The sequence below is a fragment of the Adiantum capillus-veneris genome, chromosome 20 (assembly GCF_014529385.1).
Source record: "Adiantum capillus-veneris isolate H3 chromosome 20, ASM1452938v2, whole genome shotgun sequence".
Taxonomy (NCBI): domain Eukaryota; kingdom Viridiplantae; phylum Streptophyta; class Polypodiopsida; order Polypodiales; family Pteridaceae; genus Adiantum; species Adiantum capillus-veneris.
The window spans coordinates 28636305-28708393 of NC_140950.1; the positions used below are offsets into that span (position 1 = coordinate 28636305).

At 42.4% G+C, this 72089-nt stretch overlaps 1 protein-coding gene and 1 pseudogene across 1 annotated transcript; both read right to left on the reverse strand.

Annotated features, from left to right (window-relative positions):
- Positions 1-9156: 9156 nt before the first annotated feature.
- MGT10 (magnesium (Mg) transporter 10) lies at positions 9157-43844 on the reverse strand. The gene is made up of 13 exons (XM_086492248.1): positions 43118-43844; positions 16169-16241; positions 15632-15702; positions 15302-15387; positions 12076-12166; positions 11931-11999; positions 10750-10830; positions 10498-10663; positions 10366-10411; positions 10193-10273; positions 10033-10115; positions 9711-9754; positions 9157-9626 (listed from the first exon to the last, which is right to left on the reverse strand). The coding sequence occupies exons 1-13, from the start codon at positions 43751-43753 to the stop codon at positions 9531-9533; spliced, it is 1623 nt and encodes a 540-aa protein (XP_086348374.1). The 5' UTR covers positions 43754-43844; the 3' UTR covers positions 9157-9530.
- On the reverse strand, positions 41474-42629 carry LOC147432288 (uncharacterized; annotated as a pseudogene).
- Positions 43845-72089: the final 28245 nt, after the last annotated feature.

A 72089-nucleotide genomic window follows, 5' to 3' on the forward strand; every position in this document is an offset into this window, starting at 1 on the left:
GCTAGTCTTGAAGGAACACAAAGAATTGTATGGTACAATGTCTCTCTTGATGGGAGAAACCATAATACAAAGCCTTTTGGAGGGGGGACCGGCTCCATGAAAATCCGGTCCTCAACTGTTGTCAATAGCTTAATTTCTCTCTCTTTTGAAAGTATTGTCGATGCTATCTAACTAGGTGTTATGCTTTTTGTTGCTCTCTCCACCCAAGCACTCTTGTAATTCTCATTAGGAATCTATTCTAATGAAATGCCCACTATGTTCATGCTAATTTCCGCTACACATAAGTTATTAGGCCATTAAATGTTACATAATATGTCACCCAATCTTGTGTTGCATTAGTCATTATGATTGTGAAAGTACACTTCTCTAAAGCTACTTTGGTGTCATCAATGCATTGATGTTCACCAATGTTTTCCAAGTAAAATATCTCCTTGAACATGACACAATGATTTTTTGGATCTAGATATGTCAAGAACTTGGGATTTTTAGATTCATTATCTTGATTACCATCAATGCAGCCAACATGCCTAGTGGTCCCAATGAAGGTGGGGATGCTTAGGGCATAGCTGGTAGTACTTTCTATGAATTGCTAGATGATGGTGTTTATGATGACTCGACGAACAAAACCTCCCCCAATAGAGGAGACAAATGCCACTAATGAGTGTGTGAGGGTGGCATGGATATTGGAGACAGTGTGCATATGAACTTTAGGCACTATATCACCCACATGAACTCGTTAAACAAACTACAATGCAGAATTCACCAGGGAAGGAGTGCGTGTAGCTTCAAGGTCTTGCACTAGTGCAAAAGGTGTGGCAAGTGCCTCATCTTCCTCATGTATGCCATGGATATCCTCCCAATCAAGCACATTTGCCTCAGTGGCTACATCATATTCTACATCCACAAAAACATATGCACCCTCTTCACCTATGCTTGCATCTCCCATCTTTTTTTTTGGCACTAGGTGGTCTCAAAAGTGTTGCTCATAAATTCTCACTTCAATGGCTTCATCGCATGGTAAGTTATCAAAAAGTCATGTGTGTGTTGTGAACCTCTCTTAAACTGAGTGAAGAACAAACATTGTACATAGGAGCGATAACATGTTTATTCTATAATACAATGATGGAGGAATGGATACATTTTTTTTTAACTAGACAACTATGTGGGCAATTGTAGAACAGTGATCAGCACATCCTAGCCATCTCGGCATGTCATGACCGATCTTTGTTGGTTAATGGGTTTACTCGGTAAAATGGAATGGTAGTCATATGACAAGTGAAGAAATAGTCTCATCAAAATCAATGTCCTTCTCTTTAGCATACCCTTTTTACCCTTATAGCAATCAACACTACCACCACCATGCTTACATTTTAACTTGAAACCACCTCACTTAGTAGCGATGGATTTTTTTTCTGGGAGGCAAGTCACACAAATATGTGCCACTCTTCACAATAGCCTCATAAATTGCATTGCAACCAAGCAATTTGCTAAATTTTGTACTTAAAAAAAGGTCCTTCCTAATCTTACATACTAGAAATACCCAAAATATAGCAATCTAATGCATAAGAAGCATGCATAGATTTTGAACACGTACAACTAGACAAAGGTGCATCCAATTTACTGTCATGTAAGTTTGCACCAGCCATCTTGGCATGCCTCCAGCCTACTCATTTTCAACCATATCTTTATCAATTACATCTTGAATTTTTCAACACAAAATGGTTGACCTATGTTGTTGGATTTTTCAACTTATCATCCAATTTTTTGTTGTTGCTCAAGAACCAAAGCATAAGCTAGAAAACCAAACACAAGCAAGTGAGAAACATATGGCTTCTTACCATGCCAAGCCTCATACAGAGTGATAGACTACAATGATTTATTGCTACGCATGTTTAGTGAGTATGCACCTTACATAATAACCTCAATCCAAAATGCTTGTGAGAAACCTTGGCTTTTGATTGTACATCATGCTATATCTACGTGACCTATTCTTCTACTAAGTTTGTTGAGGGTTATATGACACTATTGGTCTTTTATTCCATGATAGCTTGTCCAAATTGCATTGAATTATTTAAACATAGACTCCCCCCTCGATCAAAATAGAGGGTGCCAATAGTACGAGCACAAATAATACAACCATAAGCAAAAACTTCTTGAAGCATATGAACACTCTTGTCAGTAGTATAGGCAGATATATTTTTAGCCATAAAAAAATTTGCTTGAAGCACATAAAACCTTTGGACTTTTCCTTTAGTTGATACATGCATGCATTTTTGGAGTAATCTTCAATAGGTCATGAAATAAAAAAGATTTCCAATAGATGGAGTATGCATCAAACCACAAACTTATCTTCTCTAGGGATAGGCTCTACTTTGCAAGAAGCCTGCATAAAACCATCCTTGGGAAACTTAAAATGCTACATTTTTTCCAAAATATAGCCTTCATGTACATGTTTCAATTGTACCTCAAGAGGAGGAAACAAAGCAACTTTATCAATCTTTACAAACATAGAAAACTCGTGAAATTCATATGTCAAAAATATGCATGCCAAATTTTTGCATCTAAAACAGCCTTCAAATCAAAAATTGTGCGCATGTTAAAATTTCTACACATCTTTTCTAAGCATTGAGCTTATACAACCCATGAAACATCAAATATAAGATCATCCACAGTACATCTATCATCCACAAACTTGACTACAAGACCAAGTTTCTCAAGTGTATATATAGACAAAAGGTTCTTCTTGATCCCAAGTACATAAAAAGGATCTAACAATGTTAAAAATTTCCCACTTGCAATAGTAATCACAATCTTGTCGAGTCCCTTAACTAAATAAGACGCATTATTTGGCAGCGATCCTAGGACAACTACTTCACTTGGCAAAGCAAAAGGCCGTCGGTCTTGAACTACCCTATTCTATCAAATCCGGCCAACAAGTTCTCGCCCTCAGAGAACTTGTTGGTTCATCCCAGATCTCACATGTTAGATGTTGATAAAGATTGCAAAGATGATTATCACTACATCATAGCATTCGAGGACATCAAAGCAGCGGAGCGTCTGTGGAAAGTTTTCCTTGAAGGGACCAAATGCATAGCATGGAATCTAGCGACGAAGTCCCTAACATGACATAATCATGGGGATGTTTGTCAGAGCTGTGTTCTTTCCCTCACACTACATGCAAACATTTGAGGAGGCATTTATGACGGGATTCTTCAAGATGGATTCATCCATCTTTAATCCACTCACAAAGGTCCTATTGGTGTGCCATATTACCTATTAGAGTGCAATAATGAACAACCCCTTCAAGGAGTTGGCAATCTAGGCAAACATGGTGGTCCGTGCAGAGAATTTCCAAAGTTACAAGAATCTGGAGAAAAGAACCTTTGATTACTAAAGACTCAAGAAAATCAACGTGGAGACCAGTTGCTAGTAGACAAAGACAAAGCTTGCACAAGGGCGTGTAATGACTAGGAAGGGGGGAATGTTGGCAGATGAACCAGACAGGCACCCTCCTAGCTGGCCACCTCGTCATGAAGCCACAAAATTTTGTAATCCCATTATTATATTTTCGAGGAAGCTTTGTAATTATGAGGATCTCTACTTTTTAGCCAACTGATCTCTGAGTTATTCTGTGTAAAATCTGAGTTGTAAAGTCCGAACCTGAGTCTCAGCCATGTAGGCCAACCATTGGCCAAGAGAATCCCTAGGTATAAAGCTTCATTTTGTAATTTTGAAAGGACACAATTATCAAGATCTTGAAATTTTTGAGCGTACGACTAAGAGTGGCTACACTCTTTCGCATTGTAATTTATTTATCTCAAGCTCTCATAATCCAAATTTGATTCCAATTATTGCATTGTGTTCCTTTCTACTGCTCTTGAATTTAAGTGTAATCATTGTTGATTTTGTGATGGTTCAGGACGACCTGTCTGTGAGCTAAATCTATTGTTTTGAGTGCATTAGCAGTTGTTTTTTGACGTTTTAACCATAGGAGACTGTTCCTAGACCATAGGGCGACCTTTTTGGTATGTTTTGTTGCACTTTTTAGGACCTTGATCATGATGGATCGTGATTTTGATACCTTGTCGGATTGCAACCAGACTTGGTAGGATAGTGCTCCTAAGTGTCTTAGACCTCCTCCTAAAGTTTCCTTGAATTTGGGCTTTGTTTGAGTGTTGAAATGGCGTGACAATTGAGAGCAGTGAGACATAACATGGGCAGATTGCCACATTGGAGAGTGATAGATTTTCTAGTGCTAGAGATAGCTTGGTTTTGTAGGTTCACTTCTTGAGGTTTACACCCTCAAAGAGTCTCTGTGACCCATCCGAGTCGCTTCCCTAAGTAATTACATTATGTTAGTGCCAGATAGCTATGCTATAGATGTCTATTTGTGGCAACCCACTAACAGTGATATGTGTGAACACAGGACCATTGGGTGCTTTTTCCCTCACTAAGAGGTTTCTCCCATGTGCATTGTATATACTCCCATCATTCTAGGGCTAATCTTTCTATTTGTGCACTAAGCAATACGCTCTGTGTTGTGCACCTTGAGCTTCGCCAAGTTGTGTGTGTGTCCTCGCAACCCCAATTCCAACAAAAAAATATACAAGCTAGGAGGAAAAACCTCCTAAGGAGAGAAGAAAGTGCTCCAATGGTCAAGTGGACATTGAGAACCATTCCATGGAATCGAGGATGGTCAACTTTGGACGCGAGTGAGCACAATGAGGGCATGCCTTCTTGATAACCTAGAAAATCACCTTAAGTTTCATAGCTTTAAGCATGTCATTTAGCAGTTATATGTGAAAGCAACGTGTTTTGAATAAAAGCCAGAATAATGCTACTCTTATGCTTTGTCATGTACTATGTCCCTTCCATGTGATCTCTATGTTATAGATTTTTATCATATTTTCCATACACTTGGAGATTAAAGAATACATTGACACCATGGTTTGATGGTATTCTTTATGTTAATACAAGAGCCCTAGTCTAAAAGAAATAATATAAAGCAACATGTTGCTTAATAGATATATGTGGTTGCACACCCAAAGAATCATATTGCTATTGCCAACACTACCCTTTCTTCAAGTAATAGGTCTACCCGGAGAGACTTCTTCTTCAAATAATAATAAGTCTGAAAATATGGTGATAAAGGCAAGAAGCTAAAATGGAATTATTATAAGGCAAATGATTACCTCATCAAGAAATAGGTTAAAGAGGCTTCCAAGAAAAAGGGAAATGCAACCATTGCAGGTACTCCTTCATATGAATATTATGCACAATGCAAAGTCTATGGATAATGGTTGTTATTCTAATTGTGGTGCAACCAAGCACATTACGTATCATTGTGAACTGTCCACTTCTCTTGAATTGTCCCTAGTTGGAATACCGCCACTTGTGCAAACAAATCTTTTTATCCAATTAAAGTGATTTAGTTAGTTTTTGGTAACTTTTGTGGTGAAAGAATTTTAGGTAGTTCTTTTTCACTTGCTAATGCTTTATATGTATCTAGGATCGAGAACAAACTTTGGTCTATATTTGTACTTGCAAAACTTAATCTTGTAGTCAAATTCATCGATGACATATGTATTGTGCATTATCTCAATTTGGGTGATACGATTGTGGCATCTAGCACTTCGTTTTGTGAGTTGTATAAGCTCAATTATTACATGTAACGTATGGAATATTTTGTATGTGCAGTTTTTTAATTTGCGGATATTTTAGATTTTCCATTGGCATTTTGATCCTAAGGATGGTTTTTTGCAAGTTATTTACAAATTGAATTTTGCCCATATTGACAATTTTATGATTCATCCCTAGGAAATCATTTGTACTTTGTGCCTTTAATTGATGATTAGTCCAAACATGCAAGGGTATATCCGCTCAATGCAAAGTCTAGAGGAGCTTTGAGCAATTTGTGATTATGGCTAAAAATATATATAGCTATATTTAAGGAACCTCCATTCTAATTGAGTGGGATATTATGTGTCTAAAGAGTTCAATGCATTTCTGACAAGATGTGGAATAAGATATGTCACAATGTATGGTCAAAATCCAGGCTTTGGCATATGTGTTTTGGCTTCAAGTTTTCATATGGTGTATGTCCCACTAAAATATCAATCTATTGCTTCGTATGAATCTTGGCATCGTAAGAAGCCATCTATTGGTCACCTCTATGTCTCAAGTTGCTTGGCATCTTAAGAAGCCATCTATTGGTCAATTCCATGTCTCGGGTTGCTTGGTCTATAATTTGGAGCATGAGGAACAATTTCAAAAAATTAGATTGATCGGGCTATGAAATATATTTTTGTTGGCTATAGGTGAGAAAGTAAGGATTATATGTTGTATCATATGCAAAGCAAGCATAACTTGATTAGTCAAGATGTAAATTTTTTGAAAGATGCAATGTAGCCTTCTTAGCATGTACCAAGCAGATATGTATCAGCTCTTAAAAGTGTGTATAATATGTTGTTGTCTTTGCTTGATAGTGGGAGTACAAATGTAGAGGCCCATGTAAATCTATGCATGCTTCAAATGATATTATGGATCATCTAATTGCTCATTTAGATGTATGTGATGTACTTGATGAGGATAGAGCTAGAAATGAGCAACTTAGAGGTTTGCCAAAATGAATGATAAAGACTTTGCATGACATTAAGTTGGATGCACTTTGTCTAATAGTACCCATTTAGGTTCCCAACATGTTTTTTATGCATCAAATTGTTATGCTTTGGTTATGTTTAGTATGTATGATGAGCAAGATTTTGTGTCATTTGATGAAGCGTATTATTTAGAAAATTGATTGGCTACAATGCAATCTGACTATGATGCTATTATAATGAATGTCACATAGTCTTTGTGTGACTTACTACCCCAACAAAAAATCCATTGATGCTAAGTGGGTTTCAAGTTGAAACATAAGCCTGATGGTAGTGATGATTGCTACAAGACTAGACTTGTCAACAAAAGGTTCTGCCAAAGAGAAAGGCATTGATTTTCATAAGATTTTTACTTGTTATTTTTGGAATTTATGTCATTTGGACATAAAGGTTGCATTTTTCAACGGTGATTTGTATGAGGTATATGTAGCATAGCCTCATTGTTTTGTTTAGAAACATCAATAAAAAGATGTGTGGGCTTAAAACAACATATTTAAAGCACACTACACGAGCATGGTATGAAAATAAATATATTTTTTGGTTGCACCTGATTTTTAGAACAATCCAGCTAAGAGCACTTTGTGAGCAAGCGTGTGGATGATGTATTACTGATGATTGTTTTGTATATTGATGATATGTTGGCTACTAGATCGAATGAGAACATATTATGGATTTTATAGCTGGTTCGAATGTCTTTTGAAATATCAAACTTTTGAGCTTTTGCATCACTAATTGGGCGTTGAATTCAATGTGAGGGAGGTATTGCTTTGTGTCATACAAGATATACTCACATTGTTGCTAGATTTGACCATGAAGACTAGAAGCCAATAAAAATACTATGGAGACAAGTTTGAAGCTCAGTCTTCATGATGTTGGACATTATGTTGATGCCACCCTCTATCAACAAACTATTTGATTGCCAAATCTATATCTATATATGTATTATAAGCCTACATGTCCAATACGCAATCTTAAAGGTGAGCATATGGGTTGTTTTATTACATTTAAGGGGGGCCGTTGCTATCAAATTTTCATGCTTTTTTGGGCTTGAATTGGGTTGGTTACTATAACACGTGACAAGTGTCTACTTATGGTTTTTGTTTCATGCTTGATAGCTCATGCATATCTCAATAGAGCAAGAAATAGCCTAAGTGGCCATGTCTAATTATGAACTTGAGAACAGGTGAGCATATGGGTTGTTTTATTACAATTAAGGGGGGCCATTGCTATCAAATTTTCATGCTTTTTTGGGCTTGAATTGGGTTGGTTACCATAACACGTGACAAGTGTCTACTTATGGTTTTTGTTTCATGCTTGATAGCTCATGCATATCTCAATAGAGCAAGAAATAACCTAAGTGGCCATGTCTACTTATGAACTTGAGAACGTGGTAGCTTTCACAACTACAATTGATTGTGTTTGGATGAAACGCCTTATGGCTGGCCTGGGCGCCCTTTGTGGACTCATCACATAGGGTCTAGTACTTTGGTATACATTTCTTGTTCACCCAACCACCATCTTTTAGAGATTTGGACTTCCATTTGGTTTTCCAATATTCTATGATATTCATGGTACTCATGCACAGTGTCTTGCACCGTGACTTAATAGCATTTATAGTTCTTGGATAGTAGCATAGAATCTAAGGTTCTATGTGTGCTGATTGCTATGCAAAGGAAATAAATTGTGGAATTTCTCCATATATATTGATAGACCAAGCTTGGAGCTTGAGAAAGTCAATAATATTCTCGAATGACCGACTTCAAAGAAATATCGATCAAGAATACTTGTTTCCATGCATCAGACTTTAACAAAATGTAAAGGACAAATATTGTAGTCCCATTGAGTAGGAGTATGTTGTCAAAGTTTAAAAAGATTGGTGGGGCGAAGTCAATAGATAGTCATAAAAAATCTCAAGGTAGCTTCTGCTTCAACACATTTTTGGAGTATAGTTGAACCTTATGATCCCTATATCTTAGAGATATATGCCAAACGTGAGTCTATTGGTACAATTCCACACTATGTATTCAAGCAAACCACGCTCTGTACATTAGCCCAAGAGACCACACTTTCTGTACAATCGCCAACACTGCGAGCAAGAAATTGGCGCAACCTTACTAGCTGTACTGAAGAAGAGATGACTTGAGGACTCGCAGCCTGTACAGAGACACTTCACACACACTCACGTGCGGGCGCACATGCACGCAACACTGCCAGTGGCTGCTGAATGCCCCTGCTGTAGTTCACCCGCTGTAGTAGCTCCCCTCAGTTCTGTTGGGCAGCGTGCAGGGCGCAGGTAACCTGCAGTCACTAGCACGCTGAGCAGGTGACGTGCAGGGCGGAAGATCTCGCAGGGCAGAGGAACAGTAGTAGGGCAGACGGCGTAACTCACGTGCACGCACACACAAACACACACACACAAATGCGGGGTGCCTATACCCGCATTTGTGTGTGTATAGGCACCCCGCATACACGGGCATTGACTGAATTAGCTGAATTGATATTTGGAAGAAAAAATTAGCTGAATCCATCAGAGCATGCCCCTTACATCTGTTATAGGAAAACAAACACCGTGTCAGAACTGCTGTCTTCCTCATACTACCATCGTACCTGGTAACCCGTGTTTTTCTCAACACAGAATTACAACTCCTTATTGTACCGGCCATGGCTTGAAGAGCTCCAATAATCACTATTTAACAATACAAGATACTTTTACAAGCATTCAATGTAAATAGAAATTAATGTACAAATGGTGAAGAAGCTGCTCCTGTTCTTGGTAGAAGAAGACATCCAGCTGATTGGAGATTTTCCACCCAAGAAAGCCCCTGAGGTTTTACAAGCTTGTCTTCCATGCACTTCGAAACGCCAGGAAGAGCCTCACAAGATTTTCCTTCGTTTAAGGTGATTGTACATTAAAAAAAACAATACAATCCCTCCAAGCACAATTCCAGCAGTAGTTAACCAGAAAGCAATCTGCAGAAACGTCTGCATATAAATTAATTGACTGTTCCAAACGACAAAGCTTACCATAGTAACTAGATCTAAGCATTACCATACCGCATTTCCTTCTAAATACGATTTGAGGTTCATCCCGAATATACCTGGTTAAAGAAAGAAAGAAGTGTTTCAATACAGTCGTAGGAATTTCCAAGAGAGGAACATGGGAAATCAAAAACAACCCATTATTGGGCTTCTTGTCCCCACTATCCTCCCATTCCCCGCATCCATCTTCCAACCGCTCTTGTGGAAACATGATTCCCCTCTAAAAGCCCCATCCCCGTTCCCCGTTCCCCATCCCAGCTCTTCGGACATGTTATGCAGAAAGAGACCACATGTTTCAGATTAAAACTTAAGAAAAGCACTACTGAAAAGAAACTACCTGCCACAAGAGCGCCAAGAGCAGAACAAAATGTTCCCACTTGAAGTAGCAGTTCTAGCCGGCTTACTTCCAGGCGCCGTGAACTGTGACAAACACCAGCTAAGCAAACGCCCAACTTTGCACAAATTTGACAAGCTTTTAAAGTCTTAGCATCTCAAACCTCAAATTCACTGCAATTGAATCCTCCATTTCCTTTGCTGAGTCGAGAAGCCTTTCCGCTTGGCCATGACATGATTCACACCTGAAAATCTCTTGAGGTAATTATATCACTACACAAACAGCCAACAAAATGCAAATGAAAACAACCCACAGTGCCTGAACAGATTTTATTACCTCTGCAGGTAGTTCTCCAAAAGCATTTCCATTTCCTCCTCCTCATCTGAAAGAAGAAGACAAAGGCGGGAACTTAGGTCAGATGCACGAGGCTTCCCCAAAGCTGATACTGTAAACAAGCTCTTTAATTACCATCAGCCAGTTGCTTGTCTGTGGATGCCATGCACTCAACAGAGCCATCGTCCTTGCTTATGATACAGCGTCGGCCCATTATTGTCATCCGACGGATCTCCTGCGGACTTTCTAAAAGTTCCAATAACATTTGCCGCAATGCATTCGCTTTCGACCCAAGTTCTACCTATAACAACTAAAAGAAGTTCACAATGTGCATTCAAATTAGAATACAAACTTCATACAATTAGGCCCATCCATAGGGTGCCATACCAAAGCTTGCTTGCTGAGGCGCAACTCTTCTAAAACGTTGGCAGTCAAACAGTTTGGTAGTACTTCCAATAAAGATACAACCTGCATGAAAATACACAAGCTTACGAAAACTTTATACGTTTGTCCGCCATTCACATTCATATTTCTTGTAACAAAATCTAGGAGGAGATGAAGATAGTGAAATGCAGGACACCTGCTGAGGTGTATTATTTATGGACTTGCACACTTGTGTAGCTCATTAAGGGGGCATTGTGGTATTCCTCCAGTGACAAAGATCTTATGGACAAACTTGATGACTTAACCCAAACCCTTGCCAGAATCCAGATTCAACAGTTATATCCAAAAACTGCTCCAGAGAGGCCTGTACCATGACAGTCCACCTAGTGATAGGACTGTACAAGGGAATTTGAAGCTATGAACTAGGTTCTTTTCCATACCAAAAGCAACTTCTGAAGGTCTTGGGAGAAAATGAACCTGTCTGTTGTGGCTCATGGTTATCAAGGTGGCTTGTATTGCATACAATCTTTCTCTTCTAGTTTGTGGACACATGAGTCACATTATCACCAATTGATCTTCCAATCCACAACATTTATTATACATGGTGGGACAATTTTAATCATATCCGTTGAAGCTGGGGGACATGCACAAAGAAATTGATAAAAAGTTGGAAAATCCAAGCATTAAAGCTTGAATTGTGTTGTATACCTTTTTGGGGTTACTCCACTCTAAGTAGCCAACATACTTTTCTGCTTTGACATTAGGGTCCACGCCCTCAAGATGTTTACTAATGGATCACATTTTGGTCTCAAAGAGCAGCCACGTTTCCTACTGAGACACAGTCAAAGGGCAACTCAGAAAAGCCCCGGGAGACTTGAGTACTCACTTAGAACAGTAGTGAGTACTTGGACAACTTTCTTATACTACACTTGAAATCATTTCCTGCAGCCAAAAAAAGAAAATTCTTACAAAGAACTTCACACAGAGCTACCTCTCCTACCATGGCACAGTTAGGGGCTAACAAGGAAAAGCTTCAGTTCTCTTCAGGGACTTCAGTTCTCTTCAGGGACTTCAGTCCCTTCATAAGACTTGAAAGTTCTACTGAACTAAAAACCCATAGACAACTCTCACATAAGACTCCACATGCAGTTACTCTGAGAACAGAGATTAACAGTGGGGCTTACACGAGGCTCTACTTCCATCAGCCTCCGCTCTAGTCGTTGAGTTCGAGATAATAGTGCAGCTTCCACAACCTGCGTAAATGAGAAACCTTTTGCTGAGAAAAAGGCATTCTTAAAGACCAACGCATTTGACCACATTCAGTTTTACCTCTAGTTCAAAAGTCATGGCTGGAACACCAGGATTTGAATCCGGATTCAATCGCTGAAGTAACAAGTCAAGAAATGCTGCAGCTCCTACACTGCACTCAAATATATGAATGTAAGCAGATAAAGTAATAATGCACCAAACCTTCAATATTAAGTACAAGAAAAAGGCCACAATAGGTAATCAGCCGTCTCCTTAGACAGAAGAAAAACACAATATTACTAAATTAACTGCAGACATTTTGAAAGGAACAAAAGAGGTCTGAGCTAGTGAATAAAACCATCCATTTTTCTGCAGCGATGTTAAAGCTTCGAGGAATGTGTTTGCATACTTCCAGCCTCAGATTACTTCATCTAGTCTGATGAAGTTTTCTGGGCTCAAAGTGCAGACTCACCGTTAATTAATTGAAAAGCTATGTGATCCCTTCTGGCAAGCAAGGCCAATCCTAAATTGTTATCACATCTTGATATTTTGATAACTTCCATGGTTGTATTATGTTTAGCTTCTTGATGTCCCAGGCGCACCCATTTGCATGACTATAGGGATTTTAAAAGTCAATTGAAGGAAGTCCAAACCATTTAAGAAGCCAGATTCAAAGAGAAGAAAAGAGGAGAGAATAGAGAGTCAACACCAGACTAGGGACCAGAAGATGGGTTGTTCAACCCCCTTATTGAGAGTATCTTTTTTAACAGGGAAGAAAACAAAGCTGAAATAAACAAAGCACACAATAAACCGGAATAGCCGGCCTCTCTAAAACTTCTCTTTACTCACAAGAGAATTATAGACGGTATCCCAGGCAATACAATGCCAAACTTCCACACCAATACAAGTGGAAAATCAGCATTGCAAACAAGTGAATGTCAATGGCGATTTTCCAAGATCTTTGACACTTCTCTCATACTCCAATTGCACACATTCTCTTCCGTTTGCTCGCAATTATCTCCCAAGCAAAGGAAACACAATCTAGGCAAGCACATAGGACAACAGAATGCTGGAACAAAAACTTCCCACTAAAACCTCTTGGATGGCTGAAATCTTCAATTCCAACAGAACTCTTTGCAGTGGAAGGCTTTCATTGTGGACATTGGTTGATGGAAGAGTTTTCCCATGATCTAGACCAAATGAGAAAAGGCAAAAATTGAAAGAACAGCGATAGACCATTTTTATGGAAAACGGCCACATATGTTGAGAAAAGTGGTGTAAATTGATGAAAAGAGACACCCCGAAGCTGAATCTGCTATGGAAAGCTTCAAAATGCAGAAAAATGCTGCAACATTTGATTTTAAGAGAAGACATAACCCTCCATGGCTGACTATGACACTACTGACCTATTTTGCATCAACTACACTCCTACATGCACATACTCAAGCCGTTCGTAAGACATAGCGATAGTTGAAAATTTGTTGTGCAATATCTAAGTGTAGAAGCAAGCTAATTTAAACATGATTACTCACAGCAACATGTTTCACCTGCTTGGATTGCTCATGAAAATTTATGACATAGTCCCCCAAAAATCCCCTCAAAGCTTAATTTCACAAATTTTCTTTAAATTCTCTCTTTTTAAATTTGCCACTTGTCAAGACTGTCAATTTGATTAAAAGACTTTAATTTTAGTCCTTCATGTCCACTTAAAAACTGAAAACGTGTGTGAAAACACATTTATTAATCTTCTCAGTAAATTTTTGATCACCCAAGGCGCTAAGTCTTTAGATTTTTTCATCTCAAAGAGGAGGTTATACTTACCACTGTTCACAAACCACAAAGATGTGTAAGCAAATAGCATTCGCACAGTTACGGGCAGCGTCTCCCATTATTCATGGCATACATGCAAGAAAATAGCATGCAAAAATAAGGCACACAAGCACATAAATATGCTACGCAATGTAACGTCAGTATGGACAGTCTCCGTTCATCAGTCTTTAACTAAAGAACGTTCCCAAGCAAGTACACGATGGTGCGTAAAGCCAGCCCACATAGGCATGCACATGTGAGAACAAGCCCTGGTCCCCCAATAGCAAGCCAAGTCCATTATTCCGCACATGAACTCAAGGTCCAAGAACCAACGGAGCACAAAGTCTAAGAAAGCCTAGAAAGAGGTGCTAAAGTATGAGGCGTCCTTATTTGATTTTTTGCAAAGCGAACATCGCACATCGGTGACAAAATCCAACATGCTTACTCCCTAGCGCCACACCTTAAGGATTAGTGTCCCACTATACATAGTTACCAAAAAAGGCCATTTTCAGGCTTCCGTTCCCCGTTCCTATTCCTACTTCTCATTCCAAACCCCCATTCAGAGTTTTAGACATGAGTATCCATGACAGGGAATGGAAATTCATGCTCGTCTCCGTTCCGCATTCCGATTTTCCGTTCCTAGTAACAATGGTCTCGTACCACCAGTCAACACACTAGCAAGGGTGTCTAGGCGTGCACTACCAAGGGTCTACAGTTCAGTGTGACAGTCACACAAGATAGATCACAAATCAGCCCAAATTCCTATTTATAGGAGTCATAACACCTTAAACGTAAGGCCTGGTGTAAACTGGATGGACATAACTCAGGTGCTTATCCTGATGCCTAGGAACATTCCATTTAAATGTTGAAACTAGGGCAGCAACAGCACCAGCTCCCATTGAGGCCGATGCTTGATCAAGCGCTTGCAGATTCAGCCTAGACGCTATGCACACAATTGAGCCTGCCCATTGGAGTGCAATCCACGAGATGCCTCTTTGTACCCCGCCTCTCCAAGCCCTCAATGGTTGCACCGTGGGCTATGCACTCAGCCCATTGGGAGGCCAGGACAGCAGAAAGACAGGTCTGTCAGGCCATTTCCACAGGTCCTACAAGCCAAGCCACTCAGACACTTGGGGAGGCATACCTCAGCTACACTTGGGTCGCTTCTATGGAATTCACCCCCCTTAAGAGGTTGCCAAATAACTTGGGCTCTAGAGAGGTAGCCGCTCGGAAGCTTCTTCCACCTCCATGCCAGCTTCATAGAAGGCCCCATATCCTGCCTCATGCTTGGGCTCCAGCCATGGGTGCCTATGGTCACTCTACAGTAACCTTCCTGACACGATGTTGTGCAAGGTCATAACCTTCCCATTGTCTTTGGGAAGCTAATTATTAATTCTCTCCTTACCCACAAGCCACGTCCGCATTGTGCCATTTTCACCAAAAAAAAAAAATTGCATAGGCCCTCTATAGCACTGACAAAACTGAATTTAAAATTTACCTCTTGTAGTCAAAAATAAGGACATTGTCTGCCGATGCAATAGCACGCAAAGAACCAAGGTTCAATAAAATAGCCTGATCTCGAATCTGACCAACAGAATAGATGTGGGAAAATAACTTTCAATCAGTCACAAAAACTAGAAAATATGCTTATCCACTAGGACAATGACAGAAGCATACAGATAGAGATTCAATAAGAACGATTGATCTCGGATCTGACTCAAGAGACCACTTGCCAAAGGTATTCTAGTCCGGTTGGACTAAGAGATGCATATAACACAAGATGTACTGTTGAGTATATATCCAACAAGAAAGCGTTCACTTGACTTACGAGCAATGCAGGAGCCGCATTGGTAACCCACAAAGAAGGATCCACACTTCTAATATCTCTGAGCCTCAACCCTGCAACCAAACAAATACCAACAGGGTACCTCTCATAATCCTTGCTAAAACTGACCATTCATTAACCTTTTCTAGTTTTCATATCTAAAGAAAGAGTGAGAATGTTCCTTGGGATCGTCGCATGTGTATGTGTGTGGTGCATATGAAAAATTTGTGTATATGAACAAAAAGCACCCACGTGCATGCACACAAACTCAATTACATGCAGGCAAACATACACAATACAGATGTGTAGAAACATATAAAACTACAACTACGTACATACATTGTGAATACACACACATCCAATTTATACACCCACATACACGTTCGGACACATATCTAAATGCAAAAAATCAGTAAAGTTTACATGAGGAACACTACAATGACAGACTACAAGCATGCATCCAATCACACACAAGCAAGCGTTATGTTTTAGATTACATGTATAAAAACACAATAGTCGCTAACCAACAAACAATCATACCACTGGTCTTCAAGAGCAACCTTCGGCTCACACTCTTTGTGACAGCACTGCCACCAACCTTCACCTCTAGCACCTGTAAAAGTCTTGGGCAAGCATTACAACCAAATAATATTAGAAGATGGAAAGCTGCATCTCTCTCTCTCTCTCTCTCTCTCTCTCTCTCTCTCTCTCTCTCTCTCTCTCTCTCTCTCTCTCTCTCTCTCTCTCTCTCTTAGAAAGTGAATCAAATAACTGAAACAAATAAGGAAAAAAAGATGGCGGCGCACTACATGGTCACAAGCAAGAGGATGACAGCCATTGAAAGGGAGTTGAAAGAATGCAAAGCCCACATGGATGAGTGGAAGAAAGAGAAGAATTTAATCCTTGAATGGAAAAAGAGGGAGGAACAGGCGAGGGAACTAGAACGCAAGGAGTTCCGGGATGAAATTCAAGCTTTAAAAGGTAGCATCTCAGCCCTTAGGAAGGAACTCGACGAAACCAAAGAGGGAGGACGCTTTGAAGATGGAGAAATTCAGCCATCAATGATCGATGAGCTGAATAGTATACGAGCACAAGTCAAAGAAATAAAGGACGGAAGGAGAAAAGAAGACCTCATGGGTGGAGGTTCTCTCCAAAACGCAAAAGAAGATGGATGAGGTTGAAAAATGGATTGAAGTTGTCAAGAAGGGAAAGGGCAAGGAAATCCCGACTACACCTGACATCATCAACAAGACACTTGAAGAGGAACAACGAAGAAGGGTACGCGCTCTACACGTGAGAGTGACCGGCCTAAAAGATTCAGATAAGGTGGACCAAGAGGTGAAGAGCCTCATGTCCATGATGGGGGTGGAGAAGCCCTTGCACACACAAGCTTGGAGAGTGGGCAAGAAGAGTGAAGGTAATGGGGAGAGTTCAAAAGGACGGGCTCTCATTTTGCGCTTTCCCTCCATCGAAGAAAAGAAAGACTTTTTAAAGAAGAGGCCAACCCTCAAGAAAACAGGTATCTTTTTAGGAGATGATCTTACGCTCTCATAGCTTGCATATATGAGAGAGGTCATGCCAGAGATTATAGCACCAAGGGAGAAGGGAAAGTTAGCTTTTTGCAGAAATGGACGAGTAGTGATTACAGAGCACCGCTCTACATGACGATGCGAGACCTATGGGACCACTCTCAGGATGGCGGTTTGGAACTGTAATGGTTCATATAGACTGATGTGGGGGCCTTTGAGGATAGCTTAAGAGACAGAGACATTGTTTTCTACTCAGAGACTCATCAGGCTCCAGGACAGTTGATGCCGCACATATCAGGATACAGATGGGAGACAACTTGCCGGACAAGCACCAGATCTGCGCATGGGACTAGAGGATCAAGAGGTGTAGCAGTTCTTTACAGAGAGGAGCTCCAACCACTACTGCACATAGTTCGGAGAGATGATCAGGCCATATACTTGTGGGTGAGGCTGAGGGCAGAGACTGGACGTTTCTTGTACATCGCCATATGCTATTTTCCTCCCAGCACTTTAGTATATGCTTCACCCCGAGGACAGTCTCCTTACTCTGTACTTGATGATGATATCTGGGAGTTCTCCAGAGATGGAGACATCATACTCCTAGGGGATTTCAATGCCCGTACAGGCAGCTCACAGACGGTCTTCTATGACACCTCAGAGGAGATGCTTAGAGAGCTAGAGCCAGAGGAGATGGGACTTGAGAGATGCTCACACGACAGAGAGCATACAGAGTATGGGAGATACCTGAGGGAGATGACGACTACTCACAGTTTAGCCATACTGAATGGCTTACCGACTTTCCCATTGTCTACAGGTTTTACTTGTTTTCCACACAGGCATGGGTCCAGCACTGTAGACTATGTTCTAACACATCCGAGCTTTATCTCTCACATTCAGGATTTCACAGTGAGGCCCAGGCCTGTAGGGATAGCAGTAGATCATGCACTTTTGACATTATCAGTCTCCTTTCAGTACAATACATCTCAAGTGTTGCTAATTGGACTATTTTCTTAATTTTTTTAATGATTAATCTCTTTTTCTAGGATATTTTATTGTGTACACTAAGAGCTGTTAAAAGATTGTAGCTACAGGAAGTGCCATCAAGAACGGACAACTCTAATGTGTCATTTGATGGGTGACGGTAAACATCGCGAAGGAGTTTCCGTAAGTTCGGTGGAAAGGGCCGGGTTACGAGTGCCCCTGATGCGTCACATGATGGGTGACGAGTGCATCAGTAAGGGGGCATCCCGTAGGCTAAGGAGGAAATCCGAACCGAGTAAGAAAATACGCGTAAGAACGCAAGCACAAGAATAAAGATGGGTTCAATGAAGCTTTTTACGAAAAGCAGGAACAGTCGCGGGAGGGCAGATGTTTTCCCGCGAGGAGTCTGTGTCTGCATTGCATCTGTGTCGTATCCTGCACCCAGGGACGCCTGGAATATGTTCGTGTAGCATTGTTTTCACTAACTAAGTGAGTTTTTAAAGTTTGAACAGGTTCACACTTTATTTTATAAAGTGACCGGTCACTTTTAAGTGACCAGCCCTTTTTATTAATAAAATAAAGCAAGGCTCTCAAAAACCAGCGCTAAAAACCTACGCATGGGCTGAATCTGCGATCTCTCTCTCTCCTCTCTCTAAAAAGCGCCAGCACCAACGATCTCTCTCTCTCCTCTCTCTAGGGCGCAAAAGTTCTGCTTTTTCGGTTCTATTCCCGCCGGGTGCCAGGCCCTATATAAGGGCAGCAAGCGTTCCAGTTTGAGGACACGCCAGAAGCAGCAGAGAGTGCTAGCGCTGGGATTCTTGAGCACGTGTTGGCGACGGAAATTGCAAGTGTTCGTGTGACGACTGAGTACGGAGGTCGCTTTTCCGAGTAAGGAGCGACAGGTATACAGTGTTGATACGCATTGAGAATTGTTGCTTTGTATGGTTTGTTTTGCAGGAATCTCCCGTCTTACGGGCAAGTACGGCTTCACACCTAAGTCTCTTACGGGAAAGTACGGCTTCACGCCTAAGTCCCTTACGGGAAAGTACGGCTTCGCGTCTAAGTCCCTTACGGGAAGGAACGACCTTGTGCCCAAGCCCTTTACGGGAAAGCACGACCTTCGGGTCTAAGATTACAGAACGGAGGGGTTTCCTCGGGTTCTCGTGCTTGTATAAGAATTCTCCCTGAATAAAGAATACTCTTAACGGGGGGGGACCAGCCCATCTTCTGGTCCCCAATACTGTGTCGATCTTCTCCCTTCTCTCATATTTGCAAAGTATTATATTTTTCAGATTTATAAGTGCTCGTGTACGCTCCCGTTTTGTGACAGTGGTATCAGAGCTCGGACTCCTCTCTTTCTCTGCATAGAAGGACGATTCCGGGAAGAACGGGAAGAACCATGTCGGGCCAAGGGAGAAGCGTTGAAGAGGAGCTTCAACAAGTGCAAGCTCAGCTTGCGGATTTGCAACAAATCTTACTATTGCCAGATGTCCAAAAGCTCTTGGGCGGAATGAAGAAAACGAATGGAACCGATGCAGCCAGGCATCAAGACAACACTGTTGGCGTGAGACCACAGGAGGAAAGAGAAGAAGAACGTGCCCAAGTGCACAAAGGATCTTCGGATCGGAATGAACGGCCTACTCCAAGGAAAGGCCAGGAAAAAGCGCTCTCTTTGTTAGACGAGAGCAAGGACATCTCTATCTCATCTCCATCTTACTCTCCTGATTATACTTCTACTTCTCGATCGTCTCGCCAAAAGAAGGAAGCCGCTACTACTACTACCCTACATCAACCTAAAGATAAGCCTCGATTCAAGAAGCATGGTCGCAAGTCTCAACATCGCATGAGAGTCTTCAAATCGGGCGACAAGGACATCAAGTTCGAAACCTACAACGGACAGAGAGATATCTCCAGAGCAATGTCCTTCATCAAACAGTTTGAAGTCGCCTTTACCAATGGGCACTTCACAGAAAGATCCAAATTGCGCCATGTGGGGATGCACCTCAAGGAAACGGCAAGTAATTGGTGGTTAGCCAAGATTCTGGAAGGTTCTCAGGCCAGAACTTGGGAGAGCTTCAAATCTGAATTTTATGAACAATTTCTTCCACCTGACTTCGAGCAGGACATACGGAAGGAATGGGACTGGCTTGCCCAGAAGGAACATGAAAGAGTAACGACTTATGTGGACAAGTATTGGTCGGTTCTTCTGAAGGTCACTCCCTTCATGAAGATTGCCGACAAGGAAAAGAAACGAAAATTCGAAGCGGGTCTCCAACCGCAGCTTCGAAAGAGTATGAAAGTGTATCCGCATGATACTTTTCAGAGGACGATGGAGTCAGCAATCATTGATTGGGGATTTGCACTCAACTGGGACGCCCAGAAAAATGGAGCATAGCACTTACCGTGCAAGACAAAGAGGGGTCTACGATGATCATGGGGGCCAAGGAAGAAAACGTCCTCCATCTAGGGACGATGATCACTCTAAGAAGCCAGAGGGCAATGGCAAGCGAACTAAGTATCTTTTTCCTACTCAACTTCAAAGTTTCAGAGAGGAAGGAAGATGCTTCTACTGCGGCGAGAAAGGACATATGAAACCGGATTGCCCGCTAAAGCAGCAACGGCAAGAACAAGCCTCTACGAGGCAAGAAAAAGCAAGGAAGGAACCCGCACCCCCAAGCTCGAACTCAATTCCAGATGTTCAAGGAAACACAGAAACGGAGAAAGGGAAGCGTCAACTTCTGAAGGGCTGGGGGTCTTTGAACAACCAGCGAGTACTGATTCTTTATGATCCAGGATCCACGGATAACTTCATCTCCCTGGATACTGCAGAACGTTTGTGTCTCACACCGGCTCAACTTGGCACACCGGTTACATCCGGATCGGCATTCGAGGGGTTGACAACCAATGTCACTCCCGTGCAAGGACAGCTCAATCTTCGGATTGGCGAGTACAAGGACCGCGAATCATTTTTGATGGCACCCATCGAGGGATGTGATATCATCTTGGGTATGCCATGGCACTTCCACATGACACCTATTCCCGATTATGTGGAAAAGACCCTCACGTTTGATCATGGGGGTAAGAAAATAAAGATTCATGTTGATGTAGGAGATTGGCAATTCCCAACTGTAAGCCATATCTCCATTAAGAAAGAAATGAAGAAGTGTGTTTTTGCTTACTTGATCTTCGCACGTGAGAAGGATAAAACTAGTAGGGACTCTCTCTCTAGTCTGGAAATTAAGCGTCTTCAATTTATTGAAAAGTACAAAGATTGTTTCACGGAAACACTTCCTGATGAACTCCCTCCGGTACGCCCGAAAGATCACCGCATAGATCTCATACCGGGTAGCTCGCCTCCCAACCAACCAATAAAAGCTTTTAAATAAATTATAGTGTAAAAGGGCCCTTTTAAAATTAAGCCCTTATAAATATAATATTGATTTTTTAAACTTGTTTTCTCTCATTCTCACAGGTGATCTCCCACAACACCCCATGGCACACACAAAACAAACCGCCGAAGAGCATGCACACACCAACAAAAATACTCTCCAAGGTTGTGATAAGTCAAAGTGTGGGTGAGAAACATGCATGAACACCCACACAGGCCAGGGCATTCATGGTGCTCCTCTAGATATGGGCAAGGTAGTCAAGAACAAGGCTCATCGTAGGCACAAAACAGTAGGTGCATGAGAAATATCCCAAGAGAAGATTGAATACTTGTGCCCAATGATGGAGAGATTATAAGAGAGATCATCATTCGAGACTTATAAAGAAGAGTCACCATGCCACCAAACACAAGCAAGAGGGTTGGCCTTCACCCTTGGCCGCCTAGACAATGCATCCGCGACCACATTCTTACTCCCAGCCGTGTGAAGGATCTGGAAGTGAAACATGGACAAAAAGTTTGCCCATCTCATCTGCTTCTCAGATAGTTTCCTTTGCGTAAGAAAATATCGCAAGCTCTGGTGATCAATCTTGATCACAAAATCCGCTCCTAGAAGATAGTGCTTCCAGTTGGATAAGGTGTGAATCACAGCCGTGAGTTCCTTTTTGTAGATTGATGCATGCAACTCTGCATCTTTAATCCGTCTGCTTTCGTAGGCCACTGCATGGCCTTCTTGGTTTAACACTGCTCCGATGCAATCGCCTGAAGCATCGTAGTGAACCTCAAATGGTTTCCTTAAGTCAGGCACTATCAAAATAGGTCCATGGCTTAGCAAGTACTTGAGCCGATCAAAAGCTCCTTGTTGTCTCGATCCCCATCTGAAAGGAATCTTCTTCTTTGTCAAATCATGAAGTGGTCCTGCTACATGAGCAAATCCTCGGACAAACCTTCGATAATATGAACATAATCCCAGGAAACTACGTACATCATGTACCGTAGTGGGAGTAGGCCAATCTTCGACCACTCGGATCTTGGCAGGATCCATACTCACTTGATTGAGAGAGACTATATGGCCGAGATAGTGTATCTCTGAGAGAAAGAACTCGCTCTTCTTTGCATTCACATGCAACTCATGCTTTCGCAATTCTTGAAACACCAGGTCTAAGTGCTTCCGGTGTTCCTCTTCTGACTTAGAGAAGATGAGTATGTCGTCAAAGAATACTCCCGTAAAAGCTCGATACGGGCTGAAAATGAGGTCCATCATGCGATTGAACTTCGCAGGAGCATTGGTCAAGCCGAAAGGCATTACCAAAAATTCATATAGTCCAAAGGTTGTGCGAAAAGCAGTCTTATGGACATCCTCAGGGGCGATCCGTATGTGATGATACCCACTCTTTAAGTCTATGCGACTAAAGACACTTGCACCCTGCAACTTATCAAGTATATCATCAATCCGAGGGATCGGAAAGCGATTCTTGATCGTGATCTTGTTTAAAGACCTATAGTCTATGCACATTCGAAGCGTGCCATCTTTCTTCTGCACCAGTAAAACTGGAGAGCAGTAGGGTGAAGCACTAGGCCGTACTAACCCTTTCTCTAGAAGCTCATTAACTTGCTTCAAAATTTCCTCTTGCTGAGCAAGACTCACCCGATAAGGCGGTTGGTTGGGAGGCGAGCTACCCGGTATGAGATCTATGCGGTGATCTTTCGGGCGTACCGGAGGGAGTTCATCAGGAAGTGTTTCCGTGAAACAATCTTTGTACTTTTCAATAAATTGAAGACGCTTAATTTCCAGACTAGAGAGAGAGTCCCTACTAGTTTTATCCTTCTCACGTGCGAAGATCAAGTAAGCAAAAACACACTTCTTCATTTCTTTCTTAATGGAGATATGGCTTACAGTTGGGAATTGCCAATCTCCTACATCAACATGAATCTTTATTTTCTTACCCCCATGATCAAACGTGAGGGTCTTTTCCACATAATCGGGAATAGGTGTCATGTGGAAGTGCCATGGCATACCCAAGATGATATCACATCCCTCGATGGGTGCCATCAAAAATGATTCGCGGTCCTTGTACTCGCCAATCCGAAGATTGAGTTGTCCTTGCACGGGAGTTGCATTGGTTGTCAACCCCTCGAATGCCGATCCGGATGTAACCGGTGTGCCAAGCTAAGCCGGCGTGAGGCACAAACGTTCCGCAGTATCCAGGGAGATGAAGTTATCCGTGGATCCTGGATCATAAAGAATCAGTACTCGCTGGTTGTTCAAAGACCCCCAGCCCTTCAGAAGTTGACGCTTCCCTTTCTCCGTTTCTGTGTTTCCTTGAACATCTGGAATTGAGTTCGAGCTTGGCGGTGCGGGTTCCTTCCTTGCTTTCTCTTGCCTTTTAGAGGCTTGTTCTTGCCGTTGCTGCTTTAGCGGGCAATCCGGTTTCATATGTCCTTTCTCGCCACAGTAGAAGCATCTTCCTTCCTCTCTGAAAGTTTGAAGTTGAGTAGGAGAAAGATACTTAGTTCGCTTGCCATTGCCCTCTGGCTTCTTAGAATGATCATCGTCCCTAGATGGAGGACGTTTTCTTCCTTGGCCCCCATGATCATCGTAGACCCCTCTTTGTCTTGCACGGTAAGTGCTATGCTCCATTTTTCTGGGCGTCCCAGTTGAGTGCAAATCCCCAATCAATGATTGCTGACTCCATCGTCCTCTGAAAAGTATCATGCGGATACACTTTCATACTCTTTCGAAGCTGCGGTTGGAGACCCGCTTCGAATTTTCGTTTCTTTTCCTCGTCGGCAATCTTCATGAAGGGAGTGACCTTTAGAAGAACTGACCAATACTTGTCCACATAAGTCGTTACTCTTTCATGTTCCTTCTGGGCAAGCCAGTCCCATTCCTTCCGTATGTCCTGCTCGAAGTCAGGTGGAAGAAATTGTTCATAAAATTCAGATTTGAAGCTCTCCTAAGTTCTGGCCTGAGAACCTTCCAGAATCTTGGCTAACCACCAATTACTTGCCGTTTCCTTGAGGTACATCCCCACATGGCGTAATTTGGATCTTTCTGTGAAGTGCCCATTGGTAAAGGCGACTTCAAACTGCCTGATGAAGGACAGTGCTTTGGAGATGTCTCTCCGTTCGTTGTAGGTTTCGAACTTGATGTCCTTGTCGCCCGATTTGAAGACTCTCATGCGATGTTGAGACTTGCGACCATGCTTCTTGAATCGAGGCTTATCTTTAGGTTGATGCAGGGTAGTAGTAGTAGCGGCTTCCTTCTTCTATCTAGATGATCGAGAAGTAGAAGTATAATCAGGAGAGTAGGATGGAGATGAGATAGAGATGTCCTTGCTCTCGTCTAGCAAAGAGAGCGCTTTTTCCTGGCCTTTCCTTGGAGTAGGCCGTTCATTCCGATCCGAAGATCCTTTGTGCACCTCGGCACGTTCTTCTTCTCTTGCCTCCTGTGGTCTCACGCCAACAGTGTTGTCTGGATGCTTGGCTGCATCCGTTCCATTCGTTTTCTTCATTCCGCCCAAGAGCTTTTGGCCATCTGGCAACACTAAGATTTGTTGCAAATCTGCAAGCTGAGCTTGCACTTGTTGAAGCTCCTCTTCAACGCTTCTCCCTTGGCTCGACATGGTTCTTCCCGTTCTTCCCGGAATCGTCCTTCTTTGCAGAGAAAGAGAGGAGTCCGAGCTCTGATACCACTGTCACAAAACGGGAGCGTACACGAGCACTTATAAATCTGAAAAATATAATACTTTGCAAATATGAGAGAAGGGAGAAGATCGACACAGTATTGGGGACCAGAAGATGGGCTGGTCCCCCCCCGTTAAGAGTATTCTTTATTCAGGGAGAATTCTTATACAAGCACGAGAACCCGAGGAAACCCCTCCGTTCTGTAATCTTAGACCCGAAGGTCGTGCTTTCCCGTAAAGGGGCTTGGGCACAAGGCCGTTCCTTCCCGTAAGGGACTTAGGCGTGCCTTGATGGATAATCTTGGTACGAAGCTGAATTTTTCATCTGCCTACCATCCTCAAACGGACGGGCAAAGTGAGATAGCCAATTCTACAGTATTGGATATGTTAAAAGCTTATGTGTCAGGCCGGCAATCTGACTGCGATAAATATTTTCCTCTTGTCGAGTATGCGTATAACAATACCATACACTCATCGACGGGGAAAGCACCTTTTGAGATTCTCTATGGTAAGCCTTTGCTTCCACCCATCCTTTTAACTAAGGATAAGATCTTTGCAGCAGATGAATTTGTTCGGGATTTAGACACAGCCTACAGGCAAGTTAGGAGAGCTATTTTACACTCTCAAGAAAAGCATAAGAAAGCTGCAGACAAGCACAGGAGGAATCTCGACTTAACAGTCGGACAGTTAGTCTTACTCAAGTTTGAGAAGGCAAGACTTAAGAAACAAGCGTCTCATAAGGGGAAGGTGGTAAAACTTTCTACCCGTTATTATGGGCCGTTTAAGATCACTGAGCGAGTGAATGATGTCACCTTCCGATTAGAGCTACCGCCTAATTGGAGGATCCATAATGCTTTCCATGTCAGTTTACTCCGGCCGTATGTGGGACCGCCTCCGAGCCAACCTAGTGCTGAGGAACCTCTTGAGGTTGAGGAAACAGAAGAAATACTCCAACCGGAGCACATAGTAAGTCATCAGGAGCGGTCTCTCAAATCCGGAAAGATAACACGGAAGTATTTGGTTAAGTTTAAGAACTATTCGAATCTAGATGCTCAGTGGATGACGCAGGAAGAATTAGCAGCTTATCCCGAGATACTGGAGGTATATGTCCAAGCACTACAGTTCAGGTCAACTGTTTCGAAGCCAGAGGGATGTTGCTAATTGGACTATTTTCTTAATTTTTTTAATGATTAATCTCTTTTTCTAGGATATTTTATTGTGTACACTAAGAGCTGTTAAAAGATTGTAGCTACAGGAAGTGTCATCAAGAACGGACAACTCTAATGTGTCATTTGATGGGTGACAGTAAACATCGCGAAGGAGTTTCCGTAAGTTCGGTGGAAAGGGCCGGGTTACGAGTGCCCCTGATGCGTCACATGATGGGTGACGGGTGCATCAGTAAGGGGGCATCCCGTAGGCTAAGGAGGAAATCCGAACTGAGTAAGAAAATACGCGTAAGAACGCAAGCACAAGAAGAAAGATGGGTTCAATGAAGCTTTTTACGAAAAGCAGGAACAGTCGCGGAAGGGCAGATGTTTTCCCGCGAGGAGTCTGTGTCTGCATTGCATCTGTGTCGTATCCTGCACCCGGGGACGCCTGGAATATGTTCGTGTAGCATTGTTTTCACTAACTAAGTGAGTTTTTAAAATTTGAACAGGTTCACACTTTATTTTATAAAGTGGCCGGTCACTTTTAAGTGACCAGCCCTTTTTATTAATAAAATAAAGCAAGGCTCTGAAAAACCAGCGCTAAAAACCTATGCATGGACTAAATCTGCGATCTCTCTCTCTCCTCTCTCTAAAAAGCGCCAGCACTAGCGATCTCTCTCTCTCATCTCTCTAGGGCGCAAAAGTTCTACTTTTTCGGTTCTATTCCCGCCGGGTGCCATGCCCTATATAAGGGCAGCAAGCGTTCCAGTTTGAGGACACGCCAAAAGCAGCAGAGTGCTAGCGTTGGGATTCTGGAGCACGTGTTGGCGACGGAAATTGCAAGTGTTCGTGTGACGACTGAGTACGGAGGTCGCTTTTCCGAGTAAGGAGCGACAGGTATACAGTGTTGATACGCATTGAGAATTGTTGCTTTGTATGGTTTGTCTTGCAAGAATCTCCCGTCTTACGGGAAAGTATGGCTTCACGCCTAAGTCTCTTACGGGAAAGTACGGCTTCGCGTCTAAGTCCCTTACGGGAAGGAACGGCTTTGTGCCCAAGCCCTTTACGAGAAAGCACGACCTTCGGGTCTAAGATTACAGAACGGAGGGGTTTCCTCTGGTTCTCGTGTTTGTATAAGAATTCTCCCTGAATAAAGAATACTCTTAACGGGGGGGGGACCAGCCCATCTTCTGGTCCCCAATACTGTGTCGATCTTCTCCCTTCTCTCATGTTTGCAAAGTATTATATTTTTCAGATTTCTGAGTGCTCGTGTACGCTCCCGTTTTGTGACATCAGGCCTCATGGGGTGGTAGACATCCACGCTATACTTTTACACCAGAGACTGACTCGGTCTATGCAGAGGAGATACGTAGGCTTTTATGCACATCAGAGCCAGTATACACAGTGGAGGAGATCACATCTATGCTGATAGTGACATTACATGGGGCAGCGACAGAGGCATACCCACACACTCAGCCTGGTCAGAGACGTCGTTCTGGGCACATGCCTCAGAACAGCTGGTATGATGAGGAGTGTCGACAGAGTAGAGCTCAGATACAGTGCGAGCTTACATTGGGAGTGATCACCTATAGTGTAACAGACTTGGACACTCCAAGTCAAGAATCAACCGCGACAACACCAAATAACCGCTTCAAAACAATTCACAGATCACAATAGATTTGCACTGGCCCGGCGGAGTTCCGTGCCTAGAGATATTGGCCCCAAAGACTGGCACCCCTTTCGGTATTTCTTTTTATATTAATCAATCATCAAAGTACAAAAGAGCGGTTAGGGTTTCACTCTCAGACTCTGCGTCCAGATGCCCTGAGAAGTGAGGCCCTCACCACTAATTTAAAGGTTACAAGGGATGCCCAAACGCAGAGCCCCAAAAGCTTCAAATCAAAAGCAATTGCTCTCTCTCTCTCACAGAGAGTCAAAACATGAAAGCAAAAGCATTCTCTCTCTCTTTCTCATTTAAGTAGAGAAAAAGCGAAATTTGCGTCGCTCATCATTTTCCACCCAAAAAAATAAATAAATAAATAAATTTCAGCCTCCGCGATTTCCGAAAATTAGGGTTTTTGGCAGAAATTAGGGTTTCTGTTGTCCGCCACGTCATCACTTTGTGACATAACCCCCTCTTGAAAGCATTGTAATCGACCGCGATTACGCCTGCAAAACCGACAAAAGCCATAAACCGTCTTAGGAGACACTGACTGTTAGTACCTACGTACTAGGGGCACACATCTAGCACATGTACAAAATCGACAGTCACATCACAGGACATCACATGACATTCAACATTCATTCGGATCTTAGACCATGATTTATCGGCAATGTAGCTAGCAATCGCATCTAGGTCCAATCGGGACCTCATCGATGTCCGATTGACTAACCCCTATTGCAACCATGTCTATTCGAGATCAATCAGACCAAAATGCTGCAGTCATTTCGGCTATCAGTTCCTCCACTCACAAGAAGTCAAGAACAAATCAGTATCATAATGAAGAATTCCATTTCATAAAGTCATCCAGTAGAATATTGTCAGCTCTCAATATCCCTGAAGCTCAAAGAGACATCAGTGACTTTAGTATCAAAATCGAGGCATCTGTTGACAAAGGAGTGGAGTGACTCCCCTCTTGTGCATCCCACTGCACCAAATCTCCAGCCAAGCTGAATTCTGGGTTCCGTTTGGAGTAGACTATGCTAAACCAAAACATCGAGGTAAAGTTTCACAATCCGAGGAGTATCTGCTAGGTCCTCCTCCTCCATCCACTTCGCATCAAATGCAGGAAAGTTCTTGAACTTAACCAAGAACCGCCTTCGGACTTTACCTTTCTTCGTATCATTATGTGCCAAAATCTGTTCACGAACAAGGATCTCCTCGTTTTCTTCCACTTTGGGTTGCTCATCAGGCTCCCCATCATCAGGCACATCACCCTTAACAGGTTTCAAGAGACTCACATGCAATGCATTGTGAATCCTCCAAGTATCTGGCAGTTTCAATCGGAAGGAGACATCATTTATCTTGTCAGTAATCTGGAAAGGTCCGTAGTATCACATACTAAGCTTTGGAAAAAGCCTCTCCTTTCCCTTTTTCTTTCTTAGGCGTGCCTTCTCAAAAGTAAGAGCACCCAATCATCCTCCTTCAGTTTCCAGTCACGACGATGGCGATCCGCTGCCTTTTTCTGTCGTTCTTGAGACTCCTGCAAAGTCTCGCGAACCTTGGCAAAAGCCGTATCCAAATCTCGCGAATATTCATCCGCTTCAAATTTCTAATCTTTCGTGCTCAGGAAGGATGGAACCTTCGCAACAGTTTCAACAATCTCACATGGCGTCTTCCCCGTCGAAGTGTGTATCGTGTTATTGTAGGCAAATTCCACCAAAGGTAAGTTCTTTTCCCATTGAGTCTTCTGATGCGAGATATAAGACTTCAATAAATCTAAAATCACTGAATTGGCAATCTCAGATTGCCCGTCAGTCTGCAAGTGGAACGATGACGAGAACTGCAACCGCGTGCCAATGTTCTCCCAAATTGCCTTCCAAAACAAACTCATAAATCTAGAGTCTCTGTCGGAGACAATCGTCTCAGGCGTGCCATGTAATCGGAAAATCATCGTGATCATTCTGTATTCTCGGGAGATCAAAAAAAATGAAATCCATTTCAATATTTTCCCAGGGGCGGGTGGGTATGGGTAAAGGCTGTAACAATCCCTGTGCCTTATGCCTGTCAAACTTGACCTTCTGGCATACCAAGCAACTGCGCACAAACTCTTCCACATCCTTCTTCAGTCTCTGCCAAAAGAAATCTCTCTCTACCCCTTTCATGGTGGTAGCAATGCCGCGGTGACCAGTAAAAGGTGGACAGTGGCAATCAGTCATAACCTTTTCCCTCAACGGCTGTGTAACGCACAACATAGTCTTTTTCATCAAGTAGCCTTCTCGAAGGGAGTATCCAGCTACTGTCTCCCCATCCCGTATCCGTGTGAAAATATCTGCAAAATCTGTATCTGTGGCACACTGATCGACCATATCCTCGAAGCTCCTATGATGTATCGCAGAAATAGCCAGAACCAACGGTTTTCGAGACAAAGCATCTGCCACCACATTCTTCTGTCCCTGCACATGGACAATCTGGAAGTGGAACTGTGACAAGATGTTCACCCACCGCATCTGCTTTTCCGAAAGCTGCTTCTGTGACAAGAAGTAGCGCAAACTCTGATAGTCTGTAAAGACAGTAAAATCCGCTCCGAGTAGGTAATGCCGCCACTGAGTAAGAGCGTGGATAACCGCCAAAAGCTCTTTCCCATAGATCTGTGCTGTCATCTCCGGCCTAGAGAACAAACGGCTCTCGTAAGCTATGACATGGCCTTCTTGCATCAAGACCGTACCCAGACTACGACCACAAGCATCACAAAATACTTCAAATGACTTCTGCAAGTCCGGCAAAGTCAAATATGGTCCTGTAGTGAATTTCTCTTTCAATGTCTGAAAGACAGTCACCTCTGTGGGTCCCCACGAAAAAGGTACTCCTTTCTGTGTCAAGGTATGCAAAGGGGAAGCAACCTCTGCAAACTTTCGTATGAACCGCCTGTAGTACGAACACAGTCCCAAGAAGCTTCTAACTTCATGGACATTCCTCAAATCGGGCAAATCACGGATAGTCTCTATCTTGGCCGGGTTCATTTGCACTCCTGCTGTTGACACAATGTGTCCCAAAAAATGTATCTCTGGTAGGAAAAATTCACTTTTCTTAGCATTAATCACTAATGTGTGATCTCGTAATGCCTGAAAGACTTGAAGCAGATGATCTCTGTGTTCTGCCTCATTCTTGGAGAAAACAATGATGTCGAAGAAAGTGCCAACAAATAGCCTGTACTCTCGAAAAATCCTATCCATCATCCGGTTAAATGTCGCAGGAGCATTGGTTAAGCCAAAAGGCATCACCAAAAACTCAAATAACCCAAAAGTCGTCCGAAAAGCTGTCTTGTAGACATCTCCTGGCGCTATCCTGATCTAATGATATCCACTCTTCAAGTCAATCCTGCTAAAGCACGACGATCCTTGTAACCTGTCGAGTATATCATCGATCCTAGGAATCGGAAATCTGTTCTTGATGGTGATTTCGTTGAGAGTGCTATAATCGATGCACATTCTCCAAGATCCGTCTTTCTTCAAAACCAACAACACTGGAGAGCAATACAGTGAAGTACTAGGCTGGACAAGACCCTTTTCCAAGAGGTCTTTCACTGAGTTCATAATCTTTTCATTCTGTACTCGGCTCACACGATAAGGTGGCCGATTCGGTGGCGTGCTTCCAGATATCATATCAATGGTATGATCTTCAGGCCCTCTCAAAAGCAATCGGCATGAGCGTGGAGAAAAAAATCTTGGCGTTCTTTTCTTCAGGTCAAAACATATTCAACTTTTATCCATCCTTCAGTTCTCCCAAAAGAATGAGTGAGAAAACTGAAGTTCATCAAGTACAATCTCTAAGCCCTTCATTTATCAAAGTCGCTTTCTCGGCCCGGTAGTCAACCACAGCGTAGTTCTTGTGGTACCAAGGGATCCCGAGTAGAACGTCACTCACGTGCCCTGAACACCCCTGTCATTGCAAACGAAGTTTGCCAATGCTCGGTGTAATGGCAACATCCCATCCAGGTGCCAGTCAAACTACCTCCGCCTGTGGCGTCAGTCTGTCGGGCGTAGTTCCAAATCGAGCCGCCAATTCCAAGTGAAAAGAAGTTAGCCTTGGCTCCTTCAAAAGAGCTTCCTGATCCTTCACTTTGCCCCGAAAGCGGCAAAGTTTGTACTTTCATTCATTAGATTCGGTGCAGGTCCCACGCCATGTGGTACCAGTTCTGCTTTTCTATATGCCTTTTCTGCCACATTCCTCAGCTGCTCTCGAACTCTCAGACCTGTCGTCGTCTTTATCATTCTGTTCTTTCTGTGCCTTATCAGGGCACTTTGTGGAAATATGTCTATGTTCCCCGCATCCAAAGCACTTCCCCTCTCTGATGAAGCGAGCTCTCTCCTCAGGAGTAAGCTTGGGTCGTGCATCCTTTTTTTTCTCTGGGTTGCTCTTTTTCATTCTACTTTCATTCCCAAAAGTCTGTTCGGCTCGTTGTGTCATGGCCTCATCTGTGGGGTAGGTCAGACTGCCAGAGTGAATGGCAAAGCCCCGCTTCGCATGACTCATCAACTCCTGAACAGAAGCTGACTTCTGTTCCAAGCAGTGATTTCGGATCTCTGTAGGTAGACCCAAGGTAAACCGCTCAATCTATTCTCTGAACGAGATCTTCTTGAATGAAGAGGTGGGTAGAAAAGAGCTCCAGAATCTTTCACCATAAGAATTCACTGTATCGCTCTTGGTCATCCGGAGATGGTTCCAAGCAGCTCGTACATCTCGTTCATATTCTTGAGTCAACCAAGAAGAAATAAAAAGCCTCTTGAATTTCAGCCATGTAACTGGCACAGTCTTGCTTAATAGAAGCGTCGACCACCAAGTATGAGCATTCCCCTTAAAGTAAGAGGCAGCTCTCCGAATCTTAGAGTGCTCTGAATAGCGTCCTCCCGCGAAAGCGATGTCAAACTGCTGTATAAAAGACAAAGCCTTCGAAGCATCTGAGTATCCTGAAAAGTATCAAACTTGATCGAGTGGCCACCTTCCTTAAACTCTCGGACTTTCTTGCTTTTATCTTCGAGAAAGTCATACTGGTTGGCTTTGTAAAAATTCTTCTTGTTCGCATAAAACTTTCCGTCATCGGAATCTGAGCTGTCTGTAGACGAGTCCTCAGTAGAACTGTCTGTCTCTGGGCGAGATTTAGCCTTCTTTGCCTTTCTCTTGCCCTTTCCAAAGCGTTGCTTCTTGCTTCGCTTTTTACCTTTTCTGTCTTCTTCGCTCGAATCCGAGGAGCTAGAAGAACTGTCAGAAAAAGAAGAAGAAGAACTGGGTAGGTCTTCAAACTTGACGCGCTTCTTCAATTTCTTTGCCTTGTCAAATGTCGACCGACGACCCAAATATCCCGGGAAGTCAGTGCCTTTCTTCTGCTTTTTGCCGTGCTTTTTGGCTTTCTTTTGCGTGTCAAAAAGCTGAGCAATCCGTGCATCAACCACGTTCTCCAGTTCCTTCTCCGTATATTTCTTGGAGGTAGAAGGTTTCTTGAGAGCGGGTTTCAGGAGTGGTGTTGTGGTTCTCTGCCACTCCATCTGCACCTCTTCCAAAGAGGTCTGGTTCATATATTTTGCCATCTTCGGATCCTTGGCAAAATTGAGCATCATCTTTGTTGCATCGCCGATCAGCTGGTGATGCTCTATCTCTTGCCGCTCCGCCTAAGTAGGCCAAGGCGGGCCATACTCTCTGCCTGAATCTTCGTTGTGATCCCAGCCCGCATCTCCAGATGCAGAAGGAGTCGACTGATCATTGCCTAAAGCCATAGGTGCCGCGGAAAAAAAATTCGGGGATCGGATTTCCCGTAGAAGAGAAATCGGCCGTGCTCTGATACCACTGTAACAGACTTGGACACTCCAAGTCAAGAATCAACCGCGATAGCACCAAATAACCGCTTCAAAACAATTCACAGATCACAATAGATTTGCACTGGCCCGGCGGAGTTCCGTGCCTAGAGATATTGGCCCCAAAGACTGGCGCCCCTTTCGGTATTTCTTTTTATATTAATCAATCATCAAAGTACAAAAGAGCGGTTAGGGTTTCACTCTCAGACTCTGCGTCCAGATGCCCTGAGAAGTGAGGCCCTCACCACTAATTTAAAGGTTACAAGGGATGCCCAAAAGCAGAGCCCCAAAAGCTTCAAATCAAAAGCAATTGCTCTCTATCTCTCACAGAGAGTCAAAACATGAAAGCAAAAGTATTCTCTCTCTCTTTCTCATTTAAGTAGAGAAAAAAGCGAAATTTGCGTCGCTCATCATTTTCCCAAAAAAAAAAAATCTTTTTTTTTAAATATCAGCCTCCGCGATTTCCGGAAATTAGGGTTTTTGGCAAAAATTAGGGTTTGCAGGACTTTTAGGGTTTCTGGCAGAAATTAGGGTTTTTGTTGTCCGCCACGTCATCACTTTGTGATATATAGACAGTCTCGTATTGCTACACGATGACTAGTGCGACGGAAGAAGCGAGCCTTCTTGGTCCAGATGGAGCAAGATTTATATCAGCTCTTCCTTAGTAGAGATTCAGGAGAGGCTTGGCGTCTATTCCATGAGCAGTCTCCCCCACCAGTGATTACTTCTATAGAGATATGGGGGCAGTATGCAGCATCTTTATACACTGTACCTGGACAACCACCACTACCAAATCCACCACAGCCATGTCCGGCTACGAGCACCTTCTTTACCACTGAGATGGTAAAGGAGGCCATTGACAGGATGAAGACCAAACGGGCACAGGATCATGAGGGTTTGGTAGCAGAGCACATTATACATGCTGGGGATTTGTTGGCAGAGATGCTTGCACGGTTATTCAACCGTGTCATGTGTGAGGGCTTCCCTGAGTCTTGGAGATTATCTACTATTGTACCTATCTTTAAGACAGGAGACCCCACAGTGCCGGGGAATTACTGTACTATCATGGTAGGACACACATTGGCACGTTTATATGCATCCATCCTTGAGCATAGGCTGAGCAGTTGGGCAGAGATTATGGGCATACGAGCACCTGGGCAGGCTGGTTTCAGGAGGGGTTTCTCCACACTAGATCATGTCTTTACACTCAGAGCTATCATTGAGGAGGGTCGAGCACATGGTAGACGGATATACTACAGCTTTGTGGATTTCCGCAAAGCTTTTGACACAGTACCGAGGGCCAGATTGATGCGTCGACTTATAGAATTGGGGGTACCCACAGAGCTGATATGGGGGATTATGGCATTGTACAGTTCAGTGATGGGCCATGTACGCACATCAGAGGGGATATCTGACATAGTTCACTCCACTATCGGAGTGAAACAGGGATGCCCACTGTCCTCTACTTTATTTGGTATGTATGTTGATGAGGTCTCTGATTATATTGACATAGGAGGAGATAAGAGGTGCTCAGCTTGCTGGGACATGGATCCCTCTTTTATTATATGCTGACGATATCGTGTTGATATCAGACTCACCAGAGGGTATGCAGAGACATTTGGACGCATTGCATAGTTTTGCAAAGAATAGTGGATTGTCTGTCAACCTTGGTAAAACCAAGGTCATGGTATTTAATACTACGCCACAGTGGGTTAGGAGATCAGCACCTACTTTCACATATGGGCAAGACAATATGGAGTACACTGATGCATACACATATCTTGGGGTGGTCTTTAGTGGACCGAGGTTCACACTAAAAGTGGCAGCAGACACTAGATTGACTCGTGCCTATGCAGCCCTAGGCGGTTTAGAGAGGATTTGTTCGCAGGTTCAGCTCCAGGAACCTCGAACAAAGCTATGGCTTTTCAACACTTTGGTAGCTTCAATTATGCACTACGGGTTTCAGGTTTGGGGGCCGTCTGTTGACAGTGCTGGATGGAGTAATATGGAGAGACCCTTGATATCTATGATTTTTGGGCTGATTAGAGCCAAGGCTCTCTCTCTCTCTCTCTCTCTCTCTCTCTCTCTCTCTCTCTCTCTCTCTCATTTTGGCCTTTTGAAGACGTTAATATAACATTTCATTTCTCTCTCTCTCATGGGTTTGGGACATGTACGCACCCCAGAGGGGATATCTGATTTAGTTCACTTCACCATTGGGGTGAAACAGGGTTGCCCATTGTCTCCTACTCTATTTGGTATGTATGTTGATGAGGTGTCTAATTACATTGACAGAGAGAGTGATAGAGGTGCCCAGCAAGCAGGGACGTGGATCCCATTGTTGTTATATGCTAATGATATTGTGTTGATCTCTAACTCACCAGAGGGTATGCAGCGACAGTTGGATGCATTACACACTTTTGTAGAGGATAGTGGATTGTCTGTAAACCTTGGTAAAACCAAGGTTATGGTGTTTAACACCACACCACAGTGGATCAGGAGATCAGCACCGACTTTCACGTATGGTCAGGAGATTGTAGAGTATACAGATGCATACACTTACCTTCCGGTTGTCTTCACTAGGCCGAGATTTTCTTTGGGGAGAGCGGCAGAGACTAGACTGACTAGAGCTTATGCGGTCTTGGGAGGCTTGGAGAGGATGTGTTCGCAGGTTCGGTTCCAGGAACCTCGGACAAAGTTATGGCTCTTTGATACTTTAGTAGCCTCAGCTATGTTGTATGCGGTGCAGATATGGGGACCTTCTATAGGCCAAGATGGTTGGAGACGTATGGAGAGACCCTTGGTATCTATGATCTCTCGACTAATTAGAGCCAAGGCCTCCGTACCCCACGCTATCATTCGAGCAGAGCTAGCTGCCCCTCCTATGGCGCTTACCAGATCAGTCTCCTTTGTGCACAGCTTGTGGGATACTACTAGAGACACATATGCTAGACTGGCCCTTGAGTCTTCCAGACAGTTAGCTCTTCAGGGGGACACTTCATGCTGGTATGCACACATGACATCATGGTTTCAGATGCATGGCTTCACCATGGACAGGCTGCCCCCTTTCCAGTACTCTCTTCATACACCCTCGATGTCTCTTACACGGGTGGATATTACTAGACTTCAGGACCTGATCCAGCTGGATACCAAGAGGACATGGATAGAGCCGCCACAGGAGTTGGGTACGAAGATGGCTTTCTATAGAGAGCATCTTCTCCACCTCACAGGAGATGGGTTTGTGATTCGACCCACCTACATGGATATACATATGTCTCATGGTTTGCGGTGTGCCATTGGTCAGATACGCACATCCTCACATCAGCAGGAGATTGAGACGGGTAGATTCAAAGGGATACCAGCAAACAACGGGATATGCCGCTTATGCCAGCTAGAGCCAGAGACAGAGCTACGTTACATATGTCATTGCACAGTGTATTATGAGATTAGGGGCCATTTCCATTGCTTAGTCACAGAGGGTTTCGGTCCTTTCTCTAGGGTCATGAGTTATGACGATCAGAGATGTCTTTGGCTATATCTACTTGAGTTACACAGATATAGAGACACTTTACTAAGGAGAGCTAGAGAGAGACAGTCCTAGAGATAGACTACAGATTTCTTTTCACTAGATACGGGACAGCCATAGGAGCAACCATCACTGCAGAGCTCGGACCACACTCATTCGACCACTACCGGCACTCTCATCGTCCGAGCACTGGAGCTACGGAGATCCAAACGGCCACGATTGAGGAGAGGGGCTACACAGCATCGACGGAGACTACAGTAGAGGATTTGAGCCATACTCTCTCGACATCCAGAGTGCATTTGAGGATGGATTCTAGTAGTAGTAGTATTTTTGTTCTAGTCTTTTTGTACCCAGACATGGTATCAGATTCACAATTTTGTAACAGTTTGGTCTCATAGGTCATTTTGGCCTTTTGAAGACGTTAATATAACATTTCATTTCTCCCCCTCTCTCTCTCTCTCTCTCTCTCTCTCTCTCTCTCTCTCTCTCTCTCTCTCTCTCTCTCTACACAGCATCAAGGCAACCACCTCTGCCGGACCCACTAGAGACATGCCCGAAGACATGTTCTTTCTTTACTGCCGAGAGGGTAAGGAAAGCCATTGACAGGATGAAGACAAGGAGAGCAAATGATCATGATGGTCTGGTAGCAGAGCACTTCATCCATGCCAAAGATATGCTTGCAGAGCTCCTGGCTATGATGTTTAATCGAGTATGAAGGCTTCCCGGAGACTTGGAGTATGTCTACGATTGTGCCTATTTTCAAGTCAAGCAATCCCATGATTCCCACGAATTATTGCACCATCATGGTTGGTCACACATTAGCTAGGTTGTATGCATCCGTTCTTGAGCAAGAGCTGAGTAGATGGGCAGAGCGAGAGGGCATAAGAGCACCAGGGCGAGCAGGTTTCAAGAGAGGTTTCTCCACTCTTGACCAGATTCTGACACTCAAAGCTATTATTGAGGAGGGTAGACACCATGGCAAGAGGATCTATTGTAGCTTTGTGGATTTCCACAAAGCTTTTGACACAGTGCCGAGAGCCAGACTTATACGCAGACTACAGGACATGGGTGTGCCTACAGAGCTGATATGGGTATTTTGGCTCTATACAAGACAGTGATGAGGCGGGTATGCACCACTGAGGGAATGTCTGACATGGTCCGCTCCACTATCGTAGTAAAGCAGGGATGCCCCCTATCCTCGACTCTTTTTGGGATGTATGTGGATGAGTTTTTGGACTATGTAGAGCGTTAGAGAGACAAGGGGGCTCAGCTAGCAAGGACATGGATTCCGATGTTACTATATGCTGATGATATTGTGCTGATTTCTAACTCTCCAGAGGGGATGCAGCGTCATTTGGATGCTCTGCATATATTTGCTCGTGATAGTGTATTGTCTGTCAATCTGGGGAAAACCAAGGTTATGGTGTTCAACACCACACCACAGTGGGTCAGGAGGTTGGCACCCACATTTACGTATGGCTAGGAGACTGTGGAGTACACAGATGCATATACTTATCTTGGGGTAGTCTGCAATGGACTGGTGTTTTCACTAAGGAGAGCATCAATTTTAGGAACCGTGAACAAAGCTCTGGCTTTTTGACACTCTAGTGACTCCAGCTATGCTCTATGGAGTTCAAGTATGGGGACCCTCAGTAGACCATCACGGGAGATCTGGCAACACAAATGGATGGAGATGTATGGAGAGGCCTCTGGTCTCTATGATCGCTCGGATGATTCGGGCTAAGGCCTCAGTACCACATGAGATTATCCAAGCCAAGCTAGCCCCCCCCCCCCTCGTGATGGAGGCATTGACTAGATCAGTATCCTTTATGCACGGTCTATGGGATCTCCCCAAGGACAGATACGCTCGGCTTGCCTTGGAGTCATCTCGACAACTAGCTCTACAAGGCGATCCAGCATGTTCGTATGGACATATGACAGCATGGTTTCAATCGCATGGTCTCAACATGGATAGGTTACCTCCGCTTCAATACTCCCTAGATGCACCCTCCTGTCTCTCACACGGACAGAGATCACCAGACTCATACGCCTGGATCTGATTCAGCTAGATACCAAGAGCACATGCATACAGCCGACACAAGAGTTGAGCACGAAGATGGCCTTCTACAGAGAGCATCTTCTCCAACTCACGGTGGAAAAAATGTGTTCACAGATTCAGTTTCAAGAGCCTCGGACGAAGCTTTGGCTTATTGACACTCTGGTGGCTTCTGCATTGCTGTATGGAGTTTAGATATGGAGGCCTTCTGTGGAACATCATGGGAGGAGGGGTCGCACTGATGGATGGGAAGGCATGGAGAAGCCTTTGGTCTCTACGATCGCACGGCTTATTAGAGCCAAGGCTTCAGTACCACATGACATTATTCGAGCAAAGCTAGTTACTACCCCCCCACTAGTGGTTGGGGTGCCTACCAAATCATTCTCCTTTATACACCGTCTATGGGACCTCCCTAGAGATAGATATGCCCGCTTAGCACGAGTCCTCTCGACAATTAGCTATGCAAGGAGATACGACATGCTGGTATGGGGAGATGGCATCATGGTTTGAGTTACATGGACAGATTGCGCCCCTTCCAGTACTGATTGGATGCCCCCTCTTTGACTCTTACACAGTTCGAGATCACCTGGCTCATCCACCAGGACCTAATTCAGCTGAATACAAGGAGGACTTGGATACAGCCGACACAGGAGTTGGGCACGAAGATGGCTTTCTATAGAGAGCGTCTTCTCCAACTCACTAAGGATGGTTTTGTGATGAGGCCCAAATACATGGACACCCACTTATCTCATGGGATATGGTGTGCTATTGGCCAGATACGCACATCCTCACACCAGTCTCGACCCGGCAAATATAGCGAAGTATCAGCAAACGCCAAGACATGTCCCTTATGTCACATGGAGTCTGAGACAAAGTTGCACTACATATGCCATTGCCCAGTTTACTATGAGATACGAGGCAACTTCCATTGCCTGGTTAGAGAGGGCTTTGGACCGCTTTCTAGAGTCATGGGATATGAGGACCAGAGATGTCTGGGATTGTTCTTGCTTGAGCTACGTAGACATAGAGAGAGCTTGATTAGAGGAGAGGCTAACTAGTCTCAGAGACGGATAACGCACTTCTTTAGAAAGGACACTGGGCAGCCAAAAGAGCAACCACTCCAGCAGAGCTCACATTCTCCTCACACCAGAGGCACGCTGACTCATGGAGCGACCGAGCTAGGGAGATCCAAACGCCCACGGCTGAGGAGGACTACACAGTATCGACAGAGGCTACATCATAGGATTCGGGTCACCCTGGCCTGACATGCACGACACCCGGTCAGACTACTGACCATGGAGGAGATTGATGAGATCCGCCAGCGACCGATGATGGACCTCTTGTGATCCAGAGGATTGAATACCCTGTCCGCTCTTGTATCAGCCCTTGTATCACTCCTATATCAGCTCTTGTATCAGCATCAGCCTTGTACCAGCTATTATATCAGCCCTCACTCACCACATCCACCCACCTACTCATAGTCCCCACTCATACCCCCTACATTCAGTAGTTAGGGTTTTCTATAGTATCCTTTTTCAGTAACTTTTCTTTATTTTGGTACCCAGACATTGTATTAAATTATATTATGTTATAACTTTGTGGTCTCATAGGTCATTTTTGGCCTTTTGAAGACATTAATATATATATACCTTCATAAGTTCAGAATAGTCTAAACTCACGAATTATAAGAGGGAATAAGGGAATAAAGCACTCATAAAGCTATAAAAGCAAAAGACACAAGAAAAGAAAAGAAAAACAAAAACAAACAAACAAACAAACTAAATCACTTTGTTTGCTACGAAACAAAACTAGATACAACAAAACATTATTAACTTAAAAACGTTTTTAGAAAAGGCATGTGTAAAATAAGTTGATGCAACTTACTTGGCTTATAACAAGAACTCAACTTTAAGCAAAAAAAGATAAGACATCTTAAAAATTAATCCTAGAAATCAAACTTCACACAACAACTTCTAACGGAACACATTCTTGAGTCCTCAGGTAAGCTAAATATGAAATCGAAAAATGAATACTACTACAAACCTACAAAGAGCAAAGAACCAAACTTGACAATATGTGATCTCAACTTCACTGCTTGTCCAACCAGGAAGAATAATTTTATCACCTTTATCATGACAACAGCTATGACATCCGTACTCACGTCGTCAGTGCCCAAGAGTAGGTGCAGGTTTATATAGAGGTCGTTCATGCTTTGAACGTACTCTACAAAACCAACGAGCTGAGTTTCTATCACCCTCCGGAAGTGATGGGCATACTCAACCATGATAAAGGCTAGCATTTGTCAAGCTATAGTAAAAATACTAGAAGCGCTAAAGATCAAAACAACAACATAAGGTGTTATTAAGTCAAACAATAAGTGGGTTTTTTAGCTCCCCACCTCTATTGAATTTACTATTGATTATCTTGAACATTCCAAAGGAAGAAACATTAAAAATAAACTTACTACGATGCAAAAATGAACGAGCATTTTTCATGATTCTTTTGAATGAGTATCCTTTTTCAACTAGTAAAGAAATAAGATGACAAGATTGAACAACAAAAGCAGATTTACTAGAACAAAGACGAGAAAATCTAAATAGTTGAGAGCAAATGACACCGTACTTAGCTAAAAGAGAAATGTGAGACATACGGATGATATTTAGATTGGCATATTCTGGTTCAAGGCGCTTATCATAGATATCTACTTCTAATCCCAAGGGAGCCTGAAAAACCTTAAGGTCTAAAAAAGCACAACAATCACTATTTGTGGTACAGTTAAGTTCACAAAACTCCTAGGGATAAATTTCTCCGCCTACAAAACTCGAATTCAAGTACATAAAATCTTGAAAAGAAGGAACGTCAGGGACAAAAGGATCAGCTACAAAGCGTCTTACATTGCATAACTTGTGCAAAAATATTGGGCAAGTGTTAGCAAGGACGAGACGCTCCATAAAATCAAACTCATAAGTAAAAAGATAGAAATTTGTAAGAAAAACGGCACAATTGGTGCCCATAGGGATACCAATTGTTTGCGTGAAAAGAGAGTCGTCGATGGTTATATATAAATTGTCCAAAAGAAAATCTAACCAAGATATGATGTCAATGTCATCTACAATCTTGGTGAATCTCTTTCTTCCTTTGTCTACATCTACATTCTTACTTTTCAACCATAAGAAGTCAAAGTTCAAAGCTGACTTTTCTACTAGCAATGCCTTGTATCTATCGTTCTGAAGCTTGTACGCAAAAACTTTTGAAATAAGAGACTTAACTCTAAATTTAAGGTCCTCCAAATTTAGCTTCGTGTATAGCGTTGTAAAGTCAAAAGTTTGGAGACATAAAGAAGAAGATTTATGGCTTCTTGAAGAGTTCAAAAACTTTAAAACAAGAATCACACCTATTGAATCATTTAAAATCCAACTTGAATCGATACGTACGTCTGCTTCCTTTAGCATATTTTTCCACAATTCATTTACGCTAGGTAAAATGGCTTAAAAACAATAACTAAGCCATTTGGAAACCTCGGTCGAGGAGGTGTTACAAGAAGCAACTATAAATCTAGTCTTTTCATCTCTCTCTCTCTCTCTCTCTCTCTCTCTCTGTGTGTGTGTGTGTGTGTGTGTGTGTGTGTGTGTGTGTGGGGATAAGAGATCTTTACGTACCAGCCATTACCTCATAAATTGGCTCCTTTACTGGTAAGGGAGAAGCTTCGTTTGAAGAAGCAAAATTAGAATTTAGATTGCCATTCTGCTCATTTTTCTCGATTCCTACAATTTCATCACTGATCATTTGATTGCTAAGCCTGCTTTTCGCAGAGTCAGCCACCTGCTCGCTTTCATCAGAATCTCCATCTCCACACAATGCATTTCCTGGTTCTTGAGAGTACATTGTGTCTTCCAGATAATTAAAAGCGGTGGGTTCACTGAGTGAAGAGCCATGCTCTGCAGAGCAATGACACAACCGATCTCTTGGTTTCGATGACCACAGGTGGGTGGAAGTAACCACGTTGACTGCATGCAGCGAATGTACAAACTTTAGCAGAGATGCCACTGCAACAAATGATCCATTCTCTTTAAATGTGCATCCGTTCGCTCTTGGCCAGTCCTGGCACGAGTGAGAGTCAGAAAGTTGAAGAGCCAAGCAAGAGATCTGTAGATGATGAGGGCTATGGCGTTCAAGGTGCTCTATCAGGAGCCTGGCATTCCTGTGGTTGTCGAAGTCGCAGAAACGAGCGGGGCTGCGAGGGCACAGCAGAGATGAAGAAGCCCAGCTCGACTTGAAAGAAGCAGAGAATAGGGCTCGCTCCATTGCTGCTGCGTCCTCTGCTATGCCTCCGCGGGCTAGCTAAAGGATAACAGCGTCGCCATCAACACTCGTGACTCACTTTGAAATTCAACAAGTTTGTAAAACTCAAATCTCTCGAGTGGTACACTAGTGGATCCACAGCAACCTTCCATACGGTACGGGACAACCTTCCATACGGTACGGGAAGATGTGGCCACAGATTAAACTTGGAAGTTGGGAGTGGGCCATTAGTGTAACTAGTATGACCGGCAGTCTTGGTCATGAATAGTAATAGCGAAATTAAGAGAATTAAAGTGAGATTTTTGTGAAATCACTTTGAGATTATAAAGGGTGAACTTAATTGATGTTAGCAACATGAACATAGTACTTAATTAACTTGGCATGAATAATACTTTTACAAAAGAGAGAGTTTTAGAGAACATGACAATAGTTGAGGACCATATTTACTTGGAGTTGGTCTCCCCTCCAAAAACGGGTGTTTTTATTATAGATTCTCCCATCAAGAGAGACTTGTTACAATACAATCTTTGTGTTCTTTGTGACTTTGGTGATGCTATGAAGATGACGCTTTATGCATCACGAGCACAACATAAACTTTGCAAAAAGCATTAACTATTCCAAACCTAAGTCCCAAGGCATCAAACACCTTCGAAGGTGGAGAGAGCTAGCGGGGAATTGGGGTAGGGAAGAGGAAGAAGAATCATTCATAGGAGAAAGAAAGAGTTCCTCACTTGTCACCACTCTTCTTGCTTAGCATAGCATAATAGCATAGTAATAAAAATGAAGAAGATGGCAAGCTTAAGCATTGAAGAATGGCTCTTGGTTGGATTTGCATTCCATCACCAAGAGTGTTGGTGTACGCTCTCCACTTCTCAACAAACTTGTAGAAAGAGATGGAGCTCTTGCTCTTTGCACTCCACACAATGAGAGAATGTGTGTGTGTGTGTGTGTGGGAGAGTATAACCCCCTCTCATGCTTGGTCCACACCTCTCTCTCTCTCTCTCTCTCTCTCTCTCTCGTATTATTTTATTATTTCGTTTGGACATGTGTCCTCTTTTTCTTCTTTGAGAGAAAGAACTTAATTATAGATTTTTATGTATCTAAATTCTCATTGGACCCCTTTAAAACCTATCCAATAGCATTAATCACATCATGAGAACCACATGTGGACGATCATTTGAACATGTGTCTTTTATGCTTATTAAGTCATTTGGTTGAACTGAATACTTCAAGGGCTTAGTCAATCAAGCAAGCATGTGTCTTTTATGTAGATTCAAACAAGACGAAGGTATCATGCTCCCTTATCTTTCCCAAAGCATAGGAGAGGAATGAGCCGTTGCAATGAGTATCCTCTTTTGGAGCTTCAACCGTGGAAGCTCTAGGAGTGTCATGGTGTACATTTCTTTTGGGGCAAGAACAATAACCATGTCCTTGCTCCTCACACTTAAAGCATTTATGGTCTTTTTGAAAAGCCTCTAATTCTTTGGGAGAGGGCTTATTTTTACCTTTGTAAGCTCCTTTCTCCTTGGCCTTGTTGTTGTTGGTGTTGATGTTGCCTTGGGAAGATTGCTCTTCCCTTTAGCTTCATTTCGATCCTTGTTTTCCATGGGCTTGAAATTTCTTCTCGCCCCTTGTTGGAAATTGACCCTTGAAGCAACCATAGTGTGGTGGATCACTTCGGTGATAGTGCTAGGCCGTTGTGAGTTGACATACTCGGCCATTTCATGAGGTAATCCCACACAAAATTGTTGTTTTTATTCGGTGAAGTCTATCCTTTGAAAGACTGTAGCTTTGAGATGTAAATCCCAAAACTTGTCTACATATTTGTGACTAGACTCGTTGAAGAGTAGCTTCAAACTTCGCCATGCAGTGAGCACTTTGTCCTTGGCATCGCTTGCAAGGAATTGCTTCATGATGGAACTCGTAGAGTTTTCCATGTCCTTGGGGCTTCGCCGCCACGAAGGCTAGCCCATCATTGACGAGCAGATTTTTGGAAGTGCATAGCTACATGGAGTAGCTTGGACGACTCCGTGAAGCCCTCGTCTCCAAAGGCCGCACCAAATTATTGAATGAAGGTCAATACTTTGTCGGTGGCACCAAAGGTGCCATCATAGGTAAGAAAAGAGATACTCTTTTCTCCCTCTTTGAATTTCTTGAGCTTTTGGGACCTTCGCCATACATGTTAAGCTTTGCAATGTCCTCTACTCTTGTATTCTCTAGGAGAATAACTATTGCTTTTGTTAGAAGAGGAGGAAGGTAAAGAAGAAGGATAAGAGAGTGACCTCTTTCTTGTCTTTTTCTTCCTTTGTTTCCTCTCTTCCCTTTTGGAGTGACAAGGAGAAGGACTATGGGTTGACCGTTTCCTCTTGGGAGGAGTTGGCGATAGTCTAAACCGCCGTCTTCATGGAGCCACATCTTTAGAAGAACTTAGGAATTCACTTCTTTTTCGTTCTTTGGATTCCTCCTCTCTTATGGGAGAGAGTCTTCTTTTGGGAGTCTCATCAAGAGACCTCCTAAACTCTCTCTCCTCTTGGAGAGGAAGGGAAATAAGCACAAAGTTGTTGGGTAACTTCGGCTTGCAAAGTAGAGTTGCACATAGCTTGATGCAACCTAGTAAAAGATAATTGATAAACATGGGGGCATCATCATTAGCACCTTCATGTGCAAAATCAAAGTCATCAATGTCATTCTACTCTCTTGGTTATTAATATCCATGCTAATTATACGTATGTGTCTACTTAGTGTATCCTTGGGCAATTCAAAACCTTAGTTGCTACTCCTCTTAGCCTTTGAAAATAAGCACTTAAGTATCTACACCCATAGCTAGAATTGGTTAATTATAGAGAGTAGTGGGGTGGGTCTAACATAGCAGAAATTGCCAAGGGATATCTCCTTTTGGACTTCTTATGGCTCAATAATTGTAAATCCGTAGGCAAGTCTAAAAAGACCCCATTATTAAGACCAAAGCTCCCGAGGTGTGCACCATATCTCACATAATGGGCTCAACAAAATCGATAATAGATCACAATCCCACTTACCCTAATATAATTAGCAAAATCAACCATTAATAGGCTACTTAAGGACCTCTCTTCTTAAGCAAGAAAAGAGAAACCAAATGCTTTGATACCAATGTAATGGAAATGGCCTATGAAAATATTTATGTTGGCAACTTTGATACTGATTGGAAAACTCAAAGAACTTTCCCCCCTCCTTGCAACAATAGTTTTGCTCTCACGTGCTTTTTTTCATAGTCAAATTCCTCCGTAATGAGTGTTTTCTCCTCTAGTTCATCTGTGACATTGTAATAATGATCTCAGAAAACTTGTTGTTCATATAAAAGTCCAATAGTTGCCATTCGCATGGGAACAATGTCATAACCCTCTTTATTGCAAAATAGGGTGGGCATGGACTTGTTGACACAAACATCCATAGTAACCAAAATCTGAGTCCACTCAAATGGAACAAACAAATGTTCAGAAAAGGGGTTCTAGTACATATTTAGTATCATTTACATCCTGATCCAAGATGCAATTCTCCCATCGTAAACTATCATTCTTTGAGGATCCATAGATCCAAATCGATGTATCTTTGTTCGACCATGATAGTAATTTATTATCGGCCGATGTCTCTAAGTCAAGCTATTGGATTGTTGCCTTCACGACATCCGTGTATGAGTGGTCTTTTAGGTTTACATGAGGAATTGATCCACTCTATTTCAGGTAAAGATAATTGTTTTCCCAGTTTTGGATCAATTGTATTTGCCTCATAAAACGTCATCCCAAGATGATTTCATAGTTCAAATTTTTTCCTAAAATCTATAATGGCAAAAGTGTGTCGGTGGTCAATTCTACATGAGCTGACTATCATGTTTTTTAGCAATCCCATGGGCAATGTGCCTATCTGGCAATTGCAATTTTATCGATGTTTGCCTAATTGTAGGTCTTCCCACGACTTCCCAAACTGCTCTCATTGTGAAGGAAATGCATGCCCCACTCTCTAAGATAGCCATGGTAGTTGCATCGTTATATTGCATTGGAAGAGTTGTGTTTCTTTCATTCCCTTCACAATAATCTCCTACTTTATTCATAGGTACAAATTTGACAATTTTACCTTGAGATTCTTCTATGCCCAACTTTTTGACGTTTTCTTTGGTTAATTCCATTATTCCCACTTTCTCTAAGGTGCCTTGCAAATCTTTCCATAGATGCGGTGTAATATTCAACAACTCACCCAATGTTATGGTACATTGAATAGGTGTTGACATGATAGAATGTAGGTTCTCCACATCTAGAATTTGCTTATCTCTAATTAGACTTGTGGTCTTACATATCATTGATTTATCTTTGTTTTCTCCCAAGTATGAGGGTAAAGTCTTGCGTGTTTGAGCTTTTGAAAGGTTTAACCGCTCTGATCTCCAATCTCCATACAAAAATTGTCCATCTAGCACATAAGTGGCTGGCCTAGCCAATCTTCTTCAATTGGAGCTACTTTAGAGTTAAGTTACCATCATGTACCTCTCTAACTCGTTCCCATATGTGTTTCGGTTAATGTTCCTCTACTAAGGGGATTCCTTCTAGCCCATCCTCACAATCTAGCACTATCAGTTCATAATATCATTTTCAACAAAGAGTTTCTTGATTCTTTAGTGTCTTTTGTTCCCATAGGTTCCGTTTTAGTTTCTTCCTTTGTTGGATTCCCAATGGTCTCCACTTTTAGTTTCTATGCTTCCAGCATTGACTATGTAGTTTGTGCCAAGTTCCTTTAAGCTTTCAACTTTGTGGCTCCCATGTCAAGTGCTGGAGAGTTATTTCGATTTTGTTTCGAATGTATGACCCGACTTCAATCTTGATTGAAAGGCTTTCAAGGCCACATTGATGGGTTCATAAATTTTGTCTATCAACACTAATTGTGCGCGTTTGTCGCACGTATTGAAGCAAGGGACTTGCCGATACACTGTGTGCGAGCCACAAATGGCTCCAAGCACGCAACTAGCCTAAACTAGTAAGCTCAAAGATGACGATGGTGTGTCACTCACCGCTCTACGCTTACTGTCGTGGAGGATTCCTCGCCGCGAAGAAGAGGGAGACGCCACTACGCCGCGCTCAAACGCCTCGCCGCCGTCGTGCCACCGCAATGCTCTCTGTCTCTCTCTCTCTCTCTCTCTCTCTCTCTCTCTCTCTCTCTCTCTCTCAAGCACACACACACACACACACTAGTACACAAGGGAGACGGAGAAGGAGATGGAGCAAGAGCACTCTTCTTGCATTGCACAAATGAGAGAATGAGGTATTTTAGGTTTAGATTGACTTTTATATGGGCTTGCCCGTTGACATTTGGGTGCCCACACTTAGCCAATCCTACCCAAACATTATAGGTTCCAGTTTTAGAGTGCGCCTCTCATCGTCGATCACTCTTATCCATTCCTACCTAACCGACAAACCCGGCCGATAGCATAATACATACTAGCGGGTCCGACAAGCCTGGCCCATGGCTACATAAAAGGTGGTCGCTTGGTGGTGGCAATTGCTTGGTGGTAACATGCCCCCCTTCCTGATGTAGGTGGAGGCTGTGGAGAAGCTTTTACCTCTATGGATGCATTACATGAGGAGCTAGAAGCTTCATGGGACTCCCCCCTTCCGGAGCTAGGTGGAACAAATCGTTCTTTCTTCGGTACCTAAACTAGCTTTGGAGCGGGTGTCTAGCATTCTGTGATTTTTTCTTTCCGCGATCGTCAATTCATTTTGGAGCTACAGGATTGGGCTCACATGGGTCAGGTGACAGGTAAGAACACAATCTACATTTTGGCACCCAGATTTGATCATTTCCTTGATAGTAGCCTTGGGCTTCCAATAATCGTTTAGGAATCCAACGCAATGTTTCTTTACATTTCTTGGGGCGAGTGGGATGTCTCTTACCCGGCTCCTGTCTTTGAGCACTAGCTATGGTCGCTAAAGAAGCTTTAGGGACCCACTTGTATGTTTTCTTTGTTACATTAGGATGGGTCTTGTGTGTCTCAAGCTTTATTTCAACTACAGTAGTTGAAGGTCTAGAGTGTTGGGCTATGGGGACATATGGTTCAACCTCCTGGACATGCAATGTTTTGGGTTTGATTTCCTTAAGAGGCAATATCTCAAGGACTATGGCTTGAGTGGCAGGGCTAAGAGTTGGTTTCTGCGTTGTCACACCCCCAGTCCCCCAATCAATAGTGCATTTGGTGGCTATCATCCACGTGCATCCTAAGTTTATATTGCCCTCCATAGTTCCAACAGGCATGATCAAAAAGTCTTGAGCTACAACCCCATTGTCATAACTGACCGAAGTGTGCCAGATTCCAAAATTTGTAGTTTTTTTCTTGTTGACACCCTTGACTTGGATAATACTTTCCGATAGAGGTGGCTTTCCCAACTGACACAAATTTGCTCCCATTGAGGAATCCAATGGTTTCAACTCCATCAAGAGTCTCCACACGAATGGTCCCTTGTGGGGTGATTTCACATACTCTGTATGGTCCTTTTTCCGCATATTTCAACTTTTTCTCTTCATTGCGCACTCCATACATAAGGACTTTACCAGCAACATTGATATCCTTGTTCTTTAAATGTCGGTTAAACCATTTCTTCCTCCTATCTTTCTCCACAAGTGCGTTTTGCACATCTAATTGCCTCTCTTCATCTAGCCTTTCAAGGATATGTAATCGCTCAACCAAGGGGTTACCATCCCAACCTTCTTGAGAAGCTACTCGAAGACTAGGAATGACAAATTCCCATGGCATAACCGCTTCTTGGCCATACACCATCTTAAACGGTGTGCAGTTAATGGCAACTTTGTATGCAGTACGATAAGCGCATAAAGCTGAAGTCAGGTTTAAATCCCAATCTGTGCGATGAGCTTCCACTGTTTTGGTTAACATAGAGATTAAGTTCTTGTTGGTGCTCTCAGCTTGGCCATTTGCTTGTGGATAATAAGGTGTGGACTTATGGTGAGCTATCATGAAGTTGGTAGTGAGTTCTTTTATCACTCCATTTATAAAATGAGTATCATTGTCACTCACAATCTCAAAGGGACAACCAAATCTTGTAATAATGTTCTCAAAGACAAACTTGGCAGTTGACCTCGCATTAGCCTTACGTGTCGCCCTGGCTTCCACCCACTATGTCACATAGTCAGTGGCAATGATAATATATCGAGATTGAGTGCTACGAGCTGCCAGACTAATTGGGCCTACAAAGTCTAAAGCCCATTTTTCAAATGGTTGAGTCACTTTAACAGGATGTAAGGGCATCTTATCCTTTTATTGTGTGATCTTATAACGTTGGCATTCATCACATCCTTTTGCAAAAAGTGATGCATCGTTGAATAAGGTAGGCCACCAATAGCCTGATTGTAACACATTTTAGATGTTAGTTCCCCTGAGAAATATCCTCCGGCTACACCCATGTGGGCTTCTTGTAGTATGTATAAATATTCATCCTCACGGGCACAACGTCTAAGAATATCATCCTTCCCTAGCCTGTAGAGAGTTCCTGCGATGAGAGAATAAGGTTCACACTCTTTTAACAGTTTTCAAGCTATGTCCTTACGAAGCTCTTAGGGTGGAAAACCGTTAACTAAAAAGTTCACAATCTTCTCACTCCATTCATGTATGGTCTCGACTAAGAATAGAGAAGTATCAGGCAATTCATCATCGACTCCAGTAGGGGCTTCACCATTGGGTATGCGAGAGAAATGATCCGCCATGACATGTCTTTTACCAGGTCTCACCACAATGGTAAAATCAAACTCAAGGAGAATTAACAACCTTCGTGTAATTCTTCCCGTGGAACAAGGTTTATTTACTAGATACAACAAGGCTTGATGATTAACATATAAAACAAACTTGTTGGCCAGAAGGTAGTAACGAAATTTCTTAACTGCATAAATCATACCTAAATCTTCTCGCTCTGTAGTGGTGTAGTTTCTCTCGGAATCATTCAATTGACGACTTGCAAAGCCAATGGGGTAGTTCAATTTATGTTCTCCTGGTTGAGCTAGAACACACCCAATAGCAAAGTTTGATGTATCAATATGCTACATTCCAACAGGCACTCGTAGAATAGGATCTCTAGTCAAGGTCTTTTTCAATGACTCGTAAGCATGGTCACACTGCGCGGTCCAGTGGAACTCAATAAGAAGCTTGTACAAAGGACTAGCTATCTCGGCAAAGTTTAAAATAAACCGTCGGTAATAACCAACATGGCCCATGAACCTTTAAACTCCTTTATAGTTTGTAGGTGGTGGCAATTCATCATGGCTTTAATTTTTCTCTCATATGTGGAGATCCCATTTTTGGACACTATATGCCCTAAAATAAATCCATGTTTAACCCAAAATTGGCATTTGAAAGGGTTTAAGGAGATGCGATACAATCTGCATTTCTCAAACACGTTTCGTAAGCATAATAGATGTTCTTCCCAAGAGGAATAGACACAAAGGTCATCTAAGAAAGCTTCACAAAACTCTCTCAAATATTCTCTAAAAGCAATGTTTATTAATCTTTAAAAGGTAGCAGGGACATTGGTTAAGCCAAAAGCCATAACACGAAATGCAAACACTCCAAATTCGGTTATAAAGGTTGTTTTAGCTTGGTCCTCTCGTGCAATTGTGATTTGATTGTAGCTAGAGTACCCATCTAAAAAGCTATAAGCTTCCTTCCCTGCAACTTTTTCAAGCACATGTTCTGAATATGGCAATGGGTAATGGTCCCTCCTAGTGGCGGCATTGACCTTCTTGAGATCCACGCACACTCTGAGTTTTCCATTCTTTTTTGGCACAATCACTATTGGAGACCCATTCTGAGTGCTCAATAGGGTATATAAATCCACATTTCACAAGCTTTTCAATCTCTTCTTGAACGATCTTTGGATATTTAGGATTCATTGGATGCGGTCGTTGTTGAATTGGTTTAGCCATGCTATTCATGGGGATTGTGTGTTGCACCACAAAAGGTGGAACACCTTTCATATCATGATATGTCCAAGCAAATATACCCCTGAATTCCTTGAGATGTTCTTTAAGTACACACTCTTCAGTCTCTATCAGATCTTGGGCAATGAAAATAGGTTTGGACTCTTCTCCTAGTTCTGCTAGCTCTATCTCCTTAACTATCACTGGACCATCATAGACTCTGTTGCTTCCTTTGATAGGTTTTCTTTGAGCCTCTGTATACAAAACCTTACGTTCCTCTGTGGTGTAGGATTTGAAATGTTCAGGTGCAAGGTGTAAGTCTGTGGGGTCCTGTTGTTCTGTGGACTGTGACTTTACTTCCGATTCCTTTTGTTGTTGAGATAACTCTCGATTTTGTCGTCTCTTTACGGTATGTCTCAACTTTGGCTTCTCTGTAGCCTCTAGTTGTGCGATGTCAATGGGTTGTGGACTACACCACATAATGCTTTGAAGGTATTCACCCCAATTATCTACCAACTTCCGATGAGCATCACATGCCCCTATATAATTAAGCCATTCTATGGTAGATTTATTTTCTTTTATTCTAGCACGCACATTTGCTTGATATCATCGCCTCTTATTTTTCTTACTCTTCTTGTCTAATTTTTTATTATGGCCAATCTCTAGTAAAGAGTCACTAGATGAATCACTACTTGTGTCTTGTGCTCCCTTGGATAGATTGTCATCTAGGGTACCACTGGGTCCTGAATGGTTTGTCCCCACATTTGCACTAAGATTTAACTCAGATTCTTTGTCCTCAGAGTCAGTTTCAATTGATGATTCTGACCCCAAATCGTGTGGGCTATAGCCTTGTGAGACGCTACTGGTTCCAATGCCAGTCAAAACCTTCATTTTGTAGGTCATCAAAAACTATATGCATTGCTTCTAGCATATTTAAGGGTACGAGTGGTGGCATTTCATCCCCCTCAGGTGTTACCCAGGTCGTCCCCCTGTTTTCCCAAGTGTCTATGGTTGCTGCTAGGTGGACCCAATCCACATTGTCCGACTCGGTCATCCCAGGTAGTACATCCATATAAGGAGAATCTTCCCCAACATCAGTGTCCACTTTACACATGTAACAATACTACAATGGGGCCAAGTGAACTATGGTGTCAGATCTATGATTAATAATAAACCTATTTCCTAGAGGATGTGCTCGACCAGTTACAAGATCCACTCGAATGACAGAATCTTGGAACTGCAAGTAGACATGGTTTTTAGACCAGTCGACGTCCTAGGATCATCTCATATGCCATAGTGTGCTTGGAGAAATCCATAACAATGAAGGTATTTATTTCCAAAGACCTTGATCTTGAGATCTTCTAGCATCCAGATAGGTTTAACAATAGACCCATTGGCCATCTTTACTACTACGGTTTTGGTCGCAAGGTGAGGTCTTCCCATAGTTTCCCAGCAATTTTTAGTCACAATGCTAACCCCAACGCCACCATCAAGGATTCCCTTCACAGTTAATCCCTTGGTAGTGATTGGTATGGTTGCATTGGATTCATCTCCCTAAAAGTATTGTCCCAACTTGTTAACAGGTATTTCTACAACAAGGTTCTCATCTTGGTTGGGCTGTGGATCTAAGTGTTCCTCCTCTATTGGCATCTCCCTAGCTCCATCCATCTGTGTAAATTGTGGTAGCCCGACCTTCAGTTCTCCATTGAGAAAAGCTCGAAGAGCTAAGAATAGCTCAGGGTCTCCATATAGTTTGGACAAGATGGTGGTTCTAACCTCTGAAGCCATGAAATCCATCAATTTAGCAATATTTAACGACACCTTTTGGGCTTCAGTACCTTGACGTAGGGAAGATGGGATCTCTATTTCTTCAATAGGGTCAGGTAGTCCCTCTATAAACATTTTTTTCATCAAGAAGTGAGTACGTCCACTTTCCCATGACTTTAAATCACTTCTTCTTGGATGACACTAGGTATGGCTAAGGGTCTATGGACTTGGTGAGATTGTTGTTGCATAGGGAACACTGTGTCTATAATCTGGATCTACCTAGGTGTTGGCTCTAGATCCCTTTGGATGTCTTCTACCAAACTTCTTAATTGATTGACTTGCTCGATCTCCTCTATAGGGTTTGGGCAAGTTTCTATCTTCTTCTTGGATCCTGGTCATTGTGGCTCATGATGATCTTCCTTGTTGGTTTCTTTCCTAGTGGTCATTTTGGTCTCCATGGTTTCACCTGAATCAGAATCTTTCAGCGCCGTTCATATATACATGGCCGTCACTAGTCCCTATGTTGGTCTTTGAACTGGGGTCTGACTGCGCTACTTTTTGCGATTCCTTCGAGTTTTCTTCTTCTTATGAGATTAGGCAATTGATGCCGTGTCTCTTTCTTCAAGAATATAATTTTGTTTTTGGAGCATCGATCGTGTGAGTACGTTTACTGGTACCACAAGTGTACTTTGTGATGGCTCCTTCATAACCTCAATCAAGTTTAATGGCATGATCTTCAGCGCATTTGGATTATTTGGACATTGGGCAATCAAATGATCTATGCCACATCGATGACACATGAGTATCGGCATTGTAGATTTGCTCGCTTGATTGGTTTGCATTAGTGTGGCGTTCTTTTGTAGCCTAATAGGACACTCAGCCACATGATGTGGACCTCCACACTCATAGCATTGAAGAGGTGGTCTTTTAGTAGTGTAATTGATATTTTGGCCTCTTACAGCAAGAGCATCTACTTGATAAACAGGTTTGACTTGTCCCCAATAGTCCTCCCTGTAGTATTGTGGACTTTCTTCAAGCGCATCCATCCCATAGGCAATATTAGGGTCTATATCCTCCTCACAGCCTTCCAAACAAGCAATAGATTACTCACAACCCACTTGATTCATAGAAGTGATTCTCGGATGTGGTGGTTGTGGTCCTAGCACTGGAGGTGGTAAGGGTGTTGTTTGAACAACATTTTGGGCCCTAGGGACCATGTGTTGTGACATTTGTTCAAGAGGTGGGGCCGACATCAATGCAGGCACTCGAGGTGTGACTGTCCATGCTAAGGTTAGTCTATTGGCCATCACACGCTTAAATACTATGCAATCCTTAGCTTGATGACCATACCTCCCACATGCATTGCAGTTCCCATTGAATTTTACTCTAAAAGTAGGGCATTCACTGGTACTATGCGGTCCATAGCATATTGAGCACCATTGTTGCTCCCTTCTTGGATACATATGATTGTTTTGTGGAGCACGATTATCTCTAAGACTCTCTTGAATGGCCTTGGTGAGATCTGCTAAAGTCATCTCAAATATCTTTGGCTCCTTAGCAATAGGCTTTAGGGTCATTAGCTGATGCCCCAATGCTTGCGAGCTAATAGATTTAAGCTCAACAGACACTCTTTCTCCTTGAATCATTAAATTATCCTCCAATTGGATTGCATTGGTGGTGATACCTCTAATGACTAGGCCATTGTACATATCCTCATGTTGTAATCCCCTAATGAATCTATCAAGCAATTGATTATTATTGAAGCGCTCATTTGGATTGCAACGAGAATTCAAATGTTTTAAGCGACTAATAAAGTCTCTCACCGACTCTCCTTCCTCTCGTTGGGCTTTCTGGAGCTGAGAGGCTACACTCTAAAGCACTCCCTCTCGTATGTATTCTTTCAAGAACAGTCTCCTAAGAGTAGGGTAAATCGTTTTTTCTTCCACCCTTAGGGTTCTATACCAATCCCCTGCCTTCCCACTTAAGGTTAGGCTTAAAGCATTACACTTATGCAGGTCATTGTGTTCTCCTAGAGAATCGCATATTTGTTCAAACACTTCGATATGCTTTCTCACATTCCCATCTCCACTATTTTTTGTGTGAGCTTGGCTAGTTGTACTGCCTTACTTCTAGGCTCTCTATCAGGCATGTTACACATATTTTTAGCAATAGATCGACCAATATCTTGAGAAAATATTGCCAAGTCACCTAAGTGAGCAGGCACCGTGGGTGAAGGCGCTCCAGAGACTACATGTGGAGTAGGTATTGGCATTGGGCTTGGCGCATAGGAAGCCCTTGGGTTCCACGTTGGGTTTGGTGTTGTGCCATGTGGTGGCCCAAAGTTCATATGTGTGGCCCTAGGCATAGCAGACATCGTATGTGACATGCTAATGCTACCCAGTATAGTCTTATGGAAATAAGAGCTTGGGTGTTGTGGTTGTGGAGCATAGGTTGTTGAAAAAATGGAAGGGGTAGGAGCTACATGAGTACGAGGACCTGTAAGAGCACGGGGGACTAGACCATGCAACTCTCCACCCAACCGTGCCATATATAGACTCCTAGCCCCTAAATATAGCGCCCCTTGACCGCATGTACGTCCTGGCCCTTGGCCCTGCCCTTGGCCTGACATTACTCCCCCCTTGGAGAAGCGTTTTCGTCCTCGAAAACACAAGTGGTAGTATCTTCGTAAGAGCACTGATGTTTTTCTTATTGGCATCCTCTACACGGGCCAATTGTCCATATGACCGATACCTGGTGCAGTGAGGAGGTTCAATGAAACCAAGAGCAACATCTTGATTTTCAACATTGTTGTCCTTTTGCAACCACCCGTATCTAAATGGTAACTCATGATAACTCATGTGAGTATCTTGAAAAACTCATAGCTACTGAAAGATAGAATAGGGAGTGTCCTCATGTCAGACTTCTGAACATTTTGGAACACACAGAACCACATGTTCACCCCTAACAAAGGTTACATGCCAACATACTCTGTCAGCACACCTACTAAGTCCTTGACTTATGAAACTATCGATATCCAACCCCACCACAACAGGTGTTCAAAGTTGAAAACCTAACCTAAGCAAATTCTAGAATAAGGAGAGAATCACCTATTCAGAATTCATTGTGCTAACGTATGCTCTTAGCAGATCCTTTAGCACGGTTTACTAACGTATGCGCTTAGCATATCCTTTAGTACTAAATAGAATACTTGTAAGCTGCCCATCCAACGTGGGATGAATAACAGGAGTAAGAGTGAGGTACTTTCCCCAACCACTTACAGATAGTCTTCCATGACTGACGACAAACTATGACTCAACCATTGAGTATCCAGCCATATACTCGATATGGAATGGAGACAACCAACTAGGTTGAAGGTATATTGGAGGTTCCAACAACCAATCACTAACATCCATACTCAGCCATCACCTTGTCTGGCACGGTGTAAACTCATATGAAATCTGCAAGAGAGATTGCACTAGCAATGCAAAAGGGTGTAGAAAGAATAAAGTCCATGGATTTGCATGCCGCTCCAAATAAATTTGTGTTAAACACTAGGGCCCATAACACCTAGTGTGCATGCATTTAACACAAACATATCCAAACCGCCATTCCATGACAAGACTTTCCACGATACTTACGTGAAAATCTTGCAACAAAGTTGGACCATAATAGAAGGTGACAACCCGGTCACACCTAGGAACCAACCATGAGACCGTCTCATGAACGTAGCATACTTTGTAGCAAAAGTTGGACCATAATAGAATGTGACAACCCGGTCATTCTCCAACTATAGTCTCTAAATGCCCCCTTGATTTATGCTCTCCTCAGCAAATACTCTACTCTTGATTATATCCCTGATTTGCTATGTTATGGCTTGATCTAAGATACATAAAGATTTGAAATACTCAATGGAATAGAATATGTGGCCCTTAGAGCCAATATCAACCCATTTTCACAGTCATAAATCCTAGCTGGATGTTGCTTAATCTTGATCTTGATCACTCTCGTACAATCAAAGGTATTTTAGTCAATCTACTAGTTTGCAAGTATATACAAGGTATCTTGGTCAAAATTTTCAACTTCAATCTTGCCAAAGTAGCCAAAGCGTCAATATTTTACCTTTAGTTTCAATAAACTCAATTTCAAGTAGCAAACAATGTCTAAGTAAATTTAAACTTTTTAAGCTATTTGTATGAGGTGTCTATCATCCTTGTGAACCAAAAATGTAAAAAAATGAGCTTTTTGCCGATCAGGATATGATATGCGTGCTTATTATCTGTTGAGTAAAAAAAATCAATTTTTCACTTTTATTGATCCCCATTGATTAAGTATGTATATGTGTTCAATAATCCCTACATGAGGTTTTACAATCTTTTGGGAAAATTTAATTCAATCTCCCAATAGTTTTTGTGTCTGGCAGTTGTTGCAGATGCAATTCAAGTAATCATGCAAGTCAAATGTTGTCCAAATTACTTGAAACGTCTCCCAAGTACTCTATTACTACCCTGGACCCAATACCCTTTGACAAGATTTCCAAAAACTAAAATTTTATGGTGAAAGATAATACACATACTTATTATCTTTGGCATCATATTCAAGGATTATTGCCATTTTTTTAGATTGTACTAGATGTTTACACCATAAGGAAGTCACAAATCAAGTTTCATGGAGTTTGGTTTAATTTTCAAGTTTCTAAGCCAAATTTTGTATCTGTAGTTTGGTTTCAATGATTTCTAAGCCTATCTGGAAACTCAAACTTCCAAATGACTTCCACTTGAATCAGGCTCTTATTATACTTTGTTGATACGTGTGGAGTCGTCAAATGGTCAAAATTTTTGTTTTTTTAAGCCTCAAGTTAATAAGTGCGCTTATTATCTAGGTGTCCAATTTTGCAAACTTTTCCCACTCCCAGTTGTAACAATGTATTTTAAAACATGTCCAAAAGTTTTACCAATTTTTGTTTAGCTTCGAGTATTCTTAGAATCAATTGTCTATCTGTTCAAAGTGAAAGCTTTTTTGGCCGAAATGGAATCACAATCTTTTGAGCATTCACAAAAGTTTTAACACGTCACTTAAATAAAACGTGCAAGTAGAAAAAGCTCTATTTTAGGCCTTAAAAAAGCGCGTATTATCTAAAGGACAAAATTTGTACTTTTTTGGAATTTTGATGGCATTCAAGTTTTATGCAACCCACAAAACTCACATTTGCATACATCTATCACAGGGGAGACAATAAGCCCATGTTCAATCGAGCTTTGAAAATTTTCTTGAAATGTGAATTTTGACTCAGAAGCTGCTATAGCCTTTCCAAAATCAATTATGACCAGAAATGTTGTCTTTGATGTTGTAAGATCATCTTACAAGTTTCATACCTGAAAACTCTAAATTTTTCACAAACAACTTTATTGATGACAATTCAAAGATAGATCGGAAACCTTCCTCAATGTCTACTTACCCTTCTCTTAATCAACTTAACAAATGGTAGTGGAAAGAATCCATCCACACTAGGTTTTTTTTTTTTCTTGTTTTTCTTTTTGAAAAGAGTGTCAATTCTCAGACTCTAACATAGTCCAAGCGCACCCAAAAACACCTACTCTACGCATGAAGGTACTTGGCGAGTATGACTACTCCCATGACACCTCAACAAGGTTGAAGTAGACACACCTCAACAAGGCTAAAGTAGGCACACCTCAAGTGTGTGGTTTCTAAAAGTTGGTTTTTGTACTCTAAGTGAACCTGGAGGAAGTTTCAGACAGTGCTACAAAGTGCTGAGGTTTTTCCTAGCTTAGGTTACCTCGTCCCCAACAACGATGCCAAAATGTGAGCTCCTAGTTGCCAAGCCTTGCTATTTTATTGTAGAGATAGTGAGAACCACACACATAAATGTCATACCGTGGGATGGAGTTGACTTGACTAGTGCATGGAGGCTACAAGACGTTGTCAAGCTCTTGGAAAACACACTCAATCCATATCTACTCGAAGCTACACTCAACTGCATGGCAGGTAACAAATGCTAGCTATGAATCCGCAAGCAAACCTTGTCGATTCACCAAGCAAACGATGTCCAAACACAACCAAACTCATAGGTCAGATAGATAATGCCTGAAGACACATACCTAAGCCCTCAAATTGACCACATATTTGACCTAATTGTTTTTTGTTCTGAATGCACCCTAGAGCTTAGCAATGATGCCCTAGCACCCCTCCTATGCATAAAATGCAGTTTTGTTATGTAACTCTTGAGTTTTGAGATGATTTAGAAGGAGGTTAGCTGCAACAAAAACACAATTTTATTGCAAGAAAATCACAATGTCATGAAGAGACTCCACGTGTGAATATGATGAAGTAGATGGAACTTCAAAATAACACTTTATGAGGGAGTTACGAGCTTGAGAAGAAAGCAAGAGAGTACACAATGCTTTACAAAAATGTCGTACCGCTTACTATCCAAAAAACTTCCCTTAGGGTTTACAAAAGTTGGGTTTTATACCTTAGCAAAAGATTTTGTATCAAAAATGGGAAAGATATCTAACTCTTTTATAGCTTGATGATTCAATGATACAATCTAGAAGCATTTAGACCCACAATGTCTGGATCATAATCACATAGTTCTTTACATATTTAATCTAAGAATCAATACATTACAAATACTTTAGACTAGAGATGTCCAGATTGCTCAAAAAGATGAAAAATTACATCATAGGCTATATATAGGCTCCAATGTTAGCAATGTGGCTAACATTTCCCCCCTCCTAGATGGCACTTCAAACAGACATTTCCCGAGGGAGTTATGAGCTTGAGAAGAAAGTAGGAGACACAGTGCTTTGAAAATACGTATTACCACTAATTATCCAAAAAACTTCGCTTAGCTAGAGATCTCCAGATTGCTCAAAAAGTAGGCTTTGATGTTAGCAATGTGGCTAGCATCGCCTCTCCCCTCATTCACAAGAGGTGGAGGTGCAATAGCCTAGCGGGTAAGTTCCTTGGCTCATAGCCATCAATGCTTATTTGAGTTAAGCAGTCCAAACAATCCACTACAAAGTGGGTGGAAGTAGAGGATTTTTGGTATGTGAAAGGGGGGGGGGGGGGGGGAGATGCAAAGTGGGTGGAAGAAGAGGATTTCTGGTGTGTGAAACGGGGGGGGGGGGGAGGTCACCCATTGTCTTGTGGGTCTAGAAGTAGATCCTTCTCTTTTCAACCAAAGGGCACATGACATGTTAGTATGATCTCTCATCCATCAGCTCATCTGCACCACTACTCGAAAAAAACCTAGATTTGCTATAATCTAATCTACAAATTCTAAGATTTATCTCCATATTTCTTTTTCATAGGTTTTCTAAAGTGTGCTCAAACCTAAACAAAATTTAGGATATGTAAGGTTTCCCAAGTGTGATGAACTTGAATAAGAGTTGAATACCTTTTGAAATATAGTGATAAGATTATTTTAAGGACAAATAAACATATAGTGGATGTTGTCAAGGGGTGTGTGCGTGTGTGTTTAACGGGAACATGTAAGTAAAATGAAAATTAGAATCCAACAGGCTACTACCTAACTTATGTATTATGTACCACTTTATGTACTGTTGGTGATTGTACCTCAACACTAATTTCGGGCATGGGGTATTAAATAAAGCCCTCAAGATGGAATCAATGGCATACGAATCTCAAGAAAATTGGACGAAAAAGAAAAATTGCATGTAGTTGGCGCCCCCAGAATTGAACCCAAGACCTGCACTGTGGCAGCTCAATTCCCTATCCACGTACCAAGGCGCCTTTGAATATCTCCAATGGCTTAAAAATTTTCAGAAAGTGAATTGTTGTAAGTAGAAGTAAACTAGGACACAAAAAGTAAACTCAAACACATCCCTCTAAAATATGATGGCCGAATTTACCTCACATCTCGTGCCCTCACTTTACTGTTGTAGATCCCATTTGAGGTTCATTTAAGAACCTATGTCCTTTAGTGTCGAGATTGAGTGTACTTGTGAGGATTATGATAAAGTAACATTGGGAATTTCTCCACTTACATCAAGTTAATTACCATAACATTTAAAATAAACGTTCATTATTTGATACCACCTACGGTCTACCAACTATAAAATTTCAAGCTCCCCCACATCTTTGTTTGAACCTCCTTTTTTGGAGGGGATCTATGGTCCCAATTCATTGTTGATCATGGGCTGTTTGATTCATTTGGAGGAAAAAATATGGGTTTGGTGGGTTTTGACCTTACAACCTCCCCATCCCAAGGCCATTGCTTTACCACTACACTATTGTACGCGTTTTGATATGCATGGAGAATGGTAGCATTATATTGCATAGTTCTAGCTTGTCATGATCTAAGTTCACACCGAGTTTAGTTCAAGTTTAGAACGAGTTCACATCAAGTTCACACCAATATAATATAGTACACATAGTTTGCAGAGTTTACATCTAGTATATATAATTCACAACTATGTGTACTTTAATATAATATACAAAGTTTGCAGAGTTCACATCTAGTTCACATTTAGTTCACATGCAAGTTCAAAATGAGGTCACATTCCTCCGAGTTTACATCTAGTTTACATCAACCACATTCGGTATCAACGGTTGTGATCTTTGCCGACAAGCAATGCCAATTTTCAAGCATAGATCTCCTCTAAAATTGGGGTGTCAATTAGAGATGAGGAAGCTCCTAGCTCCTGCCCCTTTTTTCTCTTAAACCTCTCATCATTTGGTGACACATCTATTTACCACGTCAGCCTTTGTGAAGAGTGAGCATGTTACATACATGACACCTCATGACTACATTCCTTGTGATTGTGACAAGCCATTTTGATGACATCAATGGTGCGTGAGTGGGGAATGAGGAGCAAGGGGATCTTGATTGGACACGTGGAAAGTTGCATGGTGGTGCGGGGGATAGGGTTGACTTTTGCAAGATGTAAATCTAGGCTAGGCGGGGCACTGCGAGTGTCGATGTGGCATGGTGTTGGGGAGGTGATGAGGCGTGCTATTGTGGCATAAGTGAGAGGGATGCCTACGCAGGGTGCCACATTATGCAAATTCATAAATGCATGGTTGAGGCTTGTTGAGGTAGTTACACCTTGGTACTACGAATCTTCTATATGCATGATTCTGGGGGGGCGTGCGAGAAGAGGGAATGCCATTGTCAGGCAAAGCTGCATTCCCCATGCGATCGTGACAGACACTGTGAGGGCTAGCATTTTGATAAACCTGCTGATACTTGGTCATGGTCTTGTGTCCTCTTGTAAGCCTCCTCCCCCCTCCTCTTTTGAATGGCACAAGCACAAGCACTTAGAGTGATTTTTTATGTACCACGCCATGGCCTTGTGTCCTCTTGCTCTCCTCTCCTCCTCCTCTTCTAAAAATGCTTGCCACTTTTGAGCCTCAATCCTTGCTCTAAATTTCCAAGCTGCATTCCTCATGAAGCGCCGACATCTCTCCATAGCTACCCACACTTGAGCTCTATCATTGTAAATCCGGGTGTGCAATGAAGGGAAATAGGGTGACAATGGGAGCAATGACAGACCATCAATAGGGTAGAGGATCTTATTGCTGCCATGGCTTCATGAGCTGGATAGTTGGGGGAGAGGTGAGGAAGTCGTTGTAACCCCGGGCAAGGAAGGGAATTGTAGTACGATAATGGGAGAAATGGCAAACCACCAATAGGGCAAAGGATCTTATTGCCATGGCTTCATGATTGGATGGTTGGGGAGAGGTGAAGAAGTCATTGTAAGCACATGCAAGAAAGGGAATCAGGGCAATAGTGGAAGGGATGGCTTGTCATTGGGACTTGGATGAACTCCCAGTCATTCAGCAACAGCCAAAGTGGATAGATCCATCAATGAAGATGCTTAAGCTTCACAATATGTATTAAATTTATAGCACCTTTGATAAGGAGATGGATCGGGGAGACTATAGTGAGAGCCACAAAATGCAAGCTTTGGTTGAAATGGCTCAACAACCATGCATAAATGCTTTTGCATTTACATCTATGCATGGTTGTTGAGCCACAAAATGCAAGCTTTGTTTGAAATGGCTCAACAACCATGCATAAATGGTTTTGCATTTACATCCAGTTGGTATTTTGCCTTTGATAGACAAGCATACATCTTGATGATTGCTTCTATAAAAAAAGGGCAAGCACTGACCATAGATTCTCTCAAAATAATGGACAAATGGGGCCTCTTAGACTTGGAGAATGGGGAAGAATCCAAGCATCATTGCACACACTCACCGATGAATATGGTGATATGTATCTTGTCATTAGCACTAAAAAGAGGATTTCATGCATAGAAGATTGGGGGAAAGGATTGTGTTTTCATGCCACACACGTGGACATCTTGATTGGACCACAACCAAGACATCAATCACAAAAATATGCTGCACCAACATTAGGACGCATGCTATTTCACTTGATTTTGCAAAGGAGGTCCTTTGCTCTTGTGTTACACTTTCATCTTTGGAGTATGGCCATAGGTAGATGAGAGATGTGACGGGTTTACATGATAGGGGTTAGAGTGCTAGCAAGAGTGAAGTGTGTATTGAGCAACATAGAGTGAGCTTTGCTGATGTTCAAAAAACACTACATAACGTAGTTTTCAACCACAAAGTTAGATTGGATAGACTAAATGGGGAAGCAAAAATAGAATGGAAATTTGTGTGCCATTGATGGGGTGATATGCAAAGAAAGGGTCAAGAGCGTCGACGACTCCGCACATCCAAGAAGTGTGGATGCTCCTTCATGGTTTTCGTGGTACATGACATGGAGAAGGTCACCATACGGATCTATGGAGGTCATAAAGGTCATGTTCTAGGCTTGTGGAGTGACCTATATCACCTTCATGTGCATCCTATGGTGAAAGAAGCGATGCATGGAGGATTGTTTGACATCGGTACATGTAGCCATGTTGCAAGGATGAGTGTGTCTAAAGAAGCTGTTCACATCAACATGGAATCTCTTGTGGAGCAAGTATCCTATATATTCTTCATGATTCCAAAGGAAATCTGGATGATGTTCTACAAATTGTGCATCAAAGGTAGTGATCTTTTTGTAGTTTTATGCCTGGTTTTACTTATGTAAAACCAGCCGCATTTACTTATGTAAATGCTGCTGGGTTTACACCTGCCTGGGTTTATGTATTGCCTGTCTGGGTTTATACTTACCTATGTTAACCATATTCATTTCTACAGGAAGGCTCGAAAGTGAATACTGGTCATCAATGTACATGGAGGCTCTTAAGCTAAAAGAGCATAACAAGGTGCTACACTGTCAGCCGTACAACCCCGATGCACTTGAGTGGACAAACCTTCCCTTCAATCTAGTTATCCAAGACGATTGGATGCACATGCTTTGCATGTGCATGCGTTTGTCAAGCAATAGTTCTGGGGAAATAGACTCAACCTTCAAGAGAAAAATATTTAGCATGCCCCTATATGTAGCAGTGGTACTACCAAATCATCATGGCATTGGCTTACCTGTTTGGTTCATGTTATGCACACATGATGTAGGAACTAGCCAGGAAAGAGTCGCCTTGAAGGTCACTTTGAGACCGGTCTTCCAAAGAATGAACAAAATCCAACCAAAGGTGTTGGTGATTGATAAGTGTATGACTTTACTACAAGCCATCAAGAAAGTGGTTGATGTCGATCCATTCTCTTGGGTAGTGGTGAAGATGGTAGCATCACCCAAGTTGCATGTATTGTGCTAGTATGTTGGTTCCACACAAAGAAGGGTTGGGTAGAGCATCTACGTGTATCCAAAGCCCTGCGTATGTTTCTTCACCTCTCCATTTTCCATGCTTAAGATTTTCTCCCCCCTCCTACATGTTCTTGTAGGTCCTCAACCATGTGTACACTTCAATGGAGAATATGATGCAATGCCCTACGGAGGAAGAATTTGACTCTTAAGTACAAATAAATCCTTCGGGAATTCTTGAAGCACAATACATTGTAAGGTACATTAGCAATGTATGGGTTGCAAAGACATGCACTTGGCACCGGTTGTGGATAAAGTTTGGTTTGCTCTTCCCTCACGGGCACGTTGACACCACGAACTTGGTGGAGAGACTTTGGCAGTACATAAAGTACACCTTGTTGGATGCATGGTATCAATCACCCTGGACTTGCTACATGCCCTTATTGCTGATTCAATCACACGAATGTGGATGGGTGATACTGTTGTGGAGTTGTTCAGATAAAAGCAAGAGATCGATAATGCCCCTTTTTTTGTGTGCATGACTTTACCTTCTGCCCTTGCTTGGGTTTTACATTCTGAGTAGCAATGTCTTTATACTACATTTGAGCAACTGTGTCTCTAGTTTATGTCCTTGCCTGGGTTTATATTTTGAGTAATAGTTTCTTTGTACTGCATTCTTATTAATTGTGTCTTTGGTTTATGTCCTTGCCTAGGTTTATATTTTGAGTAATTGTGTCTTTGGTTTATATCCTTGCTTGGGTTTACATTCTGAGTAATTGTGTTTTTATATTGCATTCTAAGTAACTCTGTCTTTGGTTTATGTCCTTGCATGTGTTTACATTTTGAGTAATTGTGTCTTTATACTACTTTTCCTTTTGTAGTTGACTCAAGTAAACACAACATGTATGGGAACGATAAGGGACAAACGACACGCTTGTCATGTGGAGGATAAATGCTTTGTAGGTATGTAAGTGACCCATCAACCATTGAAGTGATTGAGGAAGTGGCTCTCCTATTCAAGGTATTGAGTGTGTCATGCCACAAGATTTGGTATTATGTAAGCTTGCAATCCCTTGTTGTGATTGTGAAGACTGGGCCAGCATGTGCAAGCACCTATACGGCATGCGACTAGTAGTGAGAGACTTCTTTCCTCATATGTTCCATATTATCCCAATTGTTGACATGGCTAGGGAAATGTCAATGGAGAATACACAAGAGGCAATTGGCTCCATACTTGAAGCTCCTGATGAGCCTCCCAATGACATGGCCATGGAACGGTCCCTTTCATTGCATATCCTCAACCAATGCATTGAATATTTGAAGAGAGTGTTAAATGAGATTGAGAAATGTATCCCATTTTGTTATGAGGTGCATCTACAATCATTAACAGGGTAGGTAAGATATGCTTATTCATGTCTTTCAGATGGAAGGGCTCCCAAGGAGATTAATTGCCAGAGAAGGGAAGCATTTCACAATTTCAGGGGTATGTGACAGCCACCCAACTTGGCCATGGACAACATAGAGTTGCAAACAATTAGGCAACCACAATGGTTCCTACCCAATCCTCAAGAGAAATGGGCATGCTTAGGAAGAAAGCAAGTGTGCTTTGCAAAGAGAAACCAAGTGTATGTCCATCATTGTTGCACCAAGACCTTGTTGGTGGATCAAAGTTTCGCATCATGCCAAACATGTTGAGCAATATTGCCACTCACTTCACGACAAGGCGCACGAGTTACACTTGATGATTTGATTAGTCGAAGAGGAGTCTTGTATGAGGACTCCAACTATGCCTCATTGCATCATTGTCGTGTGGGTCAAACAAGGACAAAGAGCATGCTTTCACATTGACCTTGGCCACTGGACAGAGCATTGAGAATGAGTGGGAATCAAGGCACCGCATTGTACTTCTGTGAAAAATGTAAACTTTTCCGACTTCAACTCTATGCTTCTATCTAAATATTGGGATTTTCCTATTGATGACTTTTGTTCCTTCCAACATACATTGTAAATTTTTTGAAACCGAAAGACGTAATGTTGCCTGGGTTTACAGATACTTGTGTTTTTGCCTTAACCTTTACTTTTGTGAGGACATCTGTTACATATGCTTAGAGAGAGAGAGAGAGAGAGAGAGAGAGAGAGAGAGAGAGAGAGAGAGAGAGAGAGAAAGAGAGAGTGTTTATCCTAATGAGAATTTATATCCTAATTGCGCATCAAAAGTAGTGACCTTTTTGCAATTTCATGCCTAGATTTATACTATGTGTGTAGAAATGTGAAGTGGTTTTCACACCCAAGTTTCTAGTTGCTTGGATTCACCATATTCATTGTTGCAGGAAGGCCTCAACCCTCAAGAGAAATGGGCATGCTTAGGAAGAAGCATCAAAGGGGCTGAAAGTGAGTGTGCTTTGCAAAGAGAAAGCGAGTGTATTGCCATCATTGTTGCACCAAGACCTTGTTGGTGGATCAAAGAGTGAAAAATGTGAACTTTCCCAAGATTAACTCTATGTAAATTTGCTCAAGTTTTATTATGTGCTTATTTCTAAAAATTAGGACTTTTGTGTTCATGTGTTTTCTTCCGTCAAACATTGCCAATTTTTTGCACTTGAAAGATGCAAAGTTTTATCAAGTTTACATGCACCTATGCTTCTACTTGAACTTTCCCTTTTGTGAAGACGTTTCTACATATGCTGAGAGACATAGAGAGAGAGAGAGAGAGAGAGAGAGAGAGAGAGAGAGAGAGAGAGAGAGAGAGAGAGAGAGAGAGAGAGAGAGAGAGAGAGAGAGATTTAGTGCCAAAGCATTCATAGTACCAAGGCTCACAAAAAGATAGGTTCACTTTATCCAAAGCCTGTTCAAAATAAAAAATGGTCGGCTCAAATTTGGGCAAGAAGGTTCTCAAACTGGTTCAAGTTATAGAAATTTTAGTTATAATATGAGATTTTTAGTGTGATTATCCCTCTCAAATTTACAGTTAGCCTGCTCGTATGCCTGTGAAAAGGTTCCAAAGCCGGGTTCACAAAAAAATGTTTCTTGAGCCCTGATTCAGATATGGTCAATTTACCTCTCAATTACCTTCCATGTGTACATCTTGGATGTTTTTTTCTTTTTTCAAAACTCACAATTGTGAGTGGATAGTATTAAGAACATCAAAAATATCAATGTCGGAGCATACTTTGGAGCATTTTTTGAATGCAACAACTTTGGACACTTCGCCAAGGACTGCCCCTTGAAGTCTAATGATACTGCAGCTCCGGCAGCACAGTCCCCCAGTAAAATGGAATCCCCGATGGAAGGGCTGGAAAAGCAAGGAGGCAGTAACGAAGGGGTAAATGCAGAGAAGGATGAAGGAGGTATGGTATGTGACAAAATGGATATTAAGATGCAGGATAAGATTGTGGAAGAATCGATTCCCATACAACAAACTTCTGAAGGTGTAGACAAGAATAATAGGATCATTACTCCCGCTGCTTCCCCCAAATTTATGATAGTGACAACGGTGACGGCTGTCCAAGTCCTTGGTCTGAAAAGAGCTAGAAGAGTGAAGGCAGTGGCAAGAGACTCCAAAGTGCTGCAAGTAGTGAGAACACTTGAGGTGAAAGGATCTAATGCATCCTCCACCCCTTCAGAAGGAGGGGGTTCACTGTCCCACTGCACAATCCATTAGCAGCACTGCAAGAAAAGAAATCCCCTGACTTGGAACCCCCGGATTCTCCTGTGACCAAGGAGAGGGGGGGGGGGGGGGGGGATGATTCGAATGCTGAAGAATTTGTTCCTCTTTCCCAATGAACCCCTCATTAATGATGGAGTCTCTCACTATCCAATCTTGGAACATGAAGGGGTTAAAAACCTGTAAGAAGAGTACCCTTTTCTGGGAGGAAATAAAAAAGGAGAAGACAATCAACTGTTGGGCCATCCAAGAACACCACTTAGATGCCCATAGCAAGAGAAAACAGGTGCTAGGAAAGAAACTCGTATTCTATAGAGAAGGAAGTAACGGTTCAGTGGCGTCCTCAGCATTGCGAACAGAGAATTGTAGCCAAAGTTGGTTCTTAACCACCCATCCGACAGAATCTTGGGGATTAGAATCAGATGGGAAGGGCATCCCTTCCCCATTGTGAATGTGTACGGCCCTTGCAATGCAAAAGAAAGAGCTAAACTGTGGATGCATCTTATAGATACTCCTATTGGAGGGGAGTGGCTGTTGGTTGGTGACTTCAATATGGTAAAAAAGATCAGGAATAGAACAGGATCCTCCAGTATGTTGGTTGGCCCAGAAAGGTCTAAAGGGAAAATTTTGTGCAAAAAGTGGGCGATGATCAACTTATGGGAAGTCGGCCCATGGAACAGCACACCTGGTTTCACCTACACAAGCCTCCAGTATACCCACACTGCCTCCAGGCTGGACAGATGCTATTGCTCACACCAAGCTGACTGGATATCGTTGTTGATGGAGATGAAGGTAGTCCAAACAAAAATCCTTTCGGATCACATTCTTCTGCACATACATTCTAAGAAGAATAAAGAGGAGGAGATGACCCCAAGAGATGAGGAAAAAATGTCAGTAACAGGGGCACACCTATTCAAAGACCCTCTTTTCAGGAATCTAACAAAGAAAGCATTGGGTAAGCTCAAAAAATATGTCGACCTCAACAAACACAATGCGTGGACCTCTTTGCTCGGAGCATCCAGAAAGAAATCAAAACCTTGGGCCCCCGATTCAAGAAAGCTAGGGAGGTACACCTTCTACATCTTACCGCGGAGGTACAATTGCTTACCTCCATAAAAGCCAATGGGCATGCTACTGAGGAAGAGCACAAACGATGGCTGGAAGCCAAATCTAAGGCTTCTCTTGAGGGAGAATTTCCTTCAACCTGAAGCCTCCAATCAAACTCAGTTTTTTAGGGCTTTAAAAATCAAGAAGAGCCGGGGCCACATCCGCTCGCTCTATGATGAGAAAGGGACCCCAGTTCATAATTAGGATGAGATGGTTGGTATGATGTTGAGCTATCTTAGTCAAATCATTGGACGACCAGAGATCCAGTACCAATAAGTGGAAGAAGCCAGAGGGACCTTACTGCAGAGTGAAACATTGGCGCCCTATACGATGATGTCGGTGGCCTACAAAATTATAGCTAAAGCAGTAGCCCTCAGACTAGCCCCCTTACTAACCAAGATCATCTCTCCCCATCAACATGGGTTCATAAAAGGAAGGTCCATTTACGATAACATCTTGGCGGTAATGGTGGGCATCAAATATGCAAATGCCACAAAGCAGGAGTGCATTCTGTTGCAGTTGGACCTGGACAAGGCTTATGATAGAATAACATGGACATATATAAAAGCCGTCATGGAAGCTCTGGGCTTTGGGCCTCGCCTATGTCGGTTGGTACGTGTACTGGGGGCTGGAATCCAGTCAGAGCTCCTATTCAACGATAGAATTGTGGGCTGTTTTGAGGTCAAAAGGTCTATTAAGCAGGGATGCCCTCTAGCCCCCCTACTTTTTGCCATAGGATCACATCCTTTAATCACGACGCTCGAAGCTAGTACGGAACGAGGGGAGTTGTGAGGCCTTTGCTTTTTCAGGAAATAGCCAACTCCTAGCAAAACTTTTTGCAGACGATTCTCTCCTCTTCTTGAAGGCGTGCCCCCAGGTCATCAAAAAAGCTCTAGAGATTGTACAAATATTCTCAGTAGCTTCAGGGTTTCAGTGTAATATAGAGAAGTCAAGGCTGATATCCCTATCGGAAAATGACTCATTTGACCCTTCTGTCTGGTCGCGGGAGATTGTCACAAAAGGGAATATATTCAGACATCTGGGAGCCCCCTTGGGGGTGGACGTAACTCACAAGCAAAGATGTGAGTGGGTGCTTGAAAAAACCAAAACAAAAATGAGTAGGTGGGAGTATGCTCTTCTCCCATTCCCAAGTC

Excerpts from the sequence above, each read along its gene's own strand:
- MGT10 (XM_086492248.1), bottom strand. The coding sequence starts at position 43,753 with ATGGAGCGAGCCCTATTCTCTGCTTCTTTCAAGTCGAGCTGGGCTTCT. Across the intron at positions 10,664-10,749 it reads GCCTCAGCAAGCAAGCTTTG|GTAGAACTTGGGTCGAAAGC; the intron begins GTATGGCACCCT and ends TAGTTGTTATAG. Across the intron at positions 9,627-9,710 it reads CGTATTTAGAAGGAAATGCG|ATTGCTTTCTGGTTAACTAC; the intron begins GTATGGTAATGC and ends ACGTTTCTGCAG.